Source organism: Rhipicephalus sanguineus, chromosome 3 (assembly GCF_013339695.2).
Source record: "Rhipicephalus sanguineus isolate Rsan-2018 chromosome 3, BIME_Rsan_1.4, whole genome shotgun sequence".
Lineage (NCBI taxonomy): Eukaryota > Metazoa > Arthropoda > Arachnida > Ixodida > Ixodidae > Rhipicephalus > Rhipicephalus sanguineus.
Window position 1 is genome coordinate 158,313,066 of NC_051178.1, and position 72,089 is coordinate 158,385,154.

Here is a 72,089-nt window from a genome sequence, read left to right on the forward strand (position 1 = left end):
CGTGTTGTGTGCCACGACAGTCCAGGGTTTCTCTTGCACTTCAGGTCTCTGCAGCACGTGACGTACGTACGGCCGCTGCTGCATTCCTCGTACGGCCACCACATGAAGAGACGTGAGGACAATGGCCGACCGTTAATGGCTGCGCGACGGGAAAGAAAACAGCATTAGTATACTCCTTAAAAGTGGTTAGATGTTCTGAGTTTGCACGTGTAGTGTAGGTGAAATTAAACACTCCGCTATACCACGTCTGGTGGGTTATGGTGATGGTGGTGGAAAGGAGACGCCAACCACGGAATTTGAAGGGACAGGCAACAGCTCAGAACACGAATTGAGATAACCCCATTAACAGAAAGATTGCCTATTGTATTCTCTAAACGAACGCTGTTTTTCTCGTTAAAGACGGATTTATATTGTTATTTCTCCCCTCAAATTACTTTTGGCGCCTCTCGCGGCTAAAAAGTGAAGATGCACTTGTTGGTGATCACGAGACCTCATAATCATGTACCTATTGATTGTCTCTATATTGTCGTTGAAATGCAGCACACTTTTTATGATAAAACGTTCAGAGGTGCCTTCGTTTGTAGTGAACAGAACAGTGGCGCCGCCTTCGCTTCACGTACGATACGATACTCGTGAGCGGTAGCATGAACTTTTTTAGCTGAGGGCCTAGCGGCACCTGCCGACAAATTGGAGAAGCACGAAAAGCGCCTCGCGGCATTCGCGATTAGCTCCGGCAAAGCGTTACCGTTGAATTTTGGTTGAATTTCATTACGCCACAATAATTACTGCAGGCCGCTTTTCATATATATAAAATCTGCGATGGGCTCTCCGCATGAAGAACTTCAATTCACCCTTTTGACATAACCGACTAACTCCAGTAAATAAAAAGTTAATTAATTTAAATTTATTAATTACTGTCCAAAATGACGTCTTTGACCATCTTATAATGCCTGCCGCTACAGAAAAGGCATTTGTGAAGGCAGAGAGCAAATATCGCACTGTCCTGTTTTTTGAGCATTTTGGACAAATTTCTTGAAACACCCGGCACATAGCAGTACGTGAGCAAAACTCCGCGGTTGTTCCTAAGTGGCGTTGTCATGCCAGCTGACCATCAACACGGCACCCGTGACTACGCGCACTGGGTGAGGTTCCACAGAGGCCCTGTAAAGTTTTATTTGTATAGTGTAAGAACAGGCAATGTACCTCTATAATGGGCTTCATTGCAGTCTTCTTCCACGTCGTATTGGCCCTCATCATCATATGAGCCTTGTGCGTTACCTGTGCGAACATATGTTTCGTTAGTAACAATGACGCACACAGTAAAAGACTCAATGCAAGATGAGACATTGAAATAAATACATTTAAAAATAGGCACGGAAAGATTTTGAAACCTTTCTCGTACGCAGCTTGTTTCATAGGACAAGAAACTTTGTGTGCAACGATGCGCGCGTGTTTCTAAAAGGGCGTGAAAAAGGAAATGTTAAAATCTACGAAAACTAATGTCTCGCCAGTTACCAGCTCGTTTTGCAGAAGAAACCTTGTGTTCAGTATGTGTACATGCGTGTAAGATATTAACCGCATACAAAATGTTATGCAGGCCTGAAGTGACACCTTCTTTTCAACATGGACCAACAAAAGCGTCGAGCTTTAGAAAGGCGTCAGTTCAAGTTTTGTTATTAAGATTAATTTAGTGCTTAGAAGTATGACAACCGTTACAAGAATAAAAAAATTTGTTGTATTTAAAAAAAGAAAGGTTAACTTCTGGTGATTATAGGCATCACTATTTCAATTAACGGTTTTTACACTTTTTTTACGAAGGTTCCCAAAACTAGTAAGATTAGAAAAGAAAGATGGGGAGGAGGGGGGGAGAGTGGGATGGGAACTGACAAGCCAGACGTTTTGAAGTCCGCAACTTTCCACGTAAAATAGTTACTGCGTTTTATTAAATAGCAGCGTGTAGGGCACCTATCTAAAGCGGACAAGTTTAGGATGTGACTTTAACCATTTACGGGAGGTTCGAAACAGTGTTCACGAGCGTTTTGCAGTTGTTCTACTCACAAGCCAGCGGTGCCCTTCAGTGTGACGTTTTACACATCAGTTTTGGTCCTCAGATGTATTATCAAGCGGTTTCTCAAGTTGCGCTACTGTTTTACAGTGAAGGAAAGAAGATTACTTTTAAGGGCTCGTTTTTCGTTGTAAGACGTAATATTAATGAGAACTGACGGACAGTGAGGCAGTCTAGTTGTACCTTCTTGAAGGAAGTGGCGCAACGTTACGAACGAGAAGAAAGAGGGAGAGAGAGAGTGCCAAATAGGTCTGTCCAATAGGTCTGTCGTCAGCGTAGGTCGAAAGAAAAAAATCCCAGTTTCGCCTCAAGGGCGAAGTAATGAATGCGATAGCAAAATATTGTAATGTTATACGAAGTAAGGTTAGCAGCTAACTCTTTTGAATCCGATCTCGCGTAACTCTGCAAAACGCTGGTGTAAGTTAATGCGGCCGCTCCAGGAAGCGAAGTGGTTTTCGTGCTGTCTGTCGTCTCAAAGCGAAGTAAGCGGTGACAGCACAGCACATACAAGGGTATACGAGCTGTCTACTGATGTCTATCGAGATAGCGCGTGCGACCGTGCCCTTTTGAGCAACGTTCGCAGTTTCTGCTCAAGCGACGTTTCCATACGGAATACACATGTTTTCCGCATGTTTTCCATATCTTTCCGTAATACTCTTACGAAAACATACGGAATTATTGGAATGTCATACGGAACGTTTCAGTAGGGACGGTAATTCCATCAGAACAACATGCTTTGCTCTCCTAAAACAAGGCGAGCACCACTTACCTAAGTGGGCGACGGTAAACAGTACGAGAACGAAGACCTTCATAATTCTTTTCGTGGAAGCGTGTTCATAAAAAAAAGAAAGAAAACGGAAGTTGTTTGACTTTCATAGAGGGAAGCGTTCAAAAGTCGTGCTCTTCCTATATTCCCTACTAGTACGGCAGCTGTAGCAAATTTTATGACTGGTAGCTTTTTTTAAAAAATCTCTTAAGCTGAAAATAAAGACCAAATAGAGGTAGTGAGCGTAAAGACAGCGGAATTATACACCAAGAATAAGACACGACGCAGGAACGCACACGTAAGTATAGCCACCGTATGCGCATTATACATGATGCTTTCATGAAAGAGCGTACTCTGTATCACAGCTTCTAAAGCATATTTCGATATGATTGGGTAGGTCCTGCAGCAGAGGGTGCAGTACTACACAAAAATACAACATTGCGTGAGTATATGTATGAAGTATGGATGCTCTTAGGAGCAGTGAGCTACAAGACCAACTCTGGGGTGTCCTGAAGGCCCGCGAAGCGGCGGAGAGCTTGTAGGGCTCCCCGCCTCGACGTGGGATGTGCCCTCTACACCTTGACGGACAGTCGAGTGTCCCTCAAGACCCTTTTCGGTAACAAAGTTTTGTTACCACCACCGTGGAAGCTTTCGCGCAGATACAGACTTTTTTTTGGTTCTCCTCTGGAAAAGCTGGCACCACCGTCGGTGTTGCATGGTACGGGAGATCCCGCGAAAACAGCGGCCGCGTCGGCTGCTTTGGAAGCACCGAAGAAAGCTGAAAACTAAAGTTCGCTGCGATCCTGATTGGGTGGGGAGGTTTTCACACTTCAGGTGCGTGCTTGACAACGCCTGAAAACGCTACAATAGGTAGTGGCTGTACTTGAAGGCGTATTGCAGTGTAGGTCACCTGTCGGTGTCGTACGCAAAAGTGCCGGGTGTCAGCGCTCACACGTGTCCGCGGGCCCAGGGTACGAAGTTGCGTGAAAGATACATTTCGAAACGTGGAACCGGCAAGCGGCTACAATGTGTGTGTGCCACTAAAATTCTTCGGGGAAGGCTTCGCTATGGCGCGGGGCTGCGATGTCAGCTAATATTTGAAAGGTTAACTCAAATATGGTTCATTTCTGAATTTCTGAAGGGGATTTTGCATTAGGATTCGAGAAACATATTGGTACCAGGCGTTCTCCTCTTCTCGCCAACTTCTCCGGTATTTCGGAGCAGGAGGCCTTCGGCCGCTATGAAATCACCTCTTGAGCTAAAACATCCGAAGAGAAACCAGTCCGTCGGCGTTGCCTACCAAGTTCCTTTCTGGTGAGTGCGAACAGCTGTCAGTTGTGAGTAAAGGCTCATGAACATACTTCACAGTGATGTGCAGGACAGGCCGCGTGTTTGAAATCCCTGGCATATGCGAAGCATTCTTATGGTGTCGTGGGTGGGTAAAAGTTTACGAGCACTAAGGAGAGATCGACCTCAGGCGGAGTGATACAAATACAGTTAACTATTCTTCGCGTGAGGACGTACAAGATAATGTAGCGCCAGATGGGAGTATGTGACGACAGAGAGAAGAAGCGAAACATATGAAGTGCACGTTTATAATGATAACCCAGACTGTCTGTAAAGTGGATTTAAAGTCACGGGATTAAAATGTCCCGCTTGAAAACAAAACTTTTAGGTGTAGTCACTCGCTCATATCTTTCGCACACTGCATCGCACTAGAACCAACCCAAAGCGTTACGTTATGAAGGTGACGAAGAAATGGACGTTGCTGAGCATCAGTTTCTTGAATCACAACTTTTGTATGCCAAAAAGTTAAGCGAATAAATGAAACGCTCCCGTCACGTAATGTTTTGTAATCAATGCCATAACCACATTTTTATATAAGCGGCTTTGCTATAGTAGACAGGCGAAGGAATAGTTAAGGCTACCCAGTCGTGCTTAACATATGTCAAATGTCGTTCAACGGATATTACAGGTATTTGTCTACCGACAGCCCTCCATCCACGAGGACCGGGCTCTGGGATAACAAGGCTCGTTAAATGTCAGCGTGGACACCAGAAATGCTACCCATGAAGAAATGAGGAAAAATAACAACGAAAGACGTTCATTCGTAAACGCGAAAAAAAAATTGCTCACCGTGTAGCCAATTGGCTCGTCCACTCTTGTAGTTCGTCGCCGACACACTGCTGAATTGGGAACCGAATCCGAAACTACATAGTGGCAACCGCTATTATCTCCTTTCTCCGGTATCAGCAGCACCTGTTATCACAACTGTTTACTTCCTCTTTCATTCTTGATGATGTATCCACTTTCTTCTCAAGGGTCTGCCAAGAATGCTGAAGGCAGCAGCGTCCAAAACGAAGGCACGGTCGCTGACACCACGACGGTGCACTTCCCTTCAGTTGAGATACGTTTTGTTCAGCTTTCTAAGGAGCTCTGCAACTTAGACACACGACGACGAAGAAATAGGAGAATGGTGCACGCTATCTATGCTCCTGCAAATCAGTTTTTGTCAGCGGTTAAAGCTTTCACGGCTTCCAGGACAGCGTTCGAAAACTAATACAGGTGAGAGGCGCGACGCATAAGAACAACTAACAGAATATCTGAGAGGTGCAAGAGTCACATCGGCTGGACGCCAGACCCTTTACATACGTCTACGTGTCATCGTTGAATCGCACCGTATGAGAAGTGTGATTTTGCAATTCCAGTAGAATCGACCACTCTCGCAACGAGTGTATGTAGCTCCTCCAGTCATCCAGTCGAGGAATATCTGTGGCCAGCTGGCCAGCTAGATGCTGCTATAGCTGCCAGAGATTTGGTCACTGAGCGAAAAAGTGCCGAAGAACAAGGCACTGGAAATAAAAAAAAAACATTCGCCAGATCCCACGCATTGTGGGAATCGGTTTTATGCGAAGCAGTCAGCGAATAGCTGTCTATGCTGCCTTTTTCTGGCTTTCAGAGGTGGATCGACGTGTTTTACTTGTAAATGGAGTAGTTGTGTGCACATCGACTACACTGACGTTTGAATGGTAACTTAAGGTCTGACGTAACCTCAGCACTCATGCTAGGGTAGAGACGTTAGCTTTATTAAAACGAAGCGCACGCTACGGTTCGATTTACACTTCGCGTGCGATGCTGTGAATATATTACGTAGTACTCATTAGTGTATGGCTCCTGGGTCGAGCAACGCTTGAATACAGCTTGCTGAGTCATAGGAGCCCATATGTAATGTTTATTCGACTGTGAACCGGAGCCAACAATGGCACCAATATAGACATTCAGCCGACATTCATCCTTTATTTCTTTGTCTGATTCTTCAAGGAGGGCAAGCGATTGGCGGGATCAGCGAGAAATAGACAAGGGTCCTGTAGCTCATGCTATGTCAGTCAAAATTTCGTGCTGTTTGAAACATTAAAATCGATGATGAACAAGATAACCTGCATGAAAATCATTAAAAAAGTTATGGCAAATCAAATTTGGTTTATGCGAGCACAACAATGTGACTTTTTTTGTTATTATACATATTCGCTCTCCTACATTTGTTGATCAACCCCGCCGCGGTAGCCTAGTGGTTATACTGCTTGACTGATGTACCAAAGGTCATAGGATCAAATCTCGGGCGCGACGGCCGCATTTCGATAGAGGCGAAATGTTGGATGCCCGCGTACTTAGATTTAGGTGCACATTAAAGAACACCAGGTGATCGAAATTTCCGGAGCCGTCCACTACGGCGCCCCTCATAATCACATCATGGTTTTGGGACGTGAAACCCCAACAATTATTATATTTGACGATCTGTCCTCCAAGCTACATCGTCGTTGCGGGATAAGCAGACCCGTTGTAAAACAGGTCACCGGCGCTGTTAGGGAGATAGTTCTAATAGTGCTGAGAGTAGTTTAATTTCAATAATCGAAGTTAGTGAAAAAAACACCGTGACCACAGATAACGCTATATTCCTGAAGATTAGTTCTGTTGTGCACATCGCGCCTATCTACAAAAGTGGTAAGTTTAGCAAATCGCGCTTGATTTACCGAATGCAGATTAGTGACGATTTACTCTAGCGTAAACTTGGTGCTACTCTAGGTCGGGTGTCACGGTTGTGGGCACATTGTGCGGATCGGTTGAATGAACAGGGATAGGTTCCTCAAACATGCTCGCCGACGTTTCGATAGAGGGGCCTATGTTTGTCAAAGGCAATTCTTGAGTTCCGTGAGGATCTTCACAGGCGGGAAAAGGTTATGTTCATCTCCTTTCAAGTTCTATTTTTTTCCCAGATGGCATGTACCGGCAGCAACACCCCAGAACATGACGTCAACAACTGCCCCACTTTGAATGTAAAGCCCAAAGGATAACAAGGCGCCTTTTACACAGGCAGGTCCCGCTATCGAAACGTCGGCGAACCTGTCTGAGGCACCTATTGCTATATTAAACTTACCCGGACATTGTGTTTCCACAAGCTGGCTCCCATATTTATTAGATGTGAAGCATCTTATAGCGGAGTTCAATCCGGTGGTGGTGTGCGGCGTCCGATGCTCTACCGAGAGCATCGGACGCGTTATTCGAAGGTCGCAGGTTCGGTCCCTGCCGGTGGCAAGTTATCTTTTCGTCCACTTTACTTTCTTCACATTTATATCCCAATTATTACAAGCAACATATATACTTTCCTTGGCATTATTGTCTGTTAGTTCTCATTAATATTGTGTATAACAAAGAAAAGCAAGCCCTTGAAAGCCATCTTCTTTCCTTCTTATTGTGCTTGTGAGAGTCGATTATGCTTCGAAACAATCTTGCATGTTCCCGGAACGCTGGATCACCTGCTAATTAACGTCTTTCATTCAACTCAAAAGCCCATTGTTTCGCCTATTACCGCCATGCGATATTTCGCGTCATGGAGGAGAACGAACGAATGAGTCAAAACTATGCTGCGGGCATTCTCGATCTTACGTTGCATTTAAAGAGAGGCAGGACTGCGGAGAAAAGGCGTGGAGTCTTTGAAGTGTTTCTAGTGCATTTTGCCTTCCGAATCGCCAGGGAAGGGGCAGTGCTGCTTGCAACCACCGCGGCCGCGAAGAAATGATAGAGCACGTTCTTTGTCGCTGTCCTCGCTACAGCGCGCACAGACTGCCTCTAGCTGCTGTGTTGGCCCGCCTTGACGACAGTACCCTGTCGGAACAGTATCAGAATGCCGACTTGAACGGTCCCCGCAACGGAAATTTAGTAAGGCCTTACTCAACTTCTTACGGTGTGGCGGTCTATTAGGCTATTGTACTCCCACTCCGCGCCTTCCTTTTCTTTGTTTCTTTGTTTTCTCACTCCTGCCCTTCTCTCCTTTCGATCTTTCTTTCGCTTTCCCCCTCCCGCTAATGCAGGTTAGCAAACTGGATGTTATAATTCTGGCTGAGCACCCTGCCTTTCCCACTTTTTAGATGCGAAGTATCATAAGGCGGAGCTCAATCCGGTGGTGGTGGTGGTGTGCGGCGTGACCGCCCTTACTGCGCATGCGCATACCCTCTCCACTCCCCCTCTCCCCTCCCCCTTTCCACTCTTCCTCTGAAACGCGGGCTAGAAATGCCGAAATTATCTCCTGCGCAACGCCGCGAGGAGCTCGAGCGCATGCGCGTCCCCTCCCCTTCTCTCTCCTCTCCTACGCTGCCCCCTTTCGCCCGCCTGTCGACCGCGTTCCCCGCTCGCCCTGTGAGAATTAACGGCCAGGCTAGATGGGAGATACTACGCGCGTAGCGTCCCTCTTCGCGTTCCACGACGCAAGGTCGACAGCATGCCCAATGAACGCCAACGGAACGCGATCGTGCAAGTGCTCCGGCTTCGCATCGCCTCATGGTCCCCTTTAGCGGGAGATGGTGTAATTTTTCCTCTCTGTCTATCGGACTTTTTAACACGAAAGTGTTTTATGCCGGGGTCCACCGAGACTTTCATGACGTATTTCCGTCACGGAAGTACGTCAGCAAAATGAATGCCATCAGATGACAAAGTAAAAAAATGCCCCCACCTCCCCGAAGGGAATCGTGAGGAAATGCGAATGCATTTCTTGCGCCGAGAGTACACGGCGTAGTAATTTTAATGGCGTAAAGCTGGACACATCGACGCGCTCAAGTGTCTTCCTTTTGGGCGCCTCTTTCAACGAACGCTTCCTACGTGCGTTCTTAATCACCTCAGGGATGTTGCCACTGCCTTCAATGCGGCACAAACGCGTTTAGAACGCGCTGTTTTCAGGCTGTGCCAAGGCAGCATAAACGCTACAAACGCGTTTCAAACGCACTGCATTGAGGCGGTGGCGCAGGTAGGAGAGAGAGCGAACGGCGAGAAAAGGAGCGGCGAAGCAATGCACCTACCTTCTCCTACACTCTCTCCACACACGCGGGAGCTCCGCCGAGCTCCCACGATGCGAGCGCCCTCACACGCCAGAGCGCGCTCCTCCTCTCCACTCACTCTCCGCTACTCCGCCCGCACCACCTGCTCCGGTTGCTAGGGGCGAGGATAAGCGCGCGCGCCCGCAGCTGTTGCTGTGGGAGAGGGAGTGAGAGCGGAGAGGCGCGCGGACAACGCTGGATGCCTTGCATAGCCCGACTAAGAAATGCATTCGCATTTAAAAGACTATAAGAAAAGCTTCCGTTGACGGGAATCGCACCCATGACCTCTCGGTCCGCGACGATGGCGGGCGGATGTTTAGCCCACTGAGCTACCGCCAAACACATTACGGAGGCGCCGTCAACGCGCCTTTTATCTTTCACGTTTGCCTCTCACAGCGATCTTCGATGGATGGATGCTACGAGCGTCCCCTTTATAACGGGGCGGTGACATCTGTGCCACCAGGCTCGAAAAAAACGCACGCACGCACGCACGCACACACACACACACACACACACACACACACACACACACACACACACACACACACACACACACACACACACACACACACACACACACACACACACACACACACACACACACACACACACACACACACACACACACACACAAAAACGCGCCGTTGCAACGACCGTCCCATTCGGCGCGTTTCCAATAAAAGTTTAATTTCTTCAATTTAATTTCTTCAACGCTTTAACACACCGTGAGGTGGCGGTTTTAGCGCAAGCCTCGCTCATAGCATCCATCCATATCGACAAATAGCTCTCCGACGCCTGCCTGGCTGTCGCACCGCGTTCCCTGCTTGACCTGTGAGAAGTAACGGCCCGGCTAGAGGGAAGACACGACGCGCGTAGCGTTTCTCTTCGCATTTCACGACGCTTTGAAGGAGTGCATATCGAGCATTAGTGTTTATTATGTGCTTGTTGATGCCATCTTTGCGCGGGATTCACCATACGCGGAGTCCACGTATATATATGTTAAGAACTTCAGCTACCAGAAGGGTTAAATCATGATCATGGGCGTTTGTCGTCAGTACGGAGATGTGCCACTAGGCATCAACGTGAGTGCGATGCGTCCACACCTAGCGGCGCTGTATCTGCCAAATAACAGTAGACATTGTACAAACTCTCATATACCAATGCACTATAAACAATAAACTACTTCCGTGACGGCACGTTTCACTTTCGTGTTATACCGATTCCTATGACGGAGGGATCAACCAACTACCTTTTTCATCTAGACTTCTATAGGCGTTGTTAGCGCTTAAGTTTAAACAGAAATAAATATTCGATTAATTCTAGCAGCGAATTCTTGAATCGAATACAAATCAAGTAGCGAGAACTTTTTGATGTTTAGAAAAAAAAAATGCCGACGATTTAGAGTACTAGGTACTCTACCATGGGAGTCGTGTGTATTACTTCGATGAAATACATTCGGGATGTCGAATATTCGTGCGCACCTATATAGCATAAATATCGGCCGCGTATTCGGCGACTTGGCGAGCCGCTGTAGCCAGTGGGGCCCTGGAAGAGGGGCACCACCCACCCTAAGCACTCCAAGGCATGACATAAATAAATGTTTCTTCTCTCTCTCTTGGCTCTGCAAGGCGCATTTACATGAAGACAGATACCATACCTGTCCTTTAATTACGCCTTTTGTTTGTCTTCACCGAAAGGCTTTGGTAAGAAGTACAACACCTCTAATGTTGAAATGCACGAATGATTTTTATTCGAGCGTTTATAAATAGACCCCGTGAACGAAATGAAGTATGACGATGTAAACGACTTCCCTCCAACCTTTTGCACCAAAGCTCTTTCTCCTTGCCGTCTCAGTACAATCAAAACAAGGAAAACCTCATGCTGGAGAATGCTTGTTCGAGTGTTGTCTCGTAGTAAGAGTGGAACTTCTGCCGCAGTTGTTGCACGAGATACTGACGGATGTGCGACTCGAAGTTGTTACTTTGAGTGGAGCTCAAGTAATTGTCGGCGAACGCCACTTCAAAGCAGGAGTTGTCAACATTGAATGTGCTTAGGAAGGCAGGTTCGTTCCCGGCAGAGGTAACTTCTAGCCGACCGGTCGTGCCGCACATGCGTGCGTCAACGTGAATGTAATTTTTGGAGTCATACCAGCAGCCGCATTCCGTCTGAAATGAAAACGAAGACGTATATGGCGTTGATACTACGTTGTTCAGCTTTTCAACTGATCCTCGGTTGGAAACTTGCTTTCACTCAATAACATATGCCTAAAACTTGTGCTTCTTAATGAAGCAATACTGTAGCACTTGACGTTCAAGTACTACAGTATTACTACAAGTGCTACAAGTGCGTAGTAAAAGAGCTGTAGTTGAATTGATAGGCGCAAATACCAATTAATGCAAGGACAAGGAACACAGAACGCGGACAAGTGAACAGTGCGCAAGTGCGCCTGTCTGCGCAATGTGTTCCTGCTCCTTGTCGTAGTATTTGACCCAGTCAGTTCAACTTCAGCTATTACCTACTAGCCCGACAGCAGGCGCTACTAAGTAGCAAGATTCTGTTTTAATGTGAGCAGTATATATATATATATATATATATATATATATATATATATATATATATATATATATATATATATATATATATATATATATATATATATATACTTTTTTTTGTTGAAAAATTTACGCAGGTTGCGTTTTGTCTATCTGCCCATGTCGGTCCTCTTTGACGCAAAGCGTTTGTTTTCTTTATTTACTATTTAACTTGAATTTTGTATGTTAAGCATAAATGACTTTAAGTAAAGAAATTGCGATGTAAAATTGTGCTAGTTAAAAACGAAGTTTGCATACCGACCTATTTATCAGTACTTAACAGTTTCAGTAATGACATGCACATTTTCGTGGATTGCGGTGTGAACGTTAAGCTTGTGAGAACCGCCAGCAATCACCCTAAAAGCGTCATCCTTTTGACGTCAGAAATTCCGTGCTCTCGTAGATACAGAGCACTGTGAAACGGGCTTACGCGCCCAGCAAAGAATGTCGTCGGGGCCGGTAATTTATGCCCTGTTGTCATACCTCTGCCATGAGTTCGGCGGCGACGCCATCAATGCTCAGACTGCAGCTGATGGTCACATTTCCCCACGCCATTGAGGGGACGCAGTCGCCGCGGCGCCTCACAGACGACTTAAAATTCTTGAATCTGCCCGAGACTACGTCGACATCCAAGTCAACGTCCCTCCATGATGTACCGTGGATCTGAAAAAAAGGAGGGTGAAGGGGGAAGGCGTAGCAGTCGCATTATTAAAGCGCGATTACACCTAAGACTTTGGTTGGTCTGTTTGTTCGTTAGTATCAACGACAAGCTACCGGTGCACACAGCGTCCGGCAGACGCCGTCTCGCCGCTAATTAAGGGCTGATTCGTCAATTGGTCTTGGGATGCCCGACTCAGGCCCGGAGAGCCGCATTTGCAAGTGCGGCCCTGGACAAGGGGCTCTTCCCACAGTAAGCAGGGAGACTTATCTTTATTAAAGTTGATTCTCTTTCTCTCTAATGGTAAAAAGGCCGGTACAGAATTTAATACCACGCACATTGAATCCCCACAGGTATTTAAAAACGGCACTTCACCGTTTCGGGTTTCATACCGCGTTCACAAATGACTAGAATGGCCCGTGACATGATACTGAAAGAATACGTTTGATACACATTGTAAAGGCATTGTAAAGCTGCCAAACGCTCACACTTAAACACTATTGTAGGTGGCAGTCGTGGTGGTGATGATGTTGCCACAGCCGTAGCTAGCCTGGCATACCTGACCGGCATTTGCTCCGCCGAAGAGTTCACGTAGCATGTTTAACCATGAATCACTCTCAAGCAGGAAAGTTAAAAAATTGCTAGACACTTCCTTGCGAACGGCCCGCGCACCTACCGAATACACATTATGTTCAGTGCGCTCGAGGGCAGACCGTACTTTTTCCATGAGCTAGGTCCATCCAGGGCAAAAGGCTTTGGAGGACCAATATACTAGTGGTCTATGTCGCCCAACTTATTGCACTGAGTGCACGATGGACAAGCCTCTCATCATCATATCGTGGTCTTGAGACGTAAAGCCTCAACAATTAATAATAATAATAATAATAATAATAATAATAATAATAATAATAATAATAATAATAATAATAATAATAATAATAATAATAATAATAATAATAATAATAATAATAACAATATTATTATTATTATTATTGTTAGTAGTAGTAGTAGTAGTAGTAGTAGTAGTAGTAGTAGTAGTAGTAGTAGTAGTAGTAGTAGTAGTAGTAGTAGTAGTAGTAGCAGTAATGGTAGGACTTACCCTGAAGTAATACGACGGCAGAGAAAAGTAGCTAGATGACTCCCTGATGAGGGTTGGCATTTTTTGCAGAAGCACTGTGTCGACCAATTCATTCGCTTGACTGACGCTGCTTGTGCCTCCTGCAGAAGATTGAAGCGCTAGCATCAGAGACGGGAACAATTGAGACGTTATTGAATAGCACAGAGGGTAGCCTGTATACGGTGGCTTGTGTACAGCCTGTGCCTTTTGTGCAGAACCATAATAAACACGCAGGACGAAAGTCTCAATTTAGGAAATAAGGAAGAAAACAAAAGGGAGAAGGCATGGAGTTCGACGGGAAACATGTACAGTTTTCTACCCTACGCTGGGGAAGTGGGAGAGGGGAGTAGAAAGATGAGAGAGGTGAAGGAAGGAAATAAGGAAATGGTCAATAAATGAACTGGCGCGTAAGCCGTGTTGGCACTATAGAATAGACAAAGGCATTCACAGACGTCTGTAGTCATCCAAAAGCACAAAACTGCTTTAACTGCCCTGTGGGCCCACGAATGGTAGGGATGGTTCTCCAGCAGCATCTGCACGTAGAGCGGCCGATCGCCCAATCGTTGCAACGCGTCAGAAAGTGTTCGTCTTTCAGAGGCAAATAGTGAACAGCGGCATAACGAATGGTCGAGGTCTCAATTAAAAAAAAGGGAGAAATATATGGCTAAAAGATTGCTTATGTCCGTTTGTTTTAATAGTATTGAAATGTGTAAGGAAATTTTTCTAAACTTTGAAACAAGGATGAGAAATGTCAGTTTTGAAACAGAATGACTACTGTACGTCTATAAAAATCACAAAACAAAACAAATACTTGGAGGATGCTTGAACTTGGCCTTCAAGAGCAGAACGCCATAGCGTAATCTGGCCACGTGAGCATCGCCTTCTCAACTGCTAGCCTCGCTTCGATTCTCGGTGCATGCCTCAACCGTGCCGTAAAAAAACGAAAGATTGTGCGCGTATCATTGGCCTTTTCAAACTCTCCTAGAATGTCTAGTGCAATTACAGTTGTTAAGCGCCCACTACGCCGAAATTCTTCCTTTTGCGAATCAGCGAAGGGCCCACTACGCGTCCGTAAGGCAACACGCGAACCTACGCAGCTGCTCACTTTGTTGATGCTTTTGCAGCTAATGGACGTGCAGTGCGCCTGCACGTGCCACTCGGCGGCTGTATATATATCTAGGGAAACATTCCTGAATGAAGCTTAGTTGCAAGTAACTCCTGTCCTGTGCATCTGTGTTCCTTCTTTGTCCTGCTCGGACTCGCGCTATCCAGTATTGAAGAATATAAGCACTACAAGTCAGCTTACCGCGTCTGGTGTTCGTAACACCCATGTTGCTGTTGCCATCGTTACGCAACTGTAAACAACTGGTTATATAATAGATATGCGACTCTTCAACATATGAGTGTGCGTATACCATTTCCATATTTCTCTATCGTCATTCCGTAACGTTTCGCTCAATGTGAAAAAATACGCCACAGTCACCATCCGCGCATGCTTCGCATAACATCGATTCCCACGGAACATGGGATCTGCCAATTTTTTAATAATAATTTTATTTGAATCTTTCTCGATTTTTCTTTCATGGACAACGCTGATTTTTTTGCTCAGAACCAAAGACGCCGACACTGGCGCCGACGCCGACACCGGAATTTTTGCGAAACGAGCTCCTTAACGCCATCGCGTTAAAAGTATTATTTAGGTTCCTGGTTACACAATGTGAAGTAATGATTCACGAAGCAATGTAAGAGAATTGAAGGGCAGGAATGTTATCCAGTCCAGGCAAACTGGTACGCAGCCTTACAATGATTCACGAAAAAATGCAATGTCTTGTAAAGGTGCGACTGATCCAGGAGGGTGGGCCCAGTCCTCTAAGGTGCGAGGTATAAATGAACCGAATAAACATTTAGTGCGGCATGTGACGATACCGACAATAATTATTGTGATCGAGGCGCGCAGGAAGAAGGCAGGAAAAATAAATGATGTCGGACAGGCATGATGTCGGCATATCCAGGCGGGGGGGGGGGGGGACACCGGGCCCGTGCCCCCCCCCCCCTCGAAACTTTTGTCCCCGTGGGATACAGAAGACGAAATGACACTCGACCCCACTTATCTGCCCGGACCCAATGTCGGATCAAGGAGATGCCCCCCCCCCCCAAGGAAAAAAATTTCTGCCTACGCCGCTAAAGTTGGAGCTGTGGGATGCGGTAAGAAATTTTATGAAACAAGGATAGCCTGAAAATTTTGCGGCGGGATGCAAGTGAGGATAGTGTGAGAGCATTTTTCATGAAATTTCTGACGATCATGGATGGGCATATTTGATGGACGTTCTTATGTCCTGATGTTCTGATGATCAATATAACAGAAACTATCTTTTACAAGGAATCAACGTACGCGGGCTCTTTGAGAACGTACGGAGTTCATGTACTATCGAAACATTGTACAGTGCCCGAGTCCACGCGAGGAAAAGATAACGTTCAATTATGAGAAATGACGAGAGGTTGGCTTGGAGAGAAGTTATCTAGCCTACTACTTCCCACGGAGGCCAGGGAAAGAGGTAGAGAGGATGATGACTATGCTGTAGTGCAATGAGTTACAGTTCAGAGACCGCGTTGTCCTATGCACGCATGTGCTCTATTCGTGACGGGCAGGAGCTTTCGAGCAGTACATGTTGTAATGCGGGTAAGCAATACCGTCTCACTTACAAAATTTGAACACGGACTCTAATGTGCGTAGAACGTGTTCGAGAAGTACTCCGAGTCCATAGGAGTTAGCGCAATATAAAGCTGGTGGCAGTGGCGTAGGCAGGCATTTGTTTCGGGTCAAGGGGGGGGGGGGTGCACAGCATTCCGCCACCCCTCTGTCGAGGCCACTGGCTGGCAGAGTACAAAGTGACTATACCTGGGGTCCACCATGTGCGTAGTGAATGCATATTCTTGTCTCATCGGAGTGTCCAACAGTGCGGCATATGCGGCTGTGAGGTGACGGTTGAGCAGTGTTGTAGATGCCAAACTCCATCGTACTGATGCAAGACCGCGATCAGAAAAGGAGATCCCGGGACCTCCTCCCACGATTTCATGCATGCACGAGCCCACGAAAGGCCTACTGAGCTACTTGAAGGCGACCGGACTTCACGAGCGTTTATGAACTACCAGCGCCATTTCGTTTTGTGTGTGGTCACACTAACTGTTAATTTCTAATTTTTCTTCTCTCTCTTATCTATAATTCCCCCCCCCCACCCCCACGTGTAGGGTAGCCAACGGTTCCAAACTTGGTTAAGCTCCCTGTTTCTCTGGCTCCCTGTAGTGCGAGAGCATGGTACTCTGAAGCGTTTTCGCTTTCCACCCTCGTCGCAAAGTGGCGACCAAGAATCGAACCCGCAAAACCGCGCTCATCAGCGTGAAGCCATTTATCCACAAGACTTCCGCAGACTGCTTGTTAAGCTGTTCGGTATGTATACGCATGTGCATGCTTTTGGCTTACTTGTGTTTGTCCACAATGTACAACGTCTCCCACACCGCTGTCGAACGCTTCCGCACTTGAGGTCTCCGTTGCACGTGACGTAGGTACGGCCGCTCGTGCATGCGTCGTGCTGCCACCACATGAAGCGATTCTGATGGGACACAGTCCGAACTGCAGGACAGAAAAAAAACATTCAACAACAACAACAACAACAACAACAACAACAACAACAATAATAATAATAATAATAATAATAATATAATAATAATAATAATAATAATAATAATAATAATAATAATAATAATAATAATAATAATAATAATAATAATAATAATTAATTTTTCATCAACACAATAAAGGCTTGATGGAAGGTGTGAGACTAAAAGCGAGGAATGCTTGACTAAGGTCTTCCACCTTTTACAGCAGGGAGTAGCAGGAAACATCATATACATTGCAATCGCATTGACGAGAAAAAAAAAAAGAAAGAAGGCAGACCTATTCAGAAAGAGAAGAATGAGTGAAATGCATTTCCACGCGTTTCATTTCGCGGCATATATCTAAATTATAAAAAATGCCAGGCCTGCGCGGAAAGCGCAGCACAGTCACAGCGAAAGCTGGAAGAGCGGCATTTCTAGAGCCCGTTGTAAACTCTCTTGGGGCTACAAAACCTACAGATCACGTTCGCGATTATTTAGCATATATAAAAATGGTACAGTAGCAACAAGTGATGATATTTGAAGACGAAGCATGAAACGGTGCCAGGAGATTGCGATTTGAGGGATGCGTGTGTGCGTAAACAGACATTATGTGCAATGTTCGGAAGCTGTTAGCGTAACGCGCTGTCCAGTTATATTGTAATTTGTAATTAGTACTTACCATTTGGTAATTGGCAGTTAATTGGTACACCACCTCTAAGTGTTTTTACGCTCTGTATTCGCTCATAGAGAGTAGATAAAATTGATACTTTCGCTAAACGTTGCCTCGTGGGCTGTGGTAATGGTGGGGGAAAGAACACAACGACTATGGAATTTAAACGTTAATAGAAAATAATGGAAAACGGACAAGGCGCTTTGGCCTGCTCATCAACCTCGCGTGCCATTTGTGTGCAAGGCTTCCGTATTGTAGCAGAAAAGCCTCATCTGCCTTTCACTAGAATTTTGATCCCGTGGCTTCGCGTCCGCTTTTATTCGCCGTATTCTACACGTTCGCAACCCCATAATCATATCATCCTTAGGCCAGAAGACATCTCAGCGAATTAATTTCTCTCGAAGCTGGTATTTGGTACTGACCGGCATGCTATAAAATTTCGCCGGTTATATTTCAAATGCAGCGCATCCAAGTGCACTGAAAAAATAACCGTCACCTTATGCGTAATAACTTAACTCCTCTTGATTACATAAACACATATGTGAGGAGATAAAATCACGTGCTTCTGGGTTGCGGGTTTTTCATGTCGTTTCGCTGTAATAGAAGCGCACTGCCCAGTTGCTTTCAAACGCGAATAATTTCATAGGCACTCCTGCATGTGTCGTACTATCTATCTATCTATCTATCTATCTATCTATCTATCTATCTATCTATCTATCTATCTATCTATCTATCTATCTATCTATCTATCTATCTATCTATCTATCTATCTATCTATCTATCTATCTATCTATCTATCTATCTATCTATCTATCTATCTATCTATCTATCTATCTATCTATCTATCTATCTATCTATCTATCTATCTATCTATCTATCTATCTATCTATCTATCTATCTATCTATCTATCTATCTATCTATCTATCTATCTATCTATCTATCTATCTATCTATCTATCTATCTATCTATCTATCTATCTATCTATCTATCTATCTATCTATCTATCTATTTTTACTACAGACTCTTTACCTGTGTTATCTGGGTGGTCTTGTGCTACGTGATTATCGTCACGGCCTCCTTGACTCGATGACTAATGTGACTAATGACTTTTCGCGCACGTCGTGGCGTATCACGAAGGCCCTGGCATCATGTTATATAATCACTAACAACACCAAGCTTTCATTTGTACAGCATAAAAGGGTGTTATGTACCTCGCATAGAAGTTTCGGCGCACTCTTCCTGGTAGTAGTAGTCCCCATAGACGCCATGGTAGTATGACAAGCGTTGGGCGTTACCTATACAGACATGTTTTGTTAGTAAGAATCACGCATTTATTGAAAGGCTCAACACGTAATGAGCCATTCCAATACACAGCTTAAAAAATATATACTATACTAAAGCATTCTAAAAATTTCCGAAACCAGCTCGCTTTACGAAACAAGAAACTCTGTGAACAATCTAGTAGCACACGTTTACGGGCTAGTTGGTGCATTCTTTCAGAAAGAAAAAAACACAGCACACCAAGGACAAAGACGACGACACCCGTGCAGGTGTAGTCGTCTTTGTCGTTGGTGTGCTGTGATTTCTGTGCAATCCTTCCTTTCTGAAAGAATTTGTGTTCAATGTTTACTTACGCTTGTGAAACGACATAGAATAGAAAATTTTAAAATCTACGAAATTGATTTAGTGTCTCTCTAGCTACCAGATTGTTCCACAGAAGAGCAAACCATGCATTGAGTGTTTGTAGTTACGTGCACTACAGCAGGCGCATGCACAATTTTATGCAAGCTTGAATGAGCGCCTTGTTTTCCACGTGGATCAATGAAAGAGTCCTCAGATCCAGCTCAGAGTCTGTTCGTGTATCGCTGTTTAAATACATGTAAACCTCGGCAGTAGTTCTTACTAGACAGCCGTCTGGCTAATATGAATGATGCTTGTTGCTTCTGGAAGGAAAAGTTAAGTTCCGTTGATACTAAGAGTCAAAATTTCGGTTACTGGCGTTTAATTTTCTCGAAGGTATGTTAAAAGAGAAGTTTACCCCGAAGTCTACAAACCCGTAACTGTCAACCAAAAATAGGTATCGCAGTTCTGTGTGAACTGCGGCGTTAAAGCAACCCTCTGAAGCGGAATATATTGAGATGCACGTTTATTCAATTGCGTGAGCCCTGGTACAGTTTTTGTAAATGTCCTCGCAAATTAGGGATACATTTCAAAGCGTCCAGCTATACAAATCTTTTGGGGACAGTTTACGGGATTATGAATTGGGGACAGTTTACGGAATTATGATAGAGCTTTTCTGTCTCAGTCAGAAACTTTTTAAGTTGGCTACTGAGCTTGATTTGAATGTTGCACTAATCAGGAGCGAAAAAAAAGCGATGTGACTATAGTATTTGCTTCTACGAGGCACACGATTTGAGTGTTTTCTTTGATGTTCTAGCAGTCCATAAACATCGGTCCAGTAGCTGCAACGACAAATCATCTCTACATTCCCATGTCTCCGTGCAGCACTTATCTTATAAAACAACATATACATTTGTATATGTATGTATGTATTATGTATTTGTATATATATGTATGTATATGTATTTGTATAGAGAAGTTGGATTCGGCCCCGAGCTTAACCTTTCTCTCAATATACTGTATTCTCTTTCTGTGGAGATAAATAGTTTTGAGAACGTACATCGCGTCATTTTCCAATTCAAGCTACGGGTATAACGAAATTGTTTTTTTTTTTCAGTTGTATCGTCGCGGTGGCACTGTAAAGGTCGCGAAGTGGATGAAATTGCGGATCATTGTGGTCGCGAAGCGGAACGGGAGCGCATGCATGGCAGACATTGCGACGCTCTATCGCGTAGCGCGCTTGCTTGAAGTTCTGCCTTTCCAACAGCATTGTTTTTTTTTTATTGATAGGATGGGAGGAGATCGTATTGTACCGCACCTCAATGTACAATGATTACTTAACTTATCTCGCACAACGACATCCTATTCGCTTTGTGCTGTAAAATTTATAAACTCCAACAGTATTGATTGTCGAACAGCAAGACAAGCACTTGCTCGCAGACACAGATAAAGAATTGAGTAGTGACGATAAATAATCGCAGGCACTTATGCTCTGTGTGGATTTTACCCATATTATCTGCTTTCTTGCGCCCTCACCTATGATTTCTCTTAAAGGTCCAGAAATCGCGGTATAACCTGATCGTTAGCTTTAAAAAAATAGTTCTAAAATTTTTTTTTCGCGTTATAATCGTGTAAATGCGGCAATTTTAACAGAACAGCATGCTTTGCAACCGCAATATGATGCGAACAGCACTTACCGAACTTCACGACGACAAATATTACTAGAACGAAGACCCTCATGATGTGTTTCGTCGTTGCCTGTTGATTAAAAAAAAGAAGAAAGTGAGATTTCCTTGACTTTCCTGCTTGTTGACTTCGAGAGACCTATGTGAACGCTTTCAACGTTTATAGGTTAACACACATGCGGGTAGAAGAGTGTGGAAAGAGAAAATAGAACAAGATAGATGATTGCGACAACAGTGGGAAGAGGCAAAGCGCATAAACGTAACATCTGTACTGATAGCCCAAAATCGAGACACACACTTTTTAATATATGAAATGAGGTCTACGTGGACTGAAGTAAACTTATAGACTCAGATTGTTAGAATGTTCAGCTTAAAGGTATGACGTCTAGGTATAGTCGTGAGCAATATGAGCCGAAACACTGAAATTACAATTTAAAGGTCACATCGGCTAAACACAGTTGGCAAGCGCAGAAGCGTCCATGGCACTAAGTTATCAAGGCGGAAAGGCATATCTAGCAATTCATTACGTCACATCTTATCCGTACATTACAAGTAATCGGAGAATACACATGAATTGGGTTCCAGCTTACATTGCTCACGGTAGTACATTCCCTCACTTGTATCTCTCACACGTTCCCATGTACCCTGAATGACATTAACGAAGACCACGCGTGTGGCGCTTTATATGCATCCTAGATGTCGCTAAACATGTACAGCTTTCCTCGAAGTGCGTGGACCACCCTCTGGGATGGCAGGTATTGCTTACTTTAAGCATGTCTACGTGAAATGCTAAGTATTAGTAAGAGACAGAAGAAAAAACACACAACAAAATGCAGGAGCCCTTGCCCTATCCGTAAAATGGCGGCAAGCGAAGTTTGCGTGTGGATGCCTGACGTGCTACCTTTCTTTCTTTCTTTCTTTCTTTCTTTCTTTCTTTCTTTCTTTCTTTCTTTCTTTCTTTCTTTCTTTCTTTCTTTCTTTCTTTCTTTCTTTCTTTCTTTCTTTCTTTCTTTCTTTCTTTCTTTCTTTCTTTCTGCCGGGAATTGGACCTTCCTCCACGTGCTCAGCAGAGCAACACTTCAGCTGCTACAGGCAACAACGACGGTCATGCTTTCATATCCAGGCAGCAATGAAATGTGGCAACGGGAAATGACGAGTGAAAAGAGATGAGATAGCCATATCAGAAACGGCTGATCGCCACAAGCCCGCGATCTAGAGAGCATCAGTTACTGAAAAACGGCGCATACAAGTAGCCTTGTGACCGGCGCACCTTCGAGGTCCGCATTTCTATACACTCGCCGGCGCCGGGTTTTTCGCGCACATCAACGCCGCCACTGAAATTTGTAACTCCTAACAAGCTTCGCTTGAAAAAGTCACGAAAAACACCCGTTTTATGTTACGAAAGCCCCCTTCCCCCCCCCCCCCCCCCCCCCCCCCCCCCCCCCCCCCCCACACACACACACACACAGTGCGCAGCCTTTCAATCGGACGAACGCGCTAAGGCGAAGAAACTTGCTCACCGTGTAGCCAAATAGCTTGTCCACTCTTGAAGTTAGTCGTCCACACACTGCTTGACTGACAGTCTAATCCGAAACATTATATAGTGGCAGCCGCTTTTATCTCATTTCTCTGGTATCAGCAGCACCTGTTATCACAACGGTGTACTTCCTTGTTGATGTACCCCCTTTCTGCGCAAGAGTGTGTCAAGAATGCTGAAGGTGGCAGCCTCCAAAGCCACCAAGGTGCTGTCACACCACGACCGTGCACTCTCCGTCAGCACAGATATGTTTTGTTCCGCTTTCTCAGGAAGCCTGCAAGACTTGGAGATGTTGTAAGAGATAGTGCGCTTGCTTGCGGTGCGTGTCTGAGACCACAACATCGCGTAAGTTTCCTTACAATCTACTATGAAGGTGAAAGTTTCATATTTCGCATGAGCAAAAAAAAATTTCAAGACTTGGCGAGACCTGACCATACAATGCGAGACTGTTCAAAGCGTTTAAAAAAAAAAACAGCTGTCGTAGTTTGCACTGGAGGCGCAATGCTAGAAAAAACAGCGGAGCTGATGTGCACCTATGTATAGTCCTGGCTGTTACTGTCTTGCTAAGTTTTGCAAATTTTATCTTTCTTTCTTCCTCTATTTCTTTCTTTTTCTCTCTTCTCTGTGTTCTTGATGTATGTCTTTTTTGTCTTTGTTTAATTTCTCTCTCTCTCTCCCTCAACTTATTTCTCTTTTTCGGTCTTCCTATTTTCCTTTGTCATCGCTTCCTTTCTCTCTCAGTATTTGTCACATCTTCCTTCCTATCCCTTTTTCTGGCTCTATATTTCTTTCTCTCTCTTTCTATCTATTTCGCTCCTTCTTTCTCTTTCTGCCTTTCGTTCTCTCTATTTGTCTTTCTCTTTCTTTCTATGTTATGTTTTACTCTCTCTCTCTCCCCTCACCCTCACCCTCACTTCCCATTCCCATCCCATTGCTATATTATACTATACAAGGCTATTCTATGCTGCGTGCCTGGATAGCCGAGTGGTTAAGTCGCTCGCCTTCGGATCGGGAGTAAGCGGGTTCGAATCTCGCCTCACGAAGGAACTTTTTTTCCCTAGAGTTTCTCTTTTCCTCTATCTTTCTTTCTTTCTGTACTCGTTGTCTCGCCCATCAGGGTTATCGCATCCCGCGCCGGTGAAATCGGCGCACGTGTAGACGCAGAAGATGGCGAAGACGACCACGATGAAGAAGAGGACGAAGCGTGCCAGTTCATGATGAAGATCATTTTCTGTTTGCAGCTCACGGACTAACGACCACATTAAACAGCTCCGCGGTTCAACAATATAAAAGTCGTTCAAAAGTCACGCGATACCCAAGTGAATGTGTGGCTCCTTTCGGCGTACCAGAAGTCACAAGGCGTCAATGTCGCGTGACTTCATTAATGACGTAACCCTGTGGCGTCGTCATGAAGCTACGAATCGTCAAAATCAGTGACGTCATGACGTGACTATAAACTCACGTGATGACGTCATTACATGACATCGACGCGTGGTCAGGGGTGGGCCGAATCTGAAGCAAGTGCAACGCCACGTGGCGTGCAACACGTAAGGTGCAGAAAGTTTCAGGGGGACGTGGGGGTAAGGACAAGTACAATGGACTGCGAAGAAAAACAAAATGATGGCTGATCCCTCCGCCATAGGAATCGGTATAACACGAAAGTGAAACGTGTCGTCACGGAAGTAGTTGATTGTGCATAGTGCATTGGTGTATGAGAGCTTGTACAATGTCTACTGTTTGGCAGATATAGCACCGCTTGATGGTAGACGCATCTCACTCACGTTGACGCCTAGTGGCACATCTCCGTACCGACGACTAACGCCCATGATCGTGGTTTAACCCTTGCGGTAGCTGAAGTTCTGAACGTATACGTGGACACCGCATATGGTGAATCTCGCGCAAAGATGGCATCAACAAGCACATAATTAAAACTGATACTCCATGTGCACTCCTTGAAAGCGTCCTGAAAATGCGAAGAGAAACGGTACGCGCTTCGTGTCTTCCCTCTAGCCTGACCGTTACTTCTGCCAGGCCGAGCGGGGAACGCGGTGCGACAGCCAGGCGAGCGTCTGAGAGCTATTCTTCGATATGGATGGATGCTACGAGCGAGGCTTGGGCTAAAGCTGCCACCTCACGGGGTGTTAAAGCGTTGACGAAATTAAACTTGTATTGGAAACGCGCCGAATGGGACGGTCGTTGCAACGGCGCGTTTTTTAGGGGCGAAGCTCCTTAAAGCGGCACCCGTTCGTCCCCGTCGTAGTGCGTAACCAGTCTTAACGCTAGTACCAGATCTTGACCTCCAAGGTGGTGCCGGTGGGAGATTTCTCCTGTGCGTTGTTGAACAATGAAAAATTCGCAGCGTGCGCGTTAACTAAAAGCCGAATTCTTCTGTCTCTCATTTTCCATTAGCAGCCATTGGCATGTTCCAATAGGAAACGTTAGTAGAAGTAGAAGTGTAAGTGTTAGCTAAAAGCCGACTTCTTCTGTCTCTCATTCCCATTAGCAGCCATTGTTTACCTCCAAGGTAGTGCCTGGTGAGATTTCTCCTGTGCGTGATTAAACAATAAATATTTTGTTCAAAACGCCGTTGATTGATGAAATAAACCAACGAAAGACGCCAAATGTTTTCTAAAAGCAAAACGAAAAGACGCCAGATGTTTTCTAAAGCAAAACAAAAAGACGCCAGCTGCTTAACGAAAGACGCCAGATGTTTTCTAAAGCAATGGTTTTCTAAACAATGAAAATTCACAGCGTACATGTAAAATTAAAGTGAGCTGCAAGTCGTCATAACTGTCATCGAACCTTTAGTATAAACGCGCCCGATCACACGTGGGTGATGATGTACTGGGCAGAATTCACGGAAGATTCACGGTTTACCGATGAACCTACGCAGCTTCGCCCACTCATCATCATTCACTCCGTGGATATGCTGTGATTTTTTTGCTTTTTTTTTGTCACCACCCCGTTATAAACGGGACGCTCATAGCATCCATCCATCAATCCAAGAGCACTGTGGGAGGAAAGTGTGAAAGATAAAAGACGCGTTCATGTAGCCTCCGTAATGTGTTTGGCGGTAGCTCAGTGGATTAAACGCCCGCCAGCCACCGTCGCAAATCGAGAGGTCATGGGTTCGACTCCTGTTAACGGAGCTTTTTCTTGGTTTTTTTCTCCGCCATCTGATGGCGTTCATTTTGCTGACGTACCTCCGTTACGGAAATACGTCATGAAAGTGTTAGTGGACCCCGGCATAAAACACTTCCGTGTTAAAAAAGATGAGGGCTTTCGCCTCCGAGTAGTCATAGATGAATGCATAATAGATGCTGTAACTTCATGCCGAGCACCTGTTCGATTCGTACATTCAGAATTTCGAAATTCGAACGCGCATATAGCGTAAATATTGGCCACCTATGTGGCGACTTGGATTTGTCGAGCTCACTATTACGCTGACAGGTTCCATAACTGTCCTTCTACTTTGCTTCCTTTATTGTGCGGAGCATTTTAGGGGCCCGGCTTGTCCTCCATGTATACATGTCATGTGGCGTGATCACGCTCACAGTAAGGCGATCAGTACAGGCTACAACAAGGCTGGCAAAGCTGAAAACCGTGTTAAAATGAACGAACTTCTAAAATAATATAATTAACAGAAGTAACCAAGAAGTAATCGAAATAATGAACTTAAAATCGCTTAAGACACTTCGGAAACCTGCGCCTGACTCCCGTCCCGCACAAGAGATGGCGCCACCGCCTCGCCTAACGCATGATAGCTGCTCCCACGGACACTTCGCCAGCGCTTGGCCGATGGCTTGGCCGCTACATCTGAAAGGGGAAACAATCTGGCGAAACTCGCTGCAGATGACACGTATCTCAACTGCCGTAACAAGCAGGAAGTCGATAAAGCGCATCAAAAAGCAGTGCGCATGTTGCACAGCGTGTTTGCGAATCTCCCTAACAAGATTCTACGTGTGCCGGGGAAACCGTAAGTGCATACCTCAAACAATAACGTCATCGTCGGTGTGGTGAACGGAGCAGTGGGAACTCTACGAACGGGAATCGCTGGGTGACCATGCTACGCACTTCCTCAGGTTTCACACTTGCAGTAGCTGCATTTGGTTTTTGCCTCAGTCGCTGAAAGGTTTTGGTTCGCGGAAGGGTAAGAAGTACAATTCGAATTTGGAAGCATATGAGTGAATTTTATTTGAGCGTTTATGAATAGTATACATGAGTGAATCAATATATTAGGCGGTACGTGACGACATGCCTGCAATCTTTCCCACCTTACCCCTCGCCCCTCGCCTCCCTATCACTCGTGCCACCGCAGCTCAGTGGTAGAGCATCGGGCGCTTTATTCTGAGGTCGCAGGTTCGGTCCCTCCCGGCGGCAAGTGGTCTTTTCGCCCACTTTACTTTCTTTGTATTTACATCCTAATTACTGCAAATACCATCCCCTATACTTTCCTTGGCATTATTGTCTCTTAGTTCTCATTAATATTGACATACCTCCAACCTTTTGTACCATACTCCCCCACCCCCCCCCCTTCTGATCCAAATATAGTGTAACATTATCGATCAAAACAAGAAAAAGCTCTTGCGGGCAAACGCATGTCTGAGCAGTGCCTCGTAGTAAGTGTAGAACTTCTCTTGCAGATGTTGGCCGAGATACCAACGGATGTTGGACTCGAAGTTGCTCATTCGAACCGAGTTCAGTTCGAGATTGTGTCCGACCGTCACGTGGAAGTAGCCGTTCTCCACAACGAAAGAACGCAGGAAGGCAGGTTGGTTCATGGCGGAAGTAACTTCAAGTCGACCAGTCATGCCGTACATTTGTGCGTCGACTCGAACAGATTTTTTAGTGGCCAGCAGATTGTCCCCTTTCGCCTGAAATAAAAACAAAACAATGGCTATACGCACGACTACACCGCTTGGCTTCCGAAATGATCATCGGCCGGAAACTTGCCTTGCACTTCGTGGCATTCCGTTGCAGCTATATTGTTTTCGACTGGAACAAATGTGGCAGCGCACGTTTAAATAAACTATATACTGGGTGCCCCAGCTAGCCCGCATCAAAAACAGAAGCCAATAGCTCTCGAAAAATTGTACCTACTGCATACTGGCGGTAGCAGGCCCGTAGCTGGGAATTTTTTCCAGGGGTGGGGGGCACTTGCTGAAGGCCTTGATTATTTAAAAAAAAAGAACACCTATTCTTATTATTTATTTTCAGTAAAACACCTCCCCTCCTTTAACAAAATGTCAAGTAGGGCAGGGGGGGAGGGGGCATGTCAGGGAGGGTGCCGGGTCCCTAGGGCAACCCCCCCACCCCTCCTGGCTACGGGCATGGGCGGTAGTCTTGTGTACTTGCAGCCAGTATTTTTTTCGCCACTAAGTTTTCAATAATGAGTTGTAATTCTTCAGATTTCTATATATTGCTTCAATCACTAACACGTCCATTTTAAGTTGCTGGCTGCCACAAATAACCTGCGAACCACGTATTTATTTCATGCTGAAGTCTGCCTAGTCCTCTTTTCCGAGAGTAGAAGAAAGGTCGGCAACGCACCTGAAATATCAAACAGGCGCGTTGCCGCGCGCAGCTGCTAAAGTGCTTCCGAGCCAACATTGACGAATACACGGCTGCATCAGGTTATCGCCTCACTGTACAAGGCTTCGCCCATGTAGGAAGATTCAATATGAATCGCAACCCAACCGACCTGACGTAAACAGTGCTGCCTCGTAAGGCACTCAGCATATAGCTTTAGTTTTCAACACGGTCATATCTACAAAACGAGGGGGACGCGCAAATTGATAGTCGTAAGTGGGCCGTAACAGTTTCTCTGCATATAAATGGAAACATCTCTCCTCGACCCCCCCCCCCCCCCCACATGCGCACACACCGTGCTTATCAATGCGTCGGCGGCGAGTTTTCATGCCGCGACCATCAAAAAGCGTCAAGCCTTGTACAATTCGCCGATATACTAATGCAGCCGCGTATACATTACGGTTCGCTTGAAAGCGCTGAAGTAGCGGCTCACGAGCACGCGTTATTTCATATTTGGAGCGTTTCAGGGCTTTTTGTTTTTTCTAGGAAAAAAGGAGCCGGGAAAATTTCATCAGGAAAGAAATGCTTGATTCCGAGGTTATTTCAGGCGGCCCACAACTTAAAACTGACACGTTAGCGATTGAAGGAATAACTGCAAAGTTGACGAATCTAATTAATTACTTAATACATAGAGGGGAAAATGCGGGTCAGAAGTACGCAGGACTACCGTTAATATGCAGTTGGTACTATTTTTCTAGAGGTTTTGTTTTGTTTTTGAAGTTTTGTCCGAGTTATCTGGGACACCATGCATACAGTAAAACAGAATTTGTGTTTGTGCGACGAGCATTCTTTGGAAAAGTTATACCGAAGCAGCGTGGTAGCTATCTGTCTGCCGCCATTTGGCGGCTCTCCCGCTAAGATTTCATTCGTTTCTTGTTGCCCATTTACATTCCATTTTATTTCTATATTGTTCAAAATAACTTTACAGGTAGAATATACGATTTAAAATTGTGTTATTGAAACAAAAACGAAGTCGATATTCTTAACTATTGATTAGTAATTATACGTTTATTTATCGACATGCGCACTTTCGTGGACCGCGGTTTAAATATTAAACTCAGAAGACATACATAAACCTTTTTTCTAATTTTTATAGGAACATGACATTTTTTTTTTTTTTGTAAGTCCAGTCTAAAGTAGGTATTACCTCCACTACAGCCTTGGCGTCTTGGCCTAACCTAATGTAGACCGTCTTGACGACAAAGACGTAAAATAATATCACGTTAGAAACTCCGCCCCGTCATAGCGTAGCATCTGGGGCCCATACTTAACAAAAAAAAAATGTTCTGCTAAAATTACTCGTCACACAAAAAATCCAGGCTCCTATCTTGACGGTAAACTTATTGGCGAATACATTCAACAAATGGCACAGAAACATTTATAAACAGATCTGTAGCAGGTGTTTCGAATTCTGAGCGGCGCAGGGCCGACTTTTATAACTTCGGTTTGAGTCAATTTTACGCTTCAGAGCTGCAGCGAACACTCTTTGTAGTGTAGGATGCATCGCCTGAACAAAGTTTGTTGCCGTTATTTTCAATGTTTTGGCAGCCATTTTCAAGCTGTTCCCTGTCGGGTTCTGACGCGTTTTTTGCCTTAAATATGAATACACCTCCTACATTGCGCAGATTTCTTTCAAATGTGTCAAGCCTAAATACATTCGATATGCGGAATTCCGAGCAAGATTTTTACGTTAGGAGCTTCTAAGGTGACAATTACGGTCGGCAATTGAAAACTACATCTGTCCCCTTAGCAATATTCCCTGACCTTACAGTCACCCAAAACGTCATATTCTCCTTTCACTTTCTTTCCCTTTCCTTTTTTTAACTTGTATTTGATATCGTATTCTATTTCTCTTACCCCTTTCCTTAGCACAGGGTAGCCAGCCGGTTTGAGAGCTGGCTAACCTCCCTGTCCATCCGTCTATCTTTTCCCTCCTCCTCTAGAAGGTCCCATCGTTTTGGCGATCGACATATCGTGATATGACCGCGCCACGGCGGTCTAGCGGTTATGGTACTTAACTGCTGAGCCGAAGGTCGCGGGTTCAAATCCCGGCCGCGGCGGCCGCATTTCAATGGAGGCGAACTGCTAGAGGCCCGTGTACTTAGATTTAGGTGCACGTTAAAGAACACCAGATGGGCGAACTTTCCAGAGCCCTCCACTACGGTGTCCCTCATAGTCATATCTTGGTTTGGGGACGTAAAACCCAACAACAATTATTATTATCATCATCATCATCATCATATTATGGTGCAATACGTATAGCTACGAAACCGTTTAACAGGCCCATCAAATAGCGAAGTCGGTCTGGGTGATCTGGGTCCCGCTGTCGTACCTCGGTCTGGAGTTCTGCAACGATGCCATCAATGCTCAGACTGCAGCTGACGCTCACGTTTCCCGCCACCATTGAGAGGACGCAGTCGTCGTTGCGTCTCACAGCCGTGCTAAAGTGTCTGAATCTGCCCGAGAGTACGTACACCTTCAAGTCTCGGTTCATCAGCCAGGCAGTCTTGTAGACCTGAGCATCGGAAGAAGGGGGGGGGGGTCAGTTGGGAAAGGAAGTGTAGAGTCGTGGCATTACTACAGCGCTCATGTACTTCAGATTACCGGTTGTTTCGTTTCTTCATTAGTATCAACACTTCCCCAATTCTAAAAAGGGCTTTTAGATAACTTGGTATCCCACGCACATTACATTGTAGCCGATACTCAGAACCGGGAGTTCGTGGTTTCAGGTTTAGTACCGCGTTTACAAAACACCTGAGGCCGCACGACAGAGGATGTGCTGCCTTGAACAGAATTACCAGTGAGTCAGTGACATGGTACTGGAAGCAGTCATTTCATGTGCATTCTGAAGAGACTGAAGTGCGAACCCTTAGCCTTAATAATGTAGTGTTATGTACATACTTGTGCTACTGTACTCTTTTGCTAGTATAATAAAATTTCTTTCAGAAAGTTCATCCTAAACACACCAAATAAATAAAGACTTGTATATTTTCAATTTTTGATGAAAAGAAGCGATCTTTATCGTAAATAAACAAAACAGTCGCAGGCGGGCCCGGATCTTTAGAATGTACATCTTGTATATAGCATCGATGTTACTACATTTGCATGAGTATCGTACGAAATCTCAACACCGGGCAGTGAGCTTTAAATGACCAAAAAATGGCACCTGGCGGGCCATTTACACATAACTATATGTACACTGCAAATATTTTCCCGAGTGATACTCACTTGCTCACTTTTTAGACTCCCTAAAGACCAGTTGTCTGTAAATATGTGGACGTGTTCGCCATTATGAATCCCATACCTTACTTAGAACCCCAATGAGGTTGCTCACAGCCGTGCGCGAGAACTCACGCACCGCCACGGTGGTGGGGCTTCATTGGATTCGGAGGTGATCGAGCACAGAGACCCCAAGCTTACTAACCTTTCATGAGATTTTCTCCCACCATAGAGATCGTCTCCCTCCTCCACAGCAAAAACTATGCCGATCTCAAGCAATCACGCTTAGGATGCTTCAGACGAGGTCACATCCCTCGCGCGGTTTCCTAAGCAGGATTAACAGAGAAATTGATCCACAGTGCTCGGAATGCGGGAAAGAGTTTAGCACTCTAGAACATATGCTCTAGTCGTGTCCTGTGTTACGGGATACGTCACTCACCCGCGAACAGACTGGAACGAGGCCATCTTAAGTACCGTAATCAAGAACCAGTGAATGGCCGTCCAGAGGGCCCGTGAAAGAGCGGAGAGGCATGGTCTCCTGATTACGACATGGGAGCAGCCAGTGGAGAGGCGGGGGCCCCAACGGGTCCTCCCCGGCTAGTCCCTCAGGACTTTAATAAAGTTTTTTTTTTATTAAATGTGTTTAAGGAAAGGTTGGTGCCTACACATGGCTCCGGCTACTCCTCTTCCCTTACTTAATAATTAGCGTCACGAGCTTATAAATAAAAGTACACTCACTCACGGCAATGTCCATTTAAAAGGAATGTTCACACGTCATGCATAATGTCCACGTGATGACAACAATGTCCACACACAAGATACACAAGAATCGTTCGCACTTTGCCGAAGAGTTCAGCCCACAGTCTTTTGTATAGTGCGATCACATCACATAAAAGTCACTGGGCATTGCCCACACTTTAAACACAGCTGTCTTGAATCACAAGAGACAGCGCGAAACATGTGACTAGAAGTATCTCAATGTAAGAATAATTACAAATGTGAATCAATATCTTTTTGATATTCCCGACTCTTCTAAAAACTGTACTAAGGCGCGTGCAGCAATGTTTTGAAGAGTTTCAGTTGGCCATGGACCCAATACTTTTGCTAATGATAGCGGCCGTCTGTCCAATCTGTTTAGTGTTTGTAAGAATTTTTTACGGGGAACAGCATAATTTTTGCAGTGTAGAAGAAGGTGTTCTATGTCTTCTTCTGCCTCTTCACATGTACATGTAGCGCAGTTATTTTTTCTTATCCTATATAGGAATCTCTTAGTGTAGACAGTGCCTAGACGAAGTCTGTGAATTACTGTTTCTACAGAACGGCTAATTTTAATCGGAATTTGAAATTCCATTCCAGGATCGATTGTATATAGTTGAGAGTTTTGAGCTCCATTCGCGAACCAAGTCTCTTTGGACAATCGACCACAGAGTTTGTTCAAGAAACATCGTGCATCACTCGCCGCGAGAGGTAATAGGGATAAATCGTCATCTTGATGCGCTGCATGTGCCAAACAATCAGCTGTGACATTTCCGGTGATTTCACAGTGACTTGGGATCCACTGGAAAACGATATCATGATGTAACTCTTTTGCTATGGCGTATGTCTTCCGAATTTCATATGTTAATTTGTTATATGTTTTGTCAAAGTTGATGTCTTTAATACACACTAATGATGATTTCGAGTAACTTAAAATTACCCAGCGAAGTGGCCCTGTTTTTCTACATATGTAGCGTAAAGCAGAAAGTATAGCGAATAGATCTGCTGTTGTGGACGTCGTAAAGTGACAGAGCCGAAAAGCTTTTCTCTCTTGGTATTCAGGTATATAGAAAGCTGTCGTACAACTTTGTTTTCGACATGACCCATCAGTGTACACGCTAATACGATCAGCATAACGTGTGTAAAGACGGGCTAAAGCAAATTGTTTTATTGCAATAACGGGCATGGCACACTTTCGAGTTATCCCCGGAATCGATGTAATAATTTCTGGAATGGCAAGTCGCCACGGTGGGTGAGTTGTGCACGCCGACCAGTATTCATGAGTAGGTAGTAAATTTTTACATTGCATTATATCTGCATGGTTACGGGCAGCGGTTCTTTCCTGAACCGCTCGGCAAAGAGGATGATTAGCGTGTTGTGACGCCAATCGAAAGTAGTGCCTACAGGTTTCCGTAAATCTAAGCGCTTGGAAAGTTGGTTGACGGGTCTCCGCAATGACCAAGGCGCTAGAAGATGCGCGCGGTACGCCAAGACATATAAAGTTCTTTGTCTGTCTGGCTGGCTGAGAACTCGGCAATCGAATAGAGATTGAAGGAAGGCAGTAGTGTTAGAACAGCGGATGGCCAGCTTTATCCAACATAAGCGGAGATTAACCATTATATAGCCAATACTAGCCAATATTAACAAACAGTTAGCCAAAGTTAGTCATTGCTTATGCTAAGCGAGAAAATGCGGCAAATGAATTTGGCCAGGCGTTGTCATTATCGGGCACCATTATTAATATTGGATCCCGTTATATAAGGTGGGTGGAAGAGACCAAGTTTCTTTTGAAAAGAAAGTGTTGCATATGCTAGGGTTTCAACCCCTTATTATAGCGCAGCAAAATCTCGTTAATTTGACCCCCGATAATTCGAAAAATCGGATTATTCGGACGCGCACGCTAGTCCCGGCAAGCATATGTATTGTTTAATGGCATCAAGTTCTCGTTAATTGGTCATATTTGGCTGCTACCCGGTTAATTCGGACGGTTGTCGGAGGCCGCCAAGCATGAAGCGCCGCCAGTGTGCGACGCAAAGGAGCAAAAAAAGACGCCAGGCCTGCGCTGAAACCGCAGCACAGTCACAGCGTAATCTTGAAGAGCGGCGTTTCTAGAGCCCGTTGTAAGCTCTCTTGTGGCTACAATACAAGTACACTAGAAAGGTACCCACTAAGCCATAAATCACAATTTTTGTGAAGTTGGGAAGAACCTACTAAGCCATTATTTGTCATTCTGCGGAGAAGCGAGACACCAGCTACACGTCTGTAAGGCATTATGTGCACTTTGTTGACGCGACGACTGATGACGATGAAGAATTATGGCTCAGCCTTTTGTAATGGGTTGGAAGGTTTAAACGGCCCACCAGTTATGTAATTTGCATTGGGTGACGCCCCGTCGCTATTTCCCTCTCCCGTCATGCTGTATAACATACGTTGACGTGGGAGAGAGACGGGGGGGAGGGGGCGAGGAACTTTACTGAGACCCCGAGGAAATGGATCATGCGCTTATGGGCTTCCTTGGCAACCAATACAAGTGCACTTGCGAGGAACCCACTTCGCTATAAATCATTGTAATTTTACTGAGACCCCGAGGAAATGGATCATGCGCTTATGGGCTTCCTTGGCAACCAATAAAAGTGAACTTGCGAGGAACCCACTACGCTATAAATCATTGTAATTCGCCATTCTACGGAGAGCCGTAGTACCTGCTAAACGCATGTAAGGCATTATGCGCACTTTGTTGATGCTGTGCCTGATGACGAAGAAGAATTATGGCAGAGCCCTGTAATGGGTTGGAAGCAAGGAGGTTTAAACCTCCTTGGTTGGAAGCATTCAACAACCTACTCGTTGCGCAATTCGCTTTGTGTGACGCCTGGTTACAGAATTCGCGTTGTGCGACGCTTGGTGCTTATTTTACTCTTCTACCACGCTATATTCCATATGCTAATGTGGTTCCTTCGCGACGTGAAGCCTGTATAGGACCTTTTTGCAAAGCAGTTTCAAGCACCGGCATGGCGAATAAACGTCTGGGCGTAACGCTTTATTGGCCGTGCCGGTGCTTGAAACTGCTTTGCATAACCTCTCAATTTTTGGCAGAGCTAAAGCATGCAATCTATTCCTGGCAACAAAATTATTCTACGTACTGCAAATACTACATTGTTCCAGGGTATACATTCAGAAGTTTCACCGAATCTTTGCTACCTTTATTTGGTCATCAAGTTACGAGCCGATGAGGCGTGACACTGTTTTTAGACCAGTTTGTGCAGGTGGTCTTGGGTTGGTGCATCTCTTTATTAGACAATTGGTGTCCCGTTTTTTCTATTTTCGGGACTGCGATCATCCGCTGCTTCGAACATTTTTACAAGTGAATCTCGTCGATGTTTTACCAAGTTTAGTGGTATCTGCTAATTGTGACTCGCCTCCCTATTTGCAAGGATTCATGCGTGAAGTGTATGAATCAGTGCGGTTTTTGACAGTAAGATTCTCTAATGACTATTTATTCTCTAGTTCACGAAAAGATCTATATAATGCCATATTAGATATGTTGTTTCCTGCACCTTTGTACCGCTCACTATATGCTGGATTGCCTGGACACTACGTGCTTGTGCGTGTGAAGAAAATGCCTATTTCACCAGCATCCAAGACATTCTTCTACAAAGTGCATACACAGACGCTGCCTGTGAAGACCTGGTTAAGCAGCAAAGGCATCTTTGTATCTTCAGTTAACTGTCGCCTCTGTGAAGTTCCGGAAACTATAGAACATTGCTTCATAAGCTGTAAAGACGCCATACTCTTCTGGGACGTTCTACAAAGGGCCTTTAAAAAACAACTCGATTTAAATTCGTATAGCATACGTTATCTCATGCCACCTAAAAGCCATTCTATTCCTGTTGACATGCTATTACTAATGGGTATGCACAGTTTATGGAAAACTCGCATGCTAGACAGACATGCGGAACCCATGGTATCATCGCGGTTGCATCTCATTTAAATGGCTCTTCAGCTAAAAGACTTTTACAAACAATTAGAGTTTCAACCGGACTGGTATCCACTCTTCATGAAATGTATAGCTTTAATACCCTTTTAGGGCTTCTGTGTAACGCTTGTATGCTGGTAGAGACCGCCTTGAATATTTTGTTCGCTATGTATGCTAGTTACACACATTTGTAATGAATACCATGAAAGAAAAAAAAAAGCACCGGCATGGCTCAGAGGTTGAATACTGGGCTCCCACGCAGAGGGCCCAGGTTCGAACCTCGTTCCATCCTGGAATTTTTTTCTTATTTCGTTTTTTTTTTTCTTTATTTCGAGCGATACTGGTTACGGACACCGGCGGCGGCGGCGGCGGCAGTGGCGGAGGCGGCGGCGGACAACTACGGCGCCAAAAACGGCCGGTGAAATGATCTCATAACAGCTTTCGCTGTAAAACGGCGTTCGCGAACCACTGAAACGGCCGCAGGCCTTCAGACAGACGGGGTCGGCATGCACAATCTTACCACAATCGCGTTATTGGCGACCAAGACTTGTTTCGTCTTCGACAAACTTGTTTTGTTTTCGGTTTTACTCGGGCGCACGCCAACAGCGTGGGCGTTATCTATGATCACGTCGATATCACTGGGGTCAAAGCTGCGACAACCAGTAGTTACGTTATCGCCACGTGCCTTCAGAAATGCGTAGTCGCAATCCATGATTGCGCATTAATTATCCAGCCAGATTTATGCAGCAATAGATGCGGTGCTCAGCAGTTTCGTTTCGACTCTATGGACATAGGCCGCGCGCGTGCCCTCAGAACTGCATGGACGCTATGATCGTGTCCTTAGAGACCACGGCTTCGTCCATAGCTGATGCGGCACTCAGTCGCTTCGTTTTGACTTCGGACAATGCTTGCGCAATGTCGCAAAACTCAAACATGGTGGAAGCTGCTGCAGTAGAAGAGCTTCAGTCGCGGCCCGCAAGCTGGCATAAAGCTCGCCCGCTACATTGTAGTGGACGATCGAACGATAAGTTGCCGGCCATACTTCAGGCGAAAAAAGTATCGTTACGTGTGTGTGGTGATGTTGGTGGTGACGGCATACGCGTGCGCACAAGGGGGGCAGGGGAGCGCCCCCCTAGTCACATAAGAGGGGGGGGGGCAAAGTCTGCCCCGTACATTGACTTAGTAGGGAGGCGGAGCGCTGCGATGAACCTTTACCCCCCTCCCCCCTGACGAGGAACCCTGCGCACGCCTATGGGTGGCGATACGTAATAAGGCAGTGCTGCAGAGGACGTTTCGGGCTAATTAAAGGGGCCATGAACCAATTTTCCAAGTAATGATCTAATGACCAAACGTGTCCGCTATCCCGCCGTGATTCGCATGCGCGGGTGCGGCTACCGTGTAAACTTAGCAGAGTGAGGAGTGCGGCGCCGGCAACTGGCAGCACCCCGTGGCAAGAAGCGCATCTGATCCGAGCGCCGTTCTCGATTTATGTCGGCTATCGGCCAATGAGGATGCTATGTCTTTTGTGACGCGGAGAAGCAGATACGCGACGTCAACCGGCAGACGCCCCGCCCACCGACGAGAGTGAGAACCGGCCTCTGTTTAAAAAGAGGGCGCCTGAGAAAACAGCAACTTCGCGCTCCGCTTGTAGCCTTTACGCGGCGCGCACGACTGCAATATTTGTCTGAGCAGTTCATTGCCGTGTCAGCTTTCCGCAGGATGTGTTTTTTCAACAAGCCCAAGGGGTGCTTCATGACCCCTTTGTGACAAAGGGGTCTTGCCCCACCGTCCCATTGTGAAAGAAGTCGCCAATGACAAAAATTGCGGCTTTTACACTGCTCTTATGCAAAATAAGTACAGAATTAACGTGTTCATCAAGGAAATGGAAATGCATTGATGTATTAGCCACTTGTTTATTGTTTTCTTGATGCTCTCGATAATTCGGCATTTGGTTAATTCGTACATTTTTTCCTGCCCCGTGAAATACGAATTCACGAGCTTTCACTTATGTGAAACGACCAGGACTTACCTTGAAATAATGGAATGGCAGAGATAAGTGGCCGTGGACAACTGTTTCCCTGATGAGAGTCGGCATTCTTTGCAGAAGCACAGTGTCGACAAAGTCGTTCGCTTGGCCTACGCTGTCTGTGCCTCCTGCAGAAGAATTGAACCGCTAGCATCAGTGATAAGGTCGGATACGCTCGGAAAGAGAGGGACGTCATTGAATAGCGTAGAGTGTAGCCTGCGTGCGATGTTCTGAGCACAGCCATCATGTTATATGCAGGATAAGAAAAAACATTCAGGACGATTGAAGGTTTTGACATAGTGCATGTTCTGGTGCTCTAAGCACTTGTATCTAAGCCCGTCTCACTTGAAAAAGCCCAACATGGACTTTAATGTGCGTGGAGCGTGTTCAAGACCCCAGTCAATTAGAGATGCGCCACAGTATGAAGCTTACGGAATACATTTGACTACCTGGGGTTCTTTATGTTTACCCTGTAATGCCCACTGTATCATATTTGCTACTGTCAGTATAGTGCCTCAAAACAGGGTTTGCAGCAAATCTAATTGCTGCAGTTTAATGCACCCTAATGAAGTTCCAGTGATAGTTGTTCATTTCATTAAAGTATTGACTAATTAATTTATTTGTATAACATTATGTCTCCCATTTTACTGTTATTTTTATTCAACCGCACTTCTTATTGTGAACGTTTTGTTGCAATTTTTCTTCAGGCACAACTGTTTGTGGGCATTGCATTAACCCCGATCGGGACTTGGCGACAGGGGATCGAACCCGCAACGCCGCGCTCAATAGCGCGACGCCGTTTTTCCTCAGGGCTTCGGCAGAGTGTGTGTTATGCTTATGGTACACTATATGCGTGTTTCTCACTTACTTGTGTGCGTCCACAGTGTATGAGTTGAGAGAGATGGACCGCCCCCCTGTCGACGAATTGCGTTGCATTTGAGGTCTCCGTCGCACGTGACGTAGGTGAGTCCGTTGCTGCATGCGTCGTAAGGCCACCACATGAAGCGACGTGAGGACAATGGCCGTCCGTTAATGGCTGTGCGACAGGGGGAAAATGCATTAGTATAGCACTTAAAAACGGTCACATGTTCTGCATTCACACATACAGATGGCGATAATATCGAAGGTTCCACTGAACCCCCTCTGGTGTGAGACGGTGATGGTGGAACAAAAGAGAAAGGAATTGAAAGGGGTCATAAACCAACCCTCGGGCTTGATGAGAAAACACGTACTACTATGGACACTGCTATGAACAGCTCAGACGAATCTTGCGGTCGTGCGCGGCAAAGAGAGCTTAGAAGCGGTGCGCGAAGTTGCCATTATCTCAGGCGCCCTCTTTTCATACAGAAGTCTGTGCTTCCTCACGTCGGAGCTGCCGGTACCTGCTGTTTGACGTCGAATAGCAGGTAGCATGCTATTGGTCAATAGCCGACATAACTGAAGAGCGGAATTTGGATTGGATGCGCTTTTTGCCAAGGGGTGCTGCTAGGTGACGGGGCCGCGCTCCATATTCCACTGACATTACACTGTGAACCACACTCGCGCGTAGGTATCGCAACAGGAGAGAGCGATCGCGTTTCACTACGCGCGCTGTCGTAACTTCTTTCGCCCGTGCCATCACTCCCTGTGTAGCTTCCAGCGCACTAGTCGGGATGAGAGGAGAGAGAAAGCTCTTCAAGCGTGCCACAAACCCCTGTAACTCCGCTCGTTCTTGACCGATTAGAGAAACTTTTGAGGCAATCAATTTGCGAGGCAATTAACTCCGACACTGAGGTCACTCGATGATTACTTGGAAAGGTGCTTCATGACCCCTTTAAACATCAATGGAAAAAAGATACGCAGAGTTTCGACATGCTCACCAATCCCCCGTACAAATTCCGTGTAAGACCTCCGTACTGCAGTCGAAATCTCTCGTTTGCTCTAATTTAAGGTTTTAATTCCGTGTCTTGGTGTCTTCATTTATTCACCATAATCTATAGATTTAAAACCAGATAGTCATGTTAAGTTGAGACAAGGCAAACCTGGGGAATGAGTCGCTTTTCCAGCCGGTTATTGTTATTGAATGCCAGGTTACAAATGTCAAAACTTGTTTCTTGTTGAAACCTCAGCTGTTACATGCCGCAACCAGCGCATACTTCTACATATACAGGATAACTGTCTGGCAAGATCTTCAGCAACATCTCCTCTTTTTTAAACGTATGCATGGAGAGGCCCATCGCAAGCTTCCAGGTTGCTGAATTTTCATGCGGTTTCACCGTACGGGGAGAGCACTTCATAGTTGCTTTTCATTGTCGGTGACAGCACAACTGCCCACGTCAAATTATGCAAAGATTTTTTCGGAACATGGTGGTGAGAGTACGATCAAATCTCTCTTATACAGTTCTTGTTGCATCTGGCATCATTTCGCGGTAGATGACGTTGCGTAGTGACTCCCTGGTCAATAAGGAAAACCATCAGGGTCCCTTATCTATTCGCTTAATTTGACTCGCAGACGAACGCTATCCGATGCGGCTAGTTCTCCGTGCACTTCATGCCACGAGAACGCCGCTTTTTTAAAAATATTTTCTAAGTCACGTGTGCGCCGCAAAGAGGAAGTGAAGCCGCAGCTCGCGCGTTCACGAGATATTTTGTGCTTGTGATATTATTTGCTTCATATCACCCACACAATGACGCCTGCCTTACGGTTTCGCCGTGCAACTACCGAAGGCAACATGCAATCTTATATGTGCAAGAAGTCGTCTCAAGAGGATACGCTTCCTATATATTTGAGTTTCAGAACTTGGCAAGTTTCTTGGCTTGTTGATTCTTTTTCATTGGTTCTTTAATAAAAATCACAAAGTTGCGAGCTCTCGGTGCCTTGTCCTCGTACTATTCGTTATTTTTGTCTGTTTTCGAATCTGGAGAGCTTATGATAACGTTTCTTTTTTTTTTTCAACGTGCCCCGCTAACTAAACGTTGCTCTCACTCACACCGGTTCTCCGCCCTGTTCCATACCCCTCCCGCGTTTGTGTTGGATGTTGACCCACTGCACCAGCTGTGCGTGTGTCTGTATACAGGCCAACGAACGTTAGATGTCGCTCCGTTTTTTCGGATCCGGTCGCTCGTCGAGTAGAGCTCAAATACGCGAAACATTACCGTCTTTTCCGGCGACGTGCGTACATGGTTGTTGGACCCAGCACCCTAATGATTATGTGCTGCCCTCTAGATCCAATGGTCATGTTTTATCGGACGTGTGCTAAAGACTAGAAGTAATGTTCTGCTGCGTCACTTAGGCGGCGATGTCGTGCTAGCTGATCGTAAGCACGGCCTCAGTGACATTGCGCACTGCGCGAGGTATTTTGGAGGCCCTCTCGTCATGTTATAGTCGCAAGCAACGCCGTGGAAAACTTGAATTTGTTTAGTTTAAAAGCGAGTAATGTACCTCTCTGCTGGGCTTCCGTGCAGTCGTCATCGCCATTTTCACCGACATCGCCTTGGGCGTCACCTACACGAAGATGTATTGTTAGTGAGAAACCATGCACTTAGTAAAAAAAAAAATCTACCCAGAATGTGCCATTCAAATGAACATCCTTCAAATGCAGACGAAAACAAAACATTTTTCTTAACCATGCAGCTTGTTTTATGGAACTGTTTACCTGTTTCCATACCTTCGTTTGCATACCAGTGTTGACTGTTTGCATACCTTCGTAAAATGACTTGTTAATATCTACGAAAACTGTTTGATGTCTCTCTAGCTACCAACTTGTCCTACAGAACAATAAGCGCTTCGTTCAGTTATTGCAGATTCGCGTAAGATGGCAAGTGCATAGAAATCATTATTAGAGTTTCAACAAAACCCCTTGTTTTCAGCCCGTATCAGCGAAAGCGTCATCAGCTTTTGCTAGGTGTCAGTTCTACTTTTTCTATTTAGAAATATTTCAAACACACGTGGACCTTAAGGGAGAACCGTTGGACAAGTATAAAATTTCCTGTATTTGTGAGTAAATGCTACATTCCTGTGAGTCTAAGAATCAAATTTTCAATTAACTGCCATTGAAACTTTTACAGAGACTTCCCAAAGCTATATAGGTTCAATAAAAGAAATAGTCAAGCCCGCAGTTAACGAATTCTTTGCTCTCCCCGAAAAATACTTCATGCGGTTTTACGCAAACTGCACCATTTAGAGCATTCACCTAAAAGCGGACCATTTTGAGTTGTGAATTTAACCTAAGTTTAGCGAGAGGTTTGCTACAATGTTTGCGAGTGTTCTGCAGATGTTCTCACATATCATTAGTTCAATTCAGAGTTGTGTTATACATCATTTTTTTTCTCTTATTTAGTTGTCCTATAGGGCGCTGTTTCCCAAATTTCTTACACGTTTCTTTTATGCCCCATTGTGAGCTTGTGAAATTGGTAACTCAGCTTATTAATTAACAATTACCAAGGATTGAACGAACACGATGGCCGAACTAAAGCATTTAATTCCTGCAGTCGCCACATTTGAGCTTCTTTCATTAAGTTGTTTCAACGTTCGTAAACACCGGTGCAGTGGTGGCTGCGAAAAGCGCGATGCGATGTGTCGCACAAGCAGTTGTCTAAAAAAACGCTTCTGTGTATTTGAACAAGGAAGCCAGATTTGCTGCCGAGCTAAATAATCATCTTATGCGACTTTACACAATTGTTTTTGTCCGTAAATGGTAGAATTAAAAACCTACGTGTGTCGCATAATATTTAGAAGCAAGCTACAAATGCAACACGATTCTTTTTCTTTTTTTGATGGTGATGAGGTGGTGATGGCGCCAGTCACGCCATCACCACCTCACAGCAGTGGTCGAAAAGTGAGCAGTACTCTGGATCTGGCTCCGTGGTCACCAAGCACATCGCGTACGCAGTACAGGCATTGTCGCGCTTCATTCAGCAGGCGTGCTCTCCTAAAACATCCCTGTAACAACACTGAAAACAGCCTGTAAAAAGGCTTTGAACGCACATAAGATGACAACGTGCTCGTAGATAGCGATAAGAAATCGAGCAGTGACGATGAATAAACGCACGTTCTTGAAATCGAATTCACAAAAATTCTCTTTCGTAGTTGCGTTTTCCCATTGGTCAGCCGGATTCTCTAATGACATGTCCCGCATCGTGACTGGCTGAAGTATTCTCTTACGAAATGTGTTAGCGCAAGACGTTTTCCTGAATACGGGCCTTGAAGTTCTTGCAGGCCACCTCGTTCTTGCACTTTCGAAATTGATTGCCCTTAAAAGTCGATCCCGGGCTCGCGTTAAACTCATAATGCTAATTTTCTTCTGTTACTGAACAGCGCCCTTTCCCCTTTAGCGTTTTAATCACGCAAATACGGTAGTTCCAAAACAACAACCCATTTTGCTCCCGTGGCAGAATGCGAATAGCACTTACCGAAGTGGGCGACGAAAAGTAATACCAGAACGAAGAGCCTCATAATCTTTTCCATCCTACACCTGTTCAATAAAAAAAGGAAAAGAAAGTGAATCTTATTTGACTTTCAGAAAGGTATACGTTAATGGTCGCGCTCTGCGCATGTGCACTACTGCTGGTGTAGTTTGTCGCTAGCAGTACTTGTTAAAAATCTCTCAAGCTGAAATAAAAAAAAAAAAATCGCAGGATCCCTCATCACATGCAGAGACGAGTTGACGGCGAAAGCCATTGCGCCTGCACATTTTTTGACGCCGACAATGCGTTTTCGCGTTTGATAAGGCATCGAACAGTTTGGCGTTGATAAATACCAAATAGAAGTAGCATACAGGTTAGCGAACTTGTAAAGGAAGAATGATATACGAAGTAGGAAAAAGCACGTAAAAATGGCCACAGTATTACCGATAAGGCACAGTATAAATGATGGTTTCTTATGATAGCATACTCGATCACTGCTTGCAAAGCATGACTGGGTAAACTGTGCAGCAGAAAGCGCGAGACTTCACACAAATATAAATTGACATAACTATATTGTTATGAATTATGAAAGCTTGCGCTCAGATATATACTTTTTTTTAGTTGGCTTTGTAAGGTTTGATGCTCCAGCAAAAGATTTCGAGACTTCATAGTTAGCACTCGATTACCTTAATTCAGTAATCTCGAACGGTAGCCTGACCTCAAGATACGTCTGCGGGCTATAACGTGTTTTGAAAAGTAGTTCATCACTCAGGTGATGCTCATGCTTTCCTGAACACCACGACAACATTCCTGCAAAACTTAGTGTTCTTAGTTGCACCCCAAGAAGACAATTTGCAGTCAGCTCAACGATTCCGAGATGCTGCATAGGCGTGCATTCGAAGGAGCCAGCAAGCTTTCCGCATATATATGTAACGGTTGATCGACGCCGACGCTCACTGTTGGTAGCGGCAGCCATTTGAAATCGAGATATAACGACATTGCCGCCTTAACACGGCTGGTGCATTTTGTTCACGAACGCACGAATCTTCAAGACATCATTTGAAGAAGAAAGCGCTAGCAGGTTGAGCGAAAGAAGACAGCATTATCACAATTCCTGTTATTGGGACTCTACCTTGCGAAAAATTACTTAAGGTGCAGTCTTCCAACTCCTTAAATCAGATTTAAATGCCCCAAATGTATTTTCTTTCGGGCTTTGTCCCTCGGATACAGTGACGAGAAGCTTGCCGATGCCTTGGAGGAGTTTCTTTAATGTTCAAAAGAGATTTAGGTTATAGAATCAATCGTTACTCCTGTTTTTCTACTTTTCCCAATTGCTTTAATTTTTGGTTCAAATTCTCCGTTTAATTACTTATATTCGTACTATTCTATTATTCTATTCTTAACATTCTCAATTTTTGTTTCATTTTTACCTGTTTCATCTTAAACAGAGAAAATTTATCTTGTAACTTAAGAACTGTCTTTTAAAATTATCCGGTTCTTGGCGAATATCCCAGCTTGTATGTGTGCCGCAGTTTCAAGGATCTACTCTACTCTACTCTACTCTACTCTAGAAGACTGCGTAGCTGGGCCGTTCACATGCGTCGACAATATGTGTATACAGCCATCGCATCTCCATCAGCGCTGCGGTATGATGCAATGGAGGAACTCAAGGGAAAACCATGGGAAACCAGTTGCTGCCTAATGGGAGCAATGTCGGGTCGCCTATGCGAAGCATCCGCGGTGACATGGTTAGAAAAAAAAATGCTTAGAAATGCTAGAGGCAAAGAGATTGACCTCAGTGAGAGTCACATAAGTACAGTTATTCTGCGCGTGAACAATTGGAAATCCCGCCGTGGTAGCCTAGCAGGTAACGTGTCGCGATGTTAAGCTTGAGGGCGCGGGTTCGATTCCCAGCCATGGCGGTCACATTTCGATGGGAGCAAATTGCAAGAAAGCTCGTGTACTTAAACTTACGTGTGCGTTAAAGGAGCCCAGGTAGTCGAAATTAGTCCAGAGTATCCCGTTTCGACGTGCCTAACAATCATACCGTGGTTTCGCCAAGTCAAACCACAGACATTATTAGGAAGCGGAAAATTCAGTGGCACAAGATGGGCGAATATAACGATGGAGGGAAGAGGCGAAACACATAAAGCGTAGGTTTATATTGATAACCAATACTATCTGAAAACTAGATTTACTGTTAATTGATTAAAATGCTCTACTGGAAAGCAATATCCTTAGGTACAGTCACTCTCTTATAGTTCTCACACACTGCGTCATACTAGAACTGAATCAAAACGTTAGGTTATCAAGGTAGCGAATGAACGGGAGTTAATCAGCATCATTTTCTTAGATCATAATTTCTGTGTGCAAAAAATGGAGAAAAAAAAACCGCTCTCCCAACGTAATGTTTTGTTTTGTGATCAATGTCGTAACCACATCTCGATGTAAGGGGCTTTGCTATAGCAGAGAGATGAAGCAATAATTAAGGCTATCCAGCAGCGCTTAATATCCATTAGACGTCGTTTAACGGACATTTCAGCTTTTTTCTATCAGCGGCTTTCTATGTAGAAGGACCAAACTCTGGAATGGCAGGACTTTTTAAGTTAAGCTAAGGCCGGATGGGTTAAGCATAAATAAATGAGCGAAAAAAAAAAAACGAGACGACAAATGTTATTTCGATGTTGTAAAAGCCACCCAGAGAAGATGGAAACATTTGATAGAGCGGAAACGTTAAAGCCAGAAAATTTGCTTACCGTGTAGCCCAAGTGGCTGCTCGTTCAATGTTGTAGTTGGTCGCCGACACACTGCTGGTGTGGAAGTCGAATCCGAAACTTTATAGTATCAGACTCTTTATCCTCCTCTCACTAGCATCAACAGCATCTGTTATCAAGGCTCTTCACTTCCCTGTTGGTGGATCGGCTTTCTTCTCAAGGGTCTGTCAAGAAAAGATACATTAGGTTGAACCAAAACGTAAAGCAAGAAAACTTTCTTACCGTGTAGACAAGTGGCTTGTCCAATCTTGTGGTTGGTGGCCGACGCACTCTAGGACTGGGAGTCGAATCCGAAACTTTGTAGTATCAGACCATTTATACTGCTTTCACGGGTGTCAGCCGTATCTGTTATCACAGCTCTTCACTTACCCGTTCATGGATCAGCTTTCTTGTGCAAGAAGGCGCCAACCGTCCGAACCCAACGCGCGATCACTTACACCACGACCGTGCATTGCCCGTCAGTATACAGATATGCTTAGTTCCGCTTTCTCAGCAGCTCGGCGGCTCTCGAAGAGATGAAGTGCGCTTGCGTGCTTGCAGCGCACCTCTGGCGCCATCCCATCGCATAAGTGTGCTGGTAATCTGTGACTGTGTTTACAGCCTTACGTGTATGTGGAGGGCCCTTTCTTCGGCATTATAATTTGGGGTGGTATTGGCGGCGGTACTTTTCCCGCTTGTTTACGAAAAGTTCGCAGCGTGTATTCCGCAGCCTCAAGTATACTTTGTGGCCTTTAACATCTTAACGCTCCATCAGCGTGCATGTTTCCTGAAGGAGACAAGTATTTTAATTTGTGTTCTTCAACTAACTTCTGTCTAGATTCTTGAAGGTGGACGAAAGATTGAAGAGAAAATGAGGAAAAGGAGTGAGTACTGTAATTACTGTCGTCTGGCTTTTTTTATTTTTTGCGAGCTATTTCTTTGGTTTCGAACATAAAAAAAATCACAGCATATCCACGGGGTGAATGATGATGAGTGGGGCGAAGCTACGGAGGGAATCATCTGTAAACCGTGAAACTCTTCCTTGAAATGCGCCCAGTACATAATATAAAGAGTGTGAAACATCGTGTATATATTAAACATCAAACTTTTATTGTACTGTTGGTTTACGTGGTCCCTTCATTATCACTTGTGATCGGTGAAATGCAAGGAAGAAGTCCGCTCCCGAGCGAAAGAGCGCCAAGAGCGACCGCATTCCCCGCTCGCCCTGTGCGAATTAAAGGCAAGGCTAGAGGGAAGACAGGACGCGCGTTCCACGACGCGAGGTCGGTAGCATGCCCAACGAAAGCCAACGGAACGCGATCGTGCAAGTGCTCCGGCTTCGCATCGCCTCATGGTTCCATTTAGCGTCCCAAAACCAAATATATTGCTCAAGGTGTGCCTTGCGTTTTTCGTAGAAATAATTTCTTTATCATGTACATTAAGACGAAAAGTTGAAAGCTCACTAGAGTGTATCGCCCGCAAAGTATGTCTTTTAGTGTGATTTAACTCTCGTACGGCAGGGTCCTCGCGCCGTTGCCGGTCCACCTCGCCCGTTGACGATCGGGCGAGGTGGCTACATACAACTACTACTACTACACTTTAAGAAAAACATCTGGCGTTCTTTCGTTCTGCTTTTACAAAACATCTGGCGTCTTTCGTTGGTTTATTTCATCAATCAACGGCGTTTTGAACAAAATTTTTATTGTTTAATCACGCACAGGAGAAATCTCACCAGGCACTACCTTGGAGGTAAACAATGGCTGCTAATGGGAATGAGAGACAGAAGAAGTCGGCTTTTAGCTAACACTTACACTTCTACTAACGTTTCCTACTGGAACATGCCAATGGCTGCTAATGGGGAATGAGAGACAGAAGAATTCGGCTTTTAGTTAACGCGCACGCTGCGAATTTTTTATTGTTCAACAACGCACAGGAGAAATCTCCCACCGGCACCACCTTGGAGGTCAAAGCGTAAGACTTGTTACGGACTACTACGATGACGACGATTACGAGGGACGAACGGGTGCCGCCTTAAGGAGCTTCGCCCCTAAAACTACGATAAACCAGGTATCCTGTATCAAAAATCTTCTCAATGTGCACCGAAGTTGTGCTGAATGCGCATGTCAATCCTTATGTCTCTTCTTGGGCGGTGTTCGGTTTCCTGATTTGCGCATTCATCAGTAATCCACTAGAATGATCGAACCAACCCCTAAAATATTCTACTTAACCACCAATACACTACGACAAATCAGGTTCAGTTCATGCGAACGCATTATCGTGGCTTTTTGTTTATTCTTGTTTCCTACACCCGTACTCGCTTTCCTGCATTTGGCAGTCTACCTTCGAAGCTTTATCGTCTATATCCATTTGAATACTATACCTTTCGAGAAATGCATCACCAGCTTATAGTTAAAAACATTTGTACGAGAGCTAACCATAAAGTATTTACCCCTATTTTTACTAACCGAAATAATTTACATAGAGGTAATTACAAATATGTACCTCACGTAATTTTTCCACAGTCATCATACCGGTTCAGGGCCCGAATTCACGAGAACGTCTTACGCTAAAGCAGGTCGCGCGATCGAACCCCGGCCACGGCGGCCGCATTTTCGATGGAAGCGAAAATGCTTGAGGCTCGTGTACTTAGATTTAAGTGCGCGTTAAAGAACACCAGATGGTCAAAATTTCCGGAGCCCTCCACTACGGCGTCTCTATTAATCAAATCGTGGTTTTTGGACGTTAAACCTCAACAATTATTATTATAGTCTCGCGCCTAAAAACTTTTGTCAAATATTATTTCAGCCAATCACGATGCAAGACATATAGTGAGTGTAGTCGGCTGACCAATGGGAAAACTCGCTTAAGAAAGAGAAGTTTTGCGAATGCAGAGCCAGATTTTTGACCAATCGCAGCGCTAAATCTGAGGTGCCCATTTTGTAGAATTAGTCTTGCTGACTGCGGAACCGCCTCAGGACCGCTGTCTTGTTTTCGTCGCTACGCGCGAGTCAATGCCTTTGCCAGGAACTTCTTCAGGGGAGCGAAACTGCTGAAAGTCACTAGACAGTTTTAGAATAGCGTACGCAAAGATAGCGTTCGTTGCGGTCGCCAACTGCTTCCGTCACTTAACGTAGGCCCGCATGAGGATAGCGTACGAGGCATGCGCAGTGGCAACAAAACGCTAACGCAAAGCTTTGCGTACGCTATTCTAAAACGGCCCACTAAGAGGCGAGGTCCGTACTGTATGATGGCTGATCAAGACTCTCCCAGTGACTCGACCGGAACTTGTCGGTGGTTCTGATTGCGACGCGGGGCTTAGAATTGCCGTGGAGGATAACCGTGTTGTCTACTTGAACAATCCCTCGGCTTCTTTCGCCTGACGGCCACCACCAGACGTGACAGTGGGGAACAATAAATGTCGGCACTGACGGTTGCACCTCGCTGCATGAAATCCAGCAGGAGCGGTCTTTGGCAATAACATCACTTTCCCAACGGATCGCGCTGAACGGAATTTCTTTTTTTCAAAGACGAAACCAGATTTTTTTACACCATGCACTGCTGCTGCTTCGATTCCGGCGTGAAATGCAGTATCGCGATTCATCGCCGGTAACAAGGCGGTCCAGGAGACTTTCGCGCTCCTCAGCATACCACTGCAGATTATTCAATGAAGCGATCATTCGCTTGCCTTCCGTCATGTCAGTCCAACTGCATGGGCAACCACCGCCCATGCACTCTCCTTAAGGTGCACGCGCCGATCCGTTTTCATCACTGCGTCCATGCGGGCGAAATGTCGTCATGTAGCGGCGCAAGCGGCCTCCTCGAACGCTCACTGTCACGAAAACCTTAACGGTCTTTTGCGAGCTTACGATGCCACCAGATGACACATCTCAAAGCGAGACACCTTTCTACGTACGTGCACTGCATTTCCCTGCGGATTTCTATGGACGTTCGTGTCTTGCTACAGAGAAGACGGGTAGCCTTTGTTGGACGTCCGCAGCAGTTGTCCGGACGCATGCTGCCAGCCATTTCCAATGGCAGGCTGCGTCCGGACAACTGCTGTGAAAGCCCGACGAAATCTGTCTGATGAATCACACTTCGTTGCTCATACGTCGTGGACGGGTGAAGGACAAGCACCATCTTCAACAACTGACAACAGCGCCGTGCCGCGGAGCTACTGGCAGATAAGGCCGCGCCAGTCCAAGGCATGGATGAATGAATGAATTAACAACTTTATTTATCCCTATTTAAAGGGAAGGGGCAGTTAGAGAGTGGGGGATGGGGGAGGAGCTACTTGAAGTAGGCCTCACCCACCCGCTCAGCCCACTCCAGGATGACCTCCTGAATGTCGGGCCTCGAGCTGCGCTAGAAATTAAGGGTTTCAGGAAAGGTGGAAGAGGGCGTTTAGGGCGGTCCCTCATGATGTGGTTTAAATCTGCTCTCGAAGAGGTCTTGTAAATTCTGCGCCTCTTTCACAGTCCGAGGAATGTCCATCACTATAGGAATGGTAATGGATATGTTGACTTCGTGTTTACAGTCGTAACTTGGCTTTAAAAAATTGGTTCAAAGACTTTCAAATTCGTCCTCGTAATAATGCGGAGTATATATTCGCGGCAATAATCAGATTAACCAAAAACAACCCAGTGGTCACACTGAGCATCCCGTCTCTCCTCAAAATTAATTGTGTAGTGCACTGCACACCTGACGGTAAAAGCCGAAAGGTTTATAATTACCGCACGAGTTACGATATATAATTGAGTGATATGCAGACTTCCAGCGTAGGTAAATGAATTTTCCAAGATGTAGCTGCGCAGAAGCCGAACCTTTTCTGTGGGTAATTATGGAAGTAAATACGCATTACCCTAAATATTACTTGGCTTAATGCGGCTTAATTGCCTTACCTTTAAGCCTCACTTGCATTTTATAGACGTCTTTGAATACGAACTTGCAACTTCGGTGCCCTTTATATTGCTTAGTCACGTGAGTTGCGATATGTGTTCATATCTATATGTGTTTAGTTTCCCTTTTGCCCTGAGGCAACAGGAGAATGCAGCCGGCGTCGATTGAGCGGGAAAGGGCGGACTATGTGCGTTGAGAGTGGGGTACACAGACTAAATATATCATCATTGCTGTGATCTAAATTTGGAAGATTGTGCGAGGTTCATTCCAGCAGTACACAAGCATTTTTAGAACGTATGTGACTCGGCTGTAGTGGAGAGGAGGAAAATTCCCCCCGAGGACGAAATATGAAAGATGGGGTGGGGGGAGAGCGCCCCTCCCTCCCACTCCTCACGCCGTCTTCCTCTCTACCCGTATTTGACGCATCAGTATAGACAACGCCTCCTCTAGAAAGATGCCTGCGGCGTCACTCGCTATCCCATTGTAGCCGTCCTGCCGTGAGTTGTGGTGGCTTGTCGAGAGATAGCGCCACATTCTCTCCTATTGTTTTCAATGGGGTTAGGGGTTTGTGTGGCGTCGGGGTGGTAGTGTGCGCATGCGCGCATGTGTGTTGCAAGCGGCCACCGCAAGGATCGCTAGCTACTGCCCTCTATGACACGACGAAGGAGGGAAACGGAAGGGCAGCAGGCTTTTGGCTCACGCGGCAGGCATCTTTCTAGAGGAGGCGTCGGTATGGAGTGACGGGTATCTGGGCTGTTTCTTTCTTTTTTTTAACACGAAAGTGTTCTATGCCGGGGTCCACCAAGTACATCAGTCACGGATATGACGTTGATAAAATGGACGCCAACGGGTGAGAAAGAAAAAACCCAGAAAATTCGGCAGATCCCACGCGTTGTGGGAATCGGTTTCATGCGAAGCAGTCAGGGAGTACTTTTATACTGTATTTTATGGCTTTGAGCAAAGCGTTACGAGGTGTATCAGCGTGTTTTTGTAAGTGTAGTAGCTGTGTGCACATCGTAGGCTTACAGGCACGTCGACAACACTGGAGTTGAAAGGTTAACGTAACGTCAGTTCTCACGTTAGAGTACACACGTTAGAGTACAACGCGCGGGGCGTTGGGGATAGCCCGGAGTGGCGACAGCATGGCGTGCAACGGCAGCATAGCTCATGGCTTCCGGCGCAGGTGGCGGCGGTGCAGCAACTCCCAGCGAATGCTGAATTTCCTCGCGAACGACGTCGGCTATGGAATGCACTTGGGATTGCGAAGCAGGAAACATCTTTCGGAGCTCTTCGCGCACGACCGCCCTTATCGTCTCACGCAAGTCGTCGGAGCCCAGCGCATGTGCTTCCCCGTAGTTCGTCGTCGGCATACGGCGGTTGTATTGCCTCGTACGCATTTCTAGGGCCTTTTCAATCGTTGTGGCCTCCGAACTGAACTCCGCGACTGTCTTGGGCGGGTTGCGTACAAGTCCGGCAAAGAGCTCTTGCTTCACTCCCCGCATCAGGAAACGAAGCTTTTTTTCTTCTGACATAGCCGGGTCCGCGTGCCGCAACAGTCGGGTCATTTCTTCGGTGTACATCCCGATGCTTTCATTCGGGAGCTGTACACGGGTCTCCAACAGCGTTTCGGCTTTTTCCTTGCGGACGACGCTGCCGAAGGTGTCCAAAAATGTGGCGCGAAAAAGGTCCCAGTTCGTCAGTGTGGCTTCTCTGTTCTCGAACCATGTCCGAGCGGTGTCTTCTAGCGCGAAATACACGTGCCGTAGTTTGTCTTCACTTGCCCAATTGTTGAAAACAGCGACCCGGTCGTACCTTTCCAGCCAGCTCTCTGGATCTTCGAGCGACGACCCGTGGAAGGTTGGCGGCTCCCGGGGCTGATGCAGCCGGATTGATGTTGGGTCGGTCATCGTTACAGTCGAGGTCAGGGTGTTAGGTTGCCTGGCGTTGCCGGGAAGAGATCCGTACTCTGGCTTTAGTCCTAGCTGCCGGCGGCTAGTTCGACGATCCGGGTTTTCTTTGCCGTCGTCCTCCTCGCGGCTTGGGCTTGGGTCAGCGCTTCGCGGGGGCGTCCGGATCATGGAAGCAGCAGCACCTCCACCAGATGTCACGTGGTCGTGACGTCGACGAAGACAGCAGTCGGCGTTTGCAGGATGAAACTGTTTATTTGGCCGAACTTGTGGCCGAGAAACTGAGAACTAGAACTACAGCAATACACGCTGTACAATGATAGCGGCGAACAGGGCGTCGTCCGTCGATCAACTGACCAGCGCTGAAGCGCGTCGGCATTTAAACATGTGCCGTCGAATGTTCCAGCGTTATCGCTGGCTGTCGTGCAAATTCTAGAATAAGCGCGAGTGTGCGCGTCTTGCGCGCAATCTTAACAAAACGATCTACAATGATCGCGAAGGCTCTGGAACAATGAGGCGCGGTTCGCGCTGAGCGTTGCTGACAGTCTTTGTGGCCGAAAACCGAATGCAGCAAAAGTAATAAAGAAACGCACGTGGCAGTATTATCGAAACTAAGTGCACTTTTTGGTGCAGTCACGTGAGTATCATACGTAACTCTCGTTAATGTGTTCCTCCGGGGTCGAGCAATGCTTCAATATAGCTTGCTGAATCATAGGAATACAAATGTAATGTTTATTCGACTGCTATAAAAGCGGAGCCAACACTGTAACCACAGAAGTTAATCTGACATGACGCCTCTATCGTAGGAGTACATATGTAGTGTGTGTTGCGTTCTTTAAAAACTTTATAGCCAGCAACACAACCACAATTGACGTTTCACCGACATTACGCCTGCATAGGCTGTTTTTCCAAACCAGTTCATAGACCTGGCTGGCTCTGCGGTAGAATACCTGATTGCCACACCGAATGCTTGGGTTCGATTCCTGCTGGGATCCTAGTTTTTATTCTTTCCATTCGTCGGGTCAACGCTGCCGATGTCGGTTTTTCCTGACGCTCTCGCATTTAAATTACCAATGTCTGTTCTCGTCGTTGCCCCGTCACGGTGGTCTAGTGGTTATGGCGCTTGACTGCAGACCCGAAGGTCGAGGGATCGAATCCCGGCTACGGTGGCTGCATTTTCGATGGAGGCGAAAATGTTTGAGGCCCGTGTACTTAGATTTAGGCGCACGTTAAAGAACCCCAGGTGGTCGAAATTTCCGGAGTCTTCCACTACGGCGTCTCTCATAATCATATCGTGGTTTTGAGACGTTAAACCCCACATATTATTATGTTCTCGTCGTTCCTGGGTAGATATAAACTGTCAATCACCTGTGGCGCATATCCGCATACCGCGGTCCGTGGTATACTGATATGTGCCACGCGTGTCTGGAGGAAGGGGTTTGACGACGTACGTGAAAGGATTTTCACGTTATTCATGTTATGACCAGACAGTCAAATTCGTCGATCACTCCTACCCTCCAATGCCAATTTTGGTCTACACCAAGTTAAGGAGGCGATCACGAGATCACCCAGACGTAGGCGGCTAGATAGATAGATAGGTAGATACGTAGATAAAAACGCTAAAATTGTCAAAGGTTCACTAAGAAATGCTTCACATTTAAAAAAAGCCGGCAGATCCCACGCATTGTGGGAATCGATGTAATGCGAAGCAGCCAGCAAGGAGCTGCATACATCGTCTTGTATGTCAGTGAGGAAAATGTGTGTCATGGTTATCACGTTAACACCTATTGTTTATGTTCGTCACACAGTAACGTCGCGCAATACCAACTTCGGGGTAGACCAAGCTCGGGGTCTACCCCGGCTTCGGGGTAGCGCCAGCGCACCATGAGCGCGGTACGTAGGTCATGCTGTAAATGACATGTGTTTCATGACTTTCATGTTAACTCGTGTTATTTACGTTCGTCACACAGTCACATCGTAAGATACCAATTTCGGTGTATATCAAGCTAGCGAAACGGCCGCCAGTGCAACATGAGCGTGGCACGTAAGTCATGCTGTAGATGACATGCGTGTCATGATTTTCATGTTGACTCGTGTTATTTATGTTCATTACGCAATCACGTCGCGAGATACCAATTTCGGGGTAGATCAAGCTAGCGAAACGGCCTCCAGCGCCCCATGAGCGTGGCACGTAAGTCATGCTGTACATAACATGCGTGTCATAATTTTCGTGTTAACTCGTGGTATTTATGTTCGTCACACAGTCACGTCGCAAGATACCAATTTCGGTGTATATCAAGCTAGCGAAGCGGCCGCCAGCGCACCATGAGCGTGGCACGTAAGCCATGCTGTACATGACATGCGTGTCATAATTTTTGTGTTAACTCGTGGTATTTATGTTCGTCACACAGTCACGTCCGAAGATACCAATTTCGGGATAGATCAAGCTAGCGAAACGGCCGCCAGCGCCCCATGAGCGTGGCACGTAAGTCATGCTGTAGATGACATGCGTGTCATGATTTTCATGTTAACTCGTGTTATTTATGTTCATTACGCAATCACGTCGCGAGATACCAATTTCGGGGTAGATCAAGCTAGCGAAACGGCCGCCAGCGCCCCATGAGCGTGGCACGTAAGTCATGCTGTACATAACATGCGTGTCATAATTTTCGTGTTAACTCGTGGTATTTATGTTCGTCACACAGTCACGTCGCAAGATACCAATTTCGGTGTATATCAAGCTAGCGAAGCGGCCGCCAGCGCACCATGAGCGTGGCACGTAAGTCATGCTGTACATGACATGCGTGTCATAATTTTCGTGTTAACTCGTGGTATTTATGTTCGTCACACAGTCACGTCCGAAGATACCAATTTCGGGATAGATCAAGCTAGCGAAACGGCCGCCAGCGCCCCATGAGCGTGGCACGTAAGTCATGCTGTACATGACATGAGTGTCATGATTTTCATGTTAACCCGTGTTATTTATGTTCATTACGCAATCACGTCGCGAGATACCAATTTCGGGGTAGATCAAGCTAGCGAAACGGCCGCCAGCGCACCATGAGCGTGGCACGTAAGTCATGCTGTACATGACACGCCTGTCATAATTTTCGTGTTAACTCGTGGTATTTATGTTCGTCACACAGTCACGTCCGAAGATACCAATTTCGGGGTAGATCAAGCTAGCGAAACGGCCGCCAGCGCCCCATGAGCGTGGCACGTAAGTCATGCTGTACATGACATGCGTGTCATGATTTTCATGTTAACTCGTCTTATTTATGTTCGTTACACAGTCACGTCGCAAGATACCAATTTTGGTGTATATAAAGCTAGCGAAACGGCCGCCAGCGCACCATGAGCGGGGACGTAAATCATGCTGTACAATGACATGTGTGTCATGATTTTCATGTTATGACTTGTCATTGATGTTTGTCATGCCGTCCTGTTACGCCATACCAATTTTGGTGTACATTCGATTAACCAAGCGACCAGCAGAGCACAAAGTCGTAGGCGGCTAGATAGATAGATAGATAGATAGATAGATAGATAGATACGCTCAAAGTCGCAGAAGTTCGCTAAGAAATGCTTCGCATTTAAAAGGCTCCGCCGCTGGAAATCGAACCCACGACTTTGCGGCCGCGACGGTAAGCGCACGACGCTCAGCGGGCTAAACTACCATGGCAGATACTGGACACTTCACGAACGTGCCTTATATCTTTCACACATTCTCTCTCCCACTGTGCTCTGTGTTGGCGGTGTAGGTAGGCGAGGCGGAGCGGAGCGGGGCGGTGCCACCATCTCGGAGAGGTGAAAAGAATAATAGTATACGTTGTTGGGCTAGTTGGTTCATAATCTTCAAAATTGGCTAGCGCGAAAATCGACAAGGACTGAGAAGGAACACTGATGTACAGGACAGGCGCTACTCGCAACTAAGCTTTATTCAGAAACGTCTTCCTACATATATACACAGCCGAGTGGCGCGCGCAGGCGCAATGCACATGACAGTCGACAATGCTAATGAGGATCGGGATACCAAAACATATTCGCATCATAACCAAGTATCTAAGAACAGTCTTTCCTTACTGCGCAGAACAACAGAAATGTCACTGATGCAATCACAATCTTTCTTTTTAATGTGATAAACCTCCATTAGTTCTCTCGCCAGCGCATTCCCACTTCTGCCCAGAATTCGAATGCTAGACAGCACTGGCTCACAGGTACAGGTCCTACAATGCATAGGCAGATGAAAAGTCAAATTATTTTTAACAGATCGCTCGTGTCAACGTATGTTATACAGCATGACGGGAGAGGGAAATAGCGATCGGGCCTCACCCAATGCAAAAAACATAACTGGTGGGCCGTTTAAAGATTCCAACCCATTACAATGTGCTGAGCCATAATTCTTCATCGTCATCAGTCGTCGCGTCTACAAAGTGCACATAATGCCTTACAGATGTGTAGCTGGTGCCTCGCTTCTCCACAGAATGACGAATAATGGCTTAGTAGGTGCTTCCTAACTTCACAAAAATTGTGATTTATGGCGTAGTGGGTACCTTTCTAGTGTACTTGTATTGTAGCCCCAAGAGAGCTTAACGGGCTCTAGAAACGCCGCTCTTCCAGCTTTCGCTGTGACTGTGCTGCGGTTTCAGCGCAGGCCTGGCGTTTTTTGCCAATTTTAGGATTTAATTTTAGAGTCTATGGGCCGTACACAGGGAAAACAAAAAAATTAGCAGATAGTACGTTTTATGGAGAGTTTTATAAAATAATTTCTGCATTTGATCGATAATTTTCTTTTGTAAAATAATTCCCGAAAACACGACAATTTACTCAACTTTACCTACGCCCTAAGGAGTAAAAAAATATAAAGCTCCTACAAGGAACTGCCCTATAATCACGGTAACGCAATAAAGCCAGTGTTGGAAGCATTTCTGGGACGGTATATTTATAGCGAATCTTTTTTTCGTACCTGATTTTCCAACATTTCCTGAAGTTCAAATGGCGCTCACGTGCCCAAAAGTTTTTTGCCGCTCAAAGTATTTTGGAAAAATACTGTATTACTAATGTCTATATGTGTGTAATTTTCTCAGATTTTTTTAGAGAAAACTGATTTTTGTTGAGCGCCCCGACTGGGACAGTTGGCGTGGAATGACCCTTCTCTCAGTCCTGGCCACAGTGCTTGTCCCTTAGCACACATTTTAAGGAGAATTTCGCCTTGCGTTTTGTGCAGCTCCAACTGTATACTGCTTGCACTTTTTAGCATCCTAACTCTCGCTCCCTCAAGGTGTACGTTGCCTGAAAGAAACGATCGAGGTACATACATATTCCGACTTTTCGTGACCTTCAAGAAAGTTTGGTTTAGAATGCTTAGCGAGTACAGAACAGTTGTCGGGAAAATGAGGAAAAGACAACAGTACTGTGAGTACCAGCTCTGGTCACGACTCCGACCCAGCAACCGAGTTGCATTAAATGCTGCGACACACCTATACCGCTTACCCACACTGCACCCGCATCGGGTGTTGGGTATGCGATCGTGACCAGAGCCGACGAGAGATTTGTGAAGCCATGCGCATACACGGGGAGGCAGAAAGATGCGTATTGTGATCGCCCTCACAATAAAAGAGATTAGCTTCTTGCAATGTTGCATGCGCGACACATAGCTTGGCAAGTGTACGTAATGGCGACGATCCGTTTAGCTGTTCTTAACAGCAGAACAGTCTAAGCCGGCCGTAATCTGTCCAACACAAAGAAAAAAAATTTCGGCAGATCCCACGTACCGTGGGAATCAATGTTATGCGAAGCATGCGCGTGATGGTGACTGGCGTAATTTTTCACACTGAGCGAAACGTTGCGGAATGACGCTAGACAAATGTGGATGTGGTATACGCACAGTCATATGTTGAAGAGTATATGTATTATATAACCAGTTGTTTACTGTTGCGTAACGATGCCAACATGGGTGTTACCAACACCAGACGCGCGGTAAGCTGATATGTAGTGCTTATATTCTTCAATACTGGATTGCGCGAATCCGAACAGGACAAAGAAAGAACAAAGATGCACAGGACAGCCGTTACTCGCAACTAAGCTTCATTGAGGAAAGTTTCCCTAGATATACACACAGCCGAGTGGCACGCGCAGGCGCACTGCACGTACGTTACAGTCACAGTTATAGTTGTTATGCTTATACTTGTTCGTTATGACGGACACGCACGCAAGTTTCACGAACCCGTGTGTACGTGTAGAAGGGGTTCTTCACAGTTCTTGAACAAGGTCATCATCCCCGTGATCAGTGAGCACCAGCAGCTGGACCGGACTTGTTTATCGGATCCGTTTGCGATCGCGGCTACGATGGGTCTAAGTGTAGTGAAGTACGAGGTATAGCACAGCTGGTGGAAATCCTGGATGCCTCTTACGATGAAATGATCTATGCCTCCTGTCCTGGACGTGACAGCAAGATTTCTTGATGCCCTGTCCACATTCAAGCCGTCTTTCTCGCAGTATAAAGACCAGGCGTTGTTGGGTCTTGATAAATAAATATTGAAGTCACTGGTAATGATGAGAGGCCTGGCTCTCTCGGCAGATTTATTGTAGGAAGCATTGACCCCGATATCTGCGTAATCAACGTGGTCCACGTTGCAGACCACGTGAACGAGTGCATGGTAGTTGAGCGTCTTCCAGGGATGTTATGTCTTAAGCTTCCCCACTTCCTTGCGTTCGCCGCTGTGGCGTAGTGGTTACGGTGCTCGGCTGCTGACCCGAAGGTCGCGGGTTCGGTCCCGACCGCGGCGGTCGCATTTCGATGAAGGCAAAATGATAGATGCCTGTGTACTGTGCGATCTCGGTGCACGTTAAAGAATAGCAGATGGTCAAAATTTCCGGGGCCCTTTGCTGCGGCGTCTCTTATAATCATATCGTGGTGATGGGACACAGAATCCCTACAAAAAATTGGCCGGATATCTGCGTGCTTCGCTGCAAATGTCGTTTAAAGACGATAGAAGCGGCGCTGCGTGAGATATGGACGCCATCTGGCAATACGTCGGGAAACATGAGTGCTGTGTTGCGGGCTGGTAGTCCCGGCGCAGCAGCAGGCGAAGACCGGAGGTGACCAACGCGACCGGCGGGGACGCCAGCCAGCCCGAACACGCGGATACGTAGATAGAAACGCCCAAAGTGCCTGAGGTTCGCTGAGAAATGCTTCGCATTTGAAAAAGTGTTTGAGCCGGTGCCGAACCCAGGCATTCTGTGTGACAGTGAAATATTCTACCACAGAGTTACGTCAGTTTTTTAAAATTTATTAAAGATCTATGCCAGGGCTCGAAACATTTTAGTAAAATGACCCTCTACAGGCGTCATGTTGGGAGAGTGATGGCAGACGTGTACAGTCGCACCAAGCGTCAAGCAATGTGAATTGCATAAGGAGCGGCTGGTTTAGAGCTTCCCACCCATTACAAACGGCTCAGCCGCAATGATCAGCAGCGCCACAGCATCAACAAAGTGTGCAGCAAAGTAAGCGTGCCTATTGCCTTGCAGACGCATACTAGGTATACATCGCTACTTCGAAAAATGATGATGATCCATGGCGCAGTGGGTACATTGCATCGTAACATGTTCGCGTCACATATGGCTCACTTGCAAACTTACGTTGAAGTGTACTGATGTTCAGGTGAAATGTAAAAAAAAAAAAAGCTTAGATTGCACTGGAGGCGCAATGATCGAGACAGCTGAGCTGATGGGCAGTTATAGATAGTCCTGGTTGTTGCTGTTTTGTCATGTTTTACAAATTCGGCAGAACGTTGTTTGAGTATATCCTGCCTTTTTTTGCTTCAGTATACGAGCACCTTGCGAACATCGCTTCCGTGTTTGTTGGCAATGGACATGGTCCACCGCGGACGTCTGCCAAGCCCGGCAGCGTCAGCGGCATAGGCATGCGCAGGGTTCCCCTTCAGGTGGGGCGAAGGTTCGTCGCAGCGCCCCCCTCCCAATTATGTCAATGTATGGCACTGACATTGCCCCCCCCCCCCGAGTCGCAGCGCCCCCCTCCATATTATTTCAATGTATTGGGCTTACTTTGCGCCCCCCCCCCCCCCCCGTGCGCACGCCTATGATCAGCGGCGGCTACATCCAGGAAGAGTACGGGCCCATTCAGCGAGTCTGGCAGTGAGGGCACACACATCTCACTGAGCAGCGAGGAGCCTTCCGACGACGACTTCGAGCTTGTCATGAGCCTTAAGGCGAAGAGGCGGAATACCAGAACATCTTCCTCATCGAGTACGTTGAACGAGAGAGCGCGAAGGAGACGAGTGACAAACACCATCCTTTTTGTTCCTGTGGTCCCCGACGGCACCATGAAGCGACTCAACAGGCAACCTGTTTCGATACTGCTAGAGGGTATGGTGCCAAATGAGATCACTGACATCCGAGTGAACACGCGTAAGAACCTCTTGGCGTTCGGTGTTTCACATGCTGCCGCAATGAACACGCTGCGCAGCGTTAACGAGCTGGATGGAATGAACGTTCGTTCCTATATCCTTGTGGGCTCTAACATTGTCACTGCGGTCATCTACTACGTGGATGCTAGCATTCCCTACTCCGAATTCGATGTTCTTGTCAAGCCAGCCAATGAGGCCAGTGTCATCGCGAAAGTTGCCCGCTTGGGCAACTCACGGTGCTTGAATGTTCAAAGGCGACTCTTTTCCTACGCACGTAGAGGTGGGCCACTTTCGACATCCTGTGCGACCTTTTGTACGGGAGCCACTACAATGTCACAAGTGAATGAGGCTTGGCTACGTGAGAAGTGTATGCGAGAATAACACACTGTGTTCTCGCTGTGCGGAGACCCATTCAGCAGACGACTGCAAAGCAACTACCCTCAAATGTACGAATTGTCATGAATCACATGCAGATTCGTCGAAAGAATGTCCAAGAATAAAAAGGGAGAGAACAGTACTGAAACAAATGGCGATGGACCACTGTTGTCATCGGGAGGCTTCCAAAACCGTCAGAAAGAGGAGAAATCGTCGCCGCATTTCATTAAAGAATGTCGCTTGCCTTGCTTCTGCAGCGACCCTCTACCGCCCTTGTCTTCCAGACCGATGACGATCAGCAGCTCATCCCACACGCCAACGACCAGTATTGCTGCTGTTGATTCAGTTTGGCCTTCATCGCCGAAGTCACAGCCACCTGCAACTTCCAAGTCTACATCAGCAGCTATAACCTCCGAACTGGCCGTCTAAAAACTGTCTGAGGAAGACAAAGAAGACCTCGCAATGTTTCGAGCGCTGCTGGATGTAGTGCGAAAGCTGTGCAGCAACCTGAAATTACCGCTGGCTCAGAGTGCACTACAAGTACTGGATGCTCTAAATCCAGTACGAAAAGGGAGCCGCCCGGCGACCTAACAGCTTGTCGCTATTAGTGGGTCGTAGTATGCCTTGAGGCGCTCACGTTGACAATGTCGCGCCCTCGACGGCGCATGTCTGAAGATGGTTTGACGGATTCGATCAGGAAGTTGACCGGGGATGTGCGCTCGACAACACGGTAGGGGCCTTCGTGTTTCGGCAGCAGTTTTGAAGGAAGGCCACTTGCAGTGGTAGGGACCGAGAGCCATACGAGCGCTCCAGGGAGGAACGTGGGCTCAGAAGTGGTGGTGCCATCATGAATGCTCTTCTGCAGCTCTTGCTCATGCGTCGTAAATGTCTTGGCAAGCTCGCGACACTCTTCAGCAAGCCTGGCTGTGTCAGAAATAGGCGCACACTCCTATGGATCCGGAGGGTGAGAAACCAGTAGTGCTCTGAGGGGCTGTGTTATAGGCGTAGGGGACGAAGGGCAGAATGGCATCCCAATAGGTGTGATCGGCGGCGACGTATATTGAGAGCATGTCGCCGAGCGTGCGGTTAAATCGTTCGGTTAAGCAATTCGTCTGCGGTGGTAAGCAGTAGTCTTGCGGTGAACAGCATGGCACTCTTTGAGAATGGCTTCCACGACTTCCGACAAGAAGACACGGCCTCGCTCGCTGAGAAGCTCTTGGGGTGGACCGTGACGCAGTATGAATCGGTGCAAAAGGAAGGAGGCAACATCGGCCGCTGTAGCCGCTGGGAGGGCGGCGGTTTCGGCGTATCGCGTTAGATGGTCAACAGCGACGATGGCCCAGTGGTTACCAGCCGAAGTCAGAGGAAGTGGTCCATACAAATGGATGCCCACGCGCCCAAACGGACGGTTAGGTCAAGGTAATGGTTGTAGACCTGCTGGCGACACGTGCGTTGCAGGTTTTCGGCGTTGGCAATCGAGGCAGGAGCGAACGAACTTCTGCAGGTAGCGGTACATCCCTCGCCAGAAGTATCGTTGTCGAATGCGGTGGTAAGTTTTGGATACCCCATAGTGCGCGCATTGCAGGTCAGAGTGGAAGGCCTCGCTTATTTCAGGACGCAGACTGCGGGGTATCACTTGTAGCCACTGACGGCCGTCGGCGTTGTAATTGCGTTGGTGCAGTAGGTCGTCACGAATGGCGAAATGATGGGCTTGACGACGCAACGCGCGAGTGGATGGTGTTGCCGACGGATCAGTGAGCAAGCCTATCAGCGAGGCGATCCATTTATCCTTGCGCTGTTCGGTAGCGATGGTGTGAACGTCGATAGAAGAAACAACATTGTTAGGTACCGAGCAGGGGGCATCGTCGTCAGGCAAGGGGGAGCGCGAGAGGTCGTAGGCGTCAGCATGCTGGCGTCCGTTGCGGTACATCACGCGAATATCGTAGTCCTGTAGGCGAAGTGCCCAGCGGGCGAGACGGCCTGAGGGATCCTTCAATGACGACAGCCAGTATAGTGCATGATGGTCGGTGACGACATCAAATGATCGACCATACAAATAAGGTCGAAACTTTGTAAGGGCTCAGGTGATCGCCAGGCACTCTTTTTCCGTCACTGTGTAATTGGTCTCGGCTCTGGTAAGCGTACGGCTTGCGTATGTCACGGCATATTCGGGGAACCCTGGTTTGCGCTGCGCAAGGAAGCGCCGAGGCCTACACCGCTGGCGTCCGTGTGTACCTCCGTTGGGGCCGTAGGATCGTAGTGGCGTAGTATGGCAGGAGACGTCAACAAACGACGGAGCTGTGCGAACGCGTCGTCACACTCCGACGACCACGTATCTAGGGGTCCGTTACTTCCAAGGAGCTTCGTCAGCGGCGATATGATGGTGGCAAAGTTTCGTATGAAGCGTCGAAAGTACGAACACAGTCCTACGAAACTGCGCAGTTCTTTGACGGACGTAGGTTTGGGAAATTCGGCCACGGCCCGAAGCTTGGCCGGAACGGGAAAGATTCCGTCCTTGGACACGACGTAGCCGAGGATTGTCAGCTGGCGTGCTGCAAATCGGCACTTCTTCAGATTCAATTGGAGGCCAGCGTTGCGCAAACGCGTCAAAACATGCCGCAGACGTTGGAGATGCGTGGAGAAGTCTGGAGCGAAGACCACGACGTCGTCCAGGTAACACAAGCACGTATACCATTTCAAGTTGCGCAGAACGGTGTCCATCATGCGCTCGAAGGTCAGACGAAACGGCACAGACGAAACGGCATGACGTTGAACTCGTACAAGCCGTCGGGAGTGACAAAGGCATTCTTCGGTCGAGCGTCATCCGCCATGGGTACTTGCCAGCACCCCGAGCGCAAATCAAGAGATGAAAAGAATTCGGCTCCTTGCAGGCTGTCAATCGCGTCGTCGATTCGCGGCAGCGGATAAACATCCTTGCGAGTGATCTTGTTGAGCCGTCGGTAGTCCACACAGAACCGCACGGAACTGTCCTGCTTCGCAACGAGAACAACGGGAGACACCCATGGGCTGTCCGAGGGCCGAATAACGTCACGTCGAAGCATATCGTCGACTTGCTCATTAATGACCCGGCGTTCTGCGGGAGACACGCGATATGGACGTTGCCACAGTGGTGGTTGAGCGCCAGTGTCGATGCGATGCGTAACAGCGGAGGTGCGGCCGAGAGAAGTTTGCCCGACATCGAAAGAACGAAATTCTTCCAGCAGGCACAGAACGCTGGACCGATGTGAGGTTGTCAGCAATGGAGGACCTAAACACATCGGCAGGTGACGAATCGGACGTGGAAACAGCACTGAGAGTACGGGAACTGGGACAGTGCGTGTCATCGGGTGCGTCCAGAACTTGTGCGTCTTCGAGGGGTTCCACTCTGCCGAGACATTCCCCTCGCACCAACGTAACAATGTATGGAGATGGGTTGTTAACAAAAATAGAGGTGCTGCGCTGAGTGACTTGGACGGTCGCGAAAGGTTCCGGCAAGCCTCTCCTTGTGCAAACGTGGTCAGATGGCGAAATGAGTGCAATGCTGTCCGAGAGACCGGCGCAGTCGACTGACACAACCGTCGACGACTTTGGAGGTACTTTGGTATCGTCTTTGACGAGGATCTTGCTCGATACCGATGAAGTGTCTGCCGGCGTCAAATCTGAGAACGGGGGGAGTTCGATTTCGGCTGGTGCGCAATGAATTACGGCGTCGTGACGGGAGAGAAAATCCCATCCCAGGATGACGTCGTGAGAGCATGCAGCAATTATAATGAACTCGACGTCGTACAGAACGTCCTGAATGAGCGACGCGAGCTGTGCATGTTGCTGTAGGATGAATAATCTGGGAGCTGGCTGTACAGAGAGACATCCCTGAAAGTGGCGTCCTCACGTTTCGTAGTAATCGGCTCAATTTTCGGTCCATAACGGATGCGGCGGCTCCAGTGTCGACAAGGGCAGATGCAGGAACACCGTCGACAAACACGTCTATGACGTTCGATGGGCTTCGTTGAGGGCTTTCGCAGTTCGAGAGCGTCGCACCCTTGCCTCGTGGACTGCGACGACTAGTTTTCCTGGTCGCGTGCGACTGGACGTGGGCGCATCGGCGACAGTGAGCGACGGCGTGGAGAAGGAGAGCGCTGAGTAGATGGAGCTTGTCGTGATGTCGGTGACAGAGGCGTAGGTGGGGCGTAAAATGTGCGGTTTGACTGGCTGGTGGCGGGCGACACGACTTGAGGCGGCTGGACGCGATTGCAATAACGCGCCACGTGGCCGGCGTAACCGCATGCGAAGCATATGGGGCGGTTGTCAGGTGTGCGTCATCGGTTTGCTGGAGCAAGGCCCGCCCTTGACGTGATTGGCGGGGTGGCGACTGATATGACTGCATCGTGGGTTGCGGTCGTGGCCTCTGCATGACGTCGGCGTAGGTAGCTGGCACAGCCGCTTCGAAGAACTGACGTCTTGCGACGTCTTGCGACGGCTTCGGCGTGACTGTGTGGGGCTGCCGTAGGTATTACTGGGGACGTCCTTGCGACAACTTGTGCGTAACTCAGTGGTGCAGGAGCCGGATGGTACTGGTAGTACTCGGGCATGACCTCCGCGATTTCCTGCTCAATCGCTCGACGGAGGGGAGTTGGTCAATTTTCCTGCCTCGTCCGATTTATTGGGGACACTCACGCGTTCATAGATCGCGAGCCAGTGCTCCACGTCGGTGCCATCTGCGCCAGTGAAGACTGGGGGGTCGCGGATACGAGGGACACTGGGACAAGTAGTCGGAGCAGGAGGCGGCGTTTGCTGAGTGGCGTCTTCCGGCATGGTAGATGGCACGGTACGGGATCGAAGCTCCAGGGGCATCGAATGGAGACCGAAGTTGTGGTGACGGTAAAGCACTCTCCACCACTGTGTAAAGGTAAAGGCGTTTATTGACGGCGGGATTGACGGCGACGGTGCTCAACGATGACAGTCACGACGGAGCGCAGACTCGCAGACTCTCACAAGCACGAGCACGAGGGGCGTGCTCTCCCAGAAGAGACGATGAGGGCGACCCACTAGAAGGCGCTCGAAACGACGACCCATTAGAGCGTTCTAATGCTTCTCGACACCCTTGATTCCGCAGTGACTGGGAACCCACTGAAATGCCACGTGATGACCTGACTTCGTAGCTTCTGAAAGCTCTTTCAAGATCGCGTATACTATACGTATATCTATTTTTCCTGAAGTGGCGCATTTTCCCCACACGCAAGAGCCGCCAGGGAATCCGTTATTACGACCCACCTTCTGGGCGTCATTGACAGTTTAATAAAGCCGATGGCTAGCAAAATAGCTACAAGCTCCGATGTTGTTGAAGAGGATTGTTTCACAGACCACAAAAGCTGTCATGCCCTACGCGTTAGATTCAAGCTTTATGCAATGTGGTAGCGAAACTTCCATACAAGCCCATGTGTCAAGAAGTTAGGAGCTGGTTGCCAGCGTCACCGCCTAAGTATCGTGGAGACCAGGGCCGTAGCCAGGGAGTGGGAGTGGAGTGGGGGGGTTGAGCCCCCCCCCCCCCCGAAATTTTTGAATTTTGCATGTTTATACATACACGCACACATACAAACGCACGCACGAACATGCATGAAGTTTGGTTGATCCCCTCACCCCTCGAAAAAATTTCTGGCACTGCTACTGGTGGGGACAACCAACAAGCACAAAAATTAAACAATAAAATATGGCGTCACAAACGGAAGCGGCAGTGACGTGCGCTTTTACGCTTTACACGGTGCAAAATCTTCGTATATTTCTTTCAAGTGCTGCCCTTTTACACGCTTTTGATAACTGCGCGATTTCATTGCGTCTTTACGACTCGTTAATAGCCGTATGCGAGAGAAACAAAAAAAATGTGTCCAAAAAATAAACGAAAAAATTGGCGAAGCTTGCACTAAGGCGCGCAAGCCTTGTAAATGTTGTTGAGATTGATGTTCTTCTAAATGAGGTGAAACATATATGTAAAACAGTAATCATAAATGTGAGTTATACAATTCAAGAGTAGACGAGACGTAATGTGAGATAGAAGAAAGCGATGAGCGCAGTTGCCTTAAATAGTGAAAAACGAAATGCGCAATTGAACTTTCGGAAGAAAAAATATGATTCGGGAAAAATTTTATTGCAAATCTGCAATATTAATCTGTCTGTTTTTGCTTCTTCCTCTTTCTTCCTTCGCTTGCAGGCACGAGGACGTGGGTTCAATTCCCGGTAACCGCGGCCACGTTTTGATAGGCGTGAAATGTAAAAACGTCCGTGTACCTAGATTTAGGTGCTCCTTATAGGTCCCCAAGTTGTCAAAACTAATCCGAAGTTCCCCATTACGAGCTTGCCTCCTAATCGTATCTTGGTGTTTCAATCACAATTTAATTATCTAATTCCTGCGTACGTGCATACTTATAGTGGAAGCAAGCGTCCACGGCCTGTGAGGGGACACATATTCAAAATGAGCCTACGTCATGTCACTATCGTTGGTTCGCACCGACTTCCTCCTGAGCTATTCGCAGAATAGATAGCTGTATCAGTAGCTTGCACGCCCGGCGGTTCACCCAATATGTTGAGTGTTCCGGTAGTCATTATAGAAAGAAGAACTCCGGTTTCACGCTCTTATCGCGATTGGTGACACAACACATGGCTCGCATACGTTCACTTCAGCCGCCATTCTTGGACACGTAGGTTGCACTGATAACACGCAATGCTTTTCCTGTAAACGTGTAAGTGCTGAAGGCGAAGTCCTCATAGACCTCGATAACTCTTCACGGCGGACCTAACAATAACGAAAATTTGCGTGCTAGTGAGCCGGTGAATTTTTGCTGTGCATCCGTTCTTGCTTATCGGACGCTGTCATTATATGCTCTTTACTGTATGTGACAGCTGAGCAGGACAGTAAATATTCCAATCTCAAACTCCAACAAATCGGTACCCCACATTCAAAAACGTTTTGTTCGCAAAGTGCTGCCTGGCGTTGACTGGTCGCATTCAGTCATGGCATATCCGGCATCGCTACACTCTAAAAACTGAAACGCCTGCAGTGAGAGTTATAGAGCTGTGTTACTCCCACAGATCTCATTATTCTCTCTCTCAGGGAGGCGCTTTACTCTCTTTTGGCCAGGAGGAGTGAAAAGGCCTTTCACTCCTCCTGGCGAAAGAGAGTAAAGTGCCTGTTTCACTCCCGCATCCCACGAGAGAGTAAAAGGTTGTTTTACTCTCTTGCCATATAAAAGCTTGTTTCAGAGCTTGTTTTAGTCTTGCAACTCTCCAAATATAACGAGCTGTAAAGAAAAGTTCGTGCAGTCTAATATCTTTGGCAGTAGCTCAATCGATGGAGTGACGGCGATAGATTCCTCGTCAACTTATCGCGACGAAAACCGCTGACATGCACAAAGAATCTGCGATCATAAATGTACGCAATTATACTCACACGTACGCACACTCTGAGTCAGGTCCTAGTTATTAACTGACTAGAGGTGGCACGCCGCAGCGTACGCAATAAAATGCTGTGGACAGAAAGCACGATAAAAAAAAGAAAAAAAGGGGGGGGGGGCTCTTAGTTTCGCCTTTAAAACGCGACAGCGGTATCCGTACACACGCATGGTCGCGCGCGCGCGCGCGCGCGCACACACACACACACACACACACACACACACACACACACACACACACACACACACACACACTATCGCCTTCTCAATCGCTAGCTTGCCTGCGCTTCTCGATGGAGACGTGTACACAGTGCCGCAAGCAAAGCCATAGTGCAAACGCCCTCTCTCTCTTTGCATCTACCTCGACTTTTCGCTCACGAAAAACCAACGCTGCTTTTTCGCTCAGAACGAATGACGCCGACGCCGCCAACACCGGAATTTCTGCGAGACGAGCTCTTTGACGCTATCGCGTCCAAAAAAAAGATATATATAAACGCGACTTCCTTCAAGCAGCCGCTAAACGGGAGGGCTGTTACATGAGCCGCCGAGAGAAGCACGATAACGCAACTTTACGACGCAGGCACGCAGGCGCGAGCGAGGAAAGACAAAAACACACACACACACACACACACACACACACACACACACACACACACACACACCAGGAGAGAAGAAGCGTGCGTGCTCAAGTCGAAGTCTCGCCGTCGCCCGTCGCTGCCTTCGCCATTTTCTCCCGTTGCCCGGTCATCGAAGTTTCCGAATTGCTCAGCTGTGTCGGCTGTGCGTGCCCGTGTCCTGTGTGTGCGCGACTCTGATCTCAACGCTGGACGTGAACGGCATTTAGCGACGGCAGTGCAACATCGCGTACTGTGAGCGTGTTCGTGTTGGTTTCGTGATGGTCTGAAGGACTCAAGCGTGCTTGCACCTTCGTGTATTCGTGTTCGGCAAGCACCTGGTTAGGCACAGTCGGAAATGCGAACGGTAAGTGGTGCTTCTGTGTTCTCAGTTTCGCGTCGCTCAAGTGTGTAGTGCTGCACAGTGCGTCGCGTGGAAAGTACAATAAGAACCAGAATGGAAAAGCATTGCGCGCACATACGTGTGATGCCTGATGCGCGTTTAAAAAGCTTTTGTGAAGGCACACGCTTCGCACGGCCAGTCTATCGAAGAGCGGGTACGCCTCAATGAAGACAATTTGTGCTACACAATTTCTTTTCTTGCCATAAAGCGTGAATGCGGCAGCGTGCTTTCAGAAAATATAAACAAGCGAGAGGTCGCGGTTATCACTCCGTCATGTGTGCATTAAGGCTAACTTTTGTTTTCAGTTGATTCAGTTATTGTAGTTGTCAGCCTCGGTTGTACGATGGTTGCGGTGCTCGGCTACCGACCCGAAATTCGATCTCGGCCGCGGCGGTAGCATTTCGGTGGAGGCGAAACGCTAAACGCCTGTGTACTCTGCGATGTCAGTGCACGTTAAAGAAAACATATGGGCGAAACTTCCGGAGCCCTTCGTTGCGCCCTTCACTTTTTTAGAAAAACGCCTATTTTCATAATTCATTTTCGGTAAAACACCCCCCTCCATCAGAATTTCGCTCCCTTCCCCTGTGGCTACGGGCCTGGCGTACGCTATTCCAAATCTCCCTAATATTAGTAAGTGGGAATATTTTTCGATAACAATTTTGCATTGCGCACTTTGTTCGTCTCTAAGACAAAAAAAGAAACAGCATACCATATATAGGGTAATAACGTCATTAGGTTGGACTAGAACGAATAAATTATGCTGCAGAGATATGAATTATGGCCATATATTATGTGAAAGTTGTCTGCTAAGTGACAGCGTTTATGGTGAAGCACGTGCATTTTACGATATTGTCACTTAATTCGTGACAATTTTGTGACATAATTAGTGACATCTTGAACTTTCCTGAATTTCAAGTGGATATTCTCATCGAGTTGAAGATGTGCGAGCTGTGCCAGGCTTATTCAGTCACATCAGTGCAAGTCAGCTCAATGCAATACTGATGGCAATACTGATGATGGCGAGAATAATTTAAAAAATGTGACTCTCATAAGACTATTATGAAGCTTTGAAGCAAGGCTAAGCAGCCATTAAACATTATCACGGTTAAAAAAACTAATGTTCAGCAAGAACAGAACACCTTTCATCATTTCTTATGGTTTACTTCTTTAAGTCATATGTAAGCTTCCTACCTTCATGCTTCTTGATGAATGTGAATATTGTGTTTAGTGCAGCACCAGAAGCAGTAGAGAATGGCACGCAGGTCACCAGGTGACTCTATCGCAAATTCTCAAAGGATGTGCTGTTGTGCACCTACTCCTTGCTGTATCATGCTTTGTTTTGAGCGCTTTCATTAGCATGATACACGGCAAACAACTTAATTTATCAGAAACTCAAATGCTGTGTTTTTGACGAAATGGTAGGTGTGGAGTGAACTTGAAACCACAAGTATTTGCTTTCTAGTCTCGCACAGGCAGTGAAATTTGTGGTTGGCTGTAGGCCTGGCTGTAGGTTATGAATGTTTGTGCAGTTGGCAACACTACACTACTGAACTTGATGTGTATATTTGTAAATGCTGCAAGACTTAA

The 72,089-nt window shown here is 46.6% G+C and overlaps 1 protein-coding gene across 2 annotated transcripts; it reads right to left on the bottom strand.

Moving 5' to 3' along the window:
* Positions 1–10,940: 10,940 nt before the first annotated feature.
* Positions 10,941–46,517, bottom strand: LOC119385144 (uncharacterized). Of its 2 annotated transcripts, XM_037652670.1 has the most exons (7): positions 46,440–46,517; positions 43,690–43,751; positions 41,720–41,782; positions 39,167–39,334; positions 38,302–38,426; positions 30,657–30,839; positions 27,273–27,609 (listed from the first exon to the last, which is right to left on the bottom strand). In XM_037652670.1, exons 2-7 carry the CDS (start codon positions 43,742–43,744, stop codon positions 27,301–27,303), a joined length of 903 nt encoding a protein of 300 aa, XP_037508598.1. In that variant the 5' UTR covers positions 43,745–43,751; positions 46,440–46,517; the 3' UTR covers positions 27,273–27,300. The 2 variants fall into 2 exon arrangements, with proteins under 2 accessions (XP_037509299.2, XP_037508598.1); XM_037653371.2 differs by lacking the exons at positions 27,273–27,609; positions 30,657–30,839; positions 38,302–38,426; ... (2 more) ...; positions 43,690–43,751; positions 46,440–46,517 and adding exons at positions 10,941–11,364; positions 12,274–12,453; positions 13,548–13,666; positions 17,047–17,173.
* Between the last annotated feature and the right edge of the window lie 25,572 nt (positions 46,518–72,089).

Coding starts and splice junctions, on each gene's coding strand:
- LOC119385144 (XM_037652670.1), bottom strand. CDS start 43,744: ATGGAAAAGATTATGAGGCTCTTCGTTCTGGTATTACTTTTCGTCGCC. Junction 41,783..43,689: donor ACTTTTCGTCGCCCACTTCG/GTAAGTGCTATT, acceptor ATCTTCGTGTAG/GTGACGCCCAAGGCGATGTC. Junction 38,427..39,166: donor TACACTGTGGACGCACACAA/GTAAGTGAGAAA, acceptor ATTCTTCTGCAG/GAGGCACAGACAGCGTAGGC.